Genomic DNA, 72,089 nt, shown 5'->3' with positions numbered 1-72,089 from the left:
CTTCTACTGTCAGGTGTTTTCTTTACTTCGGGACACGACGTTCCCCGTATTACCTCTGTATCCTGGCTGCTGAATATGTCAAGGACATTAGATTTCACAACTCTCTTACCCCATATAAGAACATTGGAATATGCTGTTACACTGGATCCTTCCATCTTTTAGGTTTGTTGGCCTTGTAAGAGAAACATAAGAGCAATTCAGCTGGTTGTCCGTTTCTCCCTTTCTCACAGAGATTTACGGAGCGGCAATTGGCAGTACAAGCTGAAACGTACAAATGCCAATTAATTAATTAATTACTAGGAAGCACTTGCTGGAGTGAAATTATAGACGTGTCTGTTATTTGCAGTTTGGCAAAGAATTACGGCATAAGCAGAGTCATGACACAAACGAACTAAGATAGGAAATCACATCTAGACATTGATTGATAACCCGACATATGACATAATCACTTAATATAACGCAGCTTGTAAGTCACATAGTGTATGCTAAACAGAACGCATGCTCAACTCCAGCTTCTTCCAATTTTATGATTTTGTACTCGGCCAACAGTACAATAAAAGAATCAAATGACACAAAGAGTAAGCATTTGTGCAGAAGAGTATGCTCATCTATCAAACTGAATATTCCAAAAAACTATGCAAAAATCTAGCAAATATGTAATTCCAAAGAAAAAATTAATTTCACATTTCTGCACATTTTTAGACATAACAATTCACCATTCAGAAAAGAAAAAGCAAATCGTATTGCCGTGTGTTAAAAGTTCACTACTGATACATGATCGCTAAAGTATTTTATAAGTTCACAATGGATACATGATCCCCAAAGTCTATCCTCAGACTTCAGATTGTTGAACCACACTGAGAGATGTGTCCTTCCTTATCTTTACTTTTGGCTTGACATGTGCCAAGATAGGTAGCATGACAGGACCAGTTTTGAAAAAACAGATGATTTTGCATCACTCTGTCAGGAGATATTTGCAAATTCCCAGCCACCCACCACATTCTCCATACACATGTGTGGAAAGTAGGTTATGCTTGTGTGTGGCCCAGTTTGCACTGCAGTATATGCAAGACACAGCAGGTGAATTTTGTGGACCCTCATTCACTCAATAGTTGAGGATTCCAATGGTGGCATTTATGGCACATCTGGTAAGAGGTGATATTACATGCAACAGCCACAGCATTGCCAAAAAAACAAATTTTTTCGTAAACCAGCAGTGTTCAAACTGACTTTTAATGATTTTGCGGTTTATGCAGGTGAACAGCAGTTTTACCTACAAAACCAGGTGGCGATCAACAATCAGTTTGGGAACCATGTCTATTATCAAATGTCTGCGTTGTTTGTGTGTCACTTCACCCTTAAGAAGGTTCCCTGGGTTTTCAGCTGTTTGTAGCTGGGACTTATAGTTCCCTTTGAAGGGGGAAGGAATGACTGAAACCTGAAAATGTATGCATTTTAATTATCTAGTATGAAAGGGGATGTACATACTTTTTTCAGTAGTAGTTGATGCCTGACCTTTGCTTCAGACTAGTTTCTGCCTTGGGGTCCATTCTGCTGCCTGGGTCTTGCTTTGGTCTAGCGTCCCTCTCAGCACTATGAGCCAGTAATATATACTCACTAAATGCCAGGCCGCATAAAACTTCTAGGTGTTTGGTGACGGAGAACAACGTCAAGAAATGCTGCCTGGTCTGTCAGTGCACTATATGTCATCTCAGCCAATGCATCTATCTAAATAAATAGATAAACTACCAAGTTTATTATATGGACAGATAGGCAACATACAACATCTCAGCCAATCTGTATGTAGTGCAGGTAGGTGGGAGACCTGAGGGCCCACCAGGGGATTCACCTGTTCCCCTGTGGGCCAGTTCAAGCCTGGTTACGAGAATGTATTGAATTTGCATAATTATAATTTAATTATAATTAACAAAATTTAATTAAAGGTGAACACATAGAAGGTGCCATCTGTAGGAGAGACCCTGTTTCTCCCCTTCTCTCCTTAGCTTGATGTCAGCTGCAGCCCTATTGGCTGAAAGTCAGGTTTAATTTGACAACTGGGGGGATAAACAACTTCAAAACGGATTTATGAAACACCTTATGTACCCTACAAGAACTCGGGAAATCCAACTCATAAGCTAGAGGATTAATGACTTGCGTTATGGCAAAGGGACCGATAAAAAGTGGCGCAAGCTTTACCGAGGGGAGCTTCAATTTTAAATTCTTCGTGGACAGATAGAACTTCTGACCGACCTCAAATGGCTCCGACACAGTGGACCTTTTACAACTACGTAGTTGCATACGACCACTTGCTTCCTCCAGATTCTTGTGCACACCATTCCAGACCTCCCGCAACTCACTAGTAACAACATCAACAGCGGGACAAGATGTAGGTACTGGAATGGAAGTCAGGAACCGGGGATGACGACCCAACACACAGAAGAAAGGTGACACCCCCGTTGCAGAACTGATATGATTATTTATGGCTAATTTGTCCAAAGGTAAAAACTCTACCCACTGACTCTCTCACCCACAAAAAGACGCAAATATTGCACTAGGTCTTGATTTTTACGTTCCGTTTGCCCATTCGTCTGTGGATGAAACACTGATGAGAAAGACAGAGATGTTCCTAAGTTTTTACAGAAGGCCCTCCAAAATTGGGCCACGAATTGCACCCCCGATCCAAAACTATATTGACCGGTATTCCGTGCAATCTTATAATTTCTCTAATGAAAATCTTTACTAATTCAGCGGCAGACGGTAATTTTTCCAAAGCAACAAAATGGACTATTTTCGAGAACCTGTCAACAACTACCAAAATGGTGGCACAACCTTGTGACAGAGGCAAGTCAGTGACAAAATCCATGGACACATACGACCATGGACTACCAGGTACTGACAGCGGCATTAACGGTCCCTCAGGGACAGATCAGGGATCAGAGGGAGCGAGCACTGATTTTGTATGGTGATCTTGTTTAAAGCCCGATAGTCAACACAAGGCCGCAAAGACCCATCTTTCTTTTCAACAAAAAATAGGCCTGCTCCAGCTGGTGACTTTGATGGTCTGATATGTTCCTTGGCTAAGGCCTCTGAAATATAGGATTTAAGAGCCTCATGCTCCCAACCCGACAGATTAAATATGGCCCCCTTAGGGATGGGACTATCCAGGACCAGATCAATCCTACAATCCCATTCGTGATGTGGGGGTAATACCTCAGAAAGCTTCTTAGAGAACACATCTTGAAAATCCCGTAAATAGTCAGGAATACTAATAGTATCGGTGGAGCACAATGTAACAGGCACTAGATGATCCTGACAGAACCCTCCCCACCAAACTAGCTCCAGAGTAGTCCAATCGAACTGAGGATTGTGCGTCCTTAGCAACGGCAATCCCAGAACGATATCCACGGACATCTTGACCAGAAATGAAATAACCTCTGAATGTAATGCGCCCACCATGAACCGAAGTTCTGGTGTTCTCCAACGAACTACCCCTGAGGACAGAGGTGTTGCATCGATACTGGTAAAGTGGATCGGCAGACCTAATGCGGTAAAACTTAATAACAGTGGTCTTATGAACTGCAAATGGATAAGGTTTGTGGCCCAACCAGAATCAATAAATGCCTGTTCCACCCTGTGAAAAGCTTTGTAAAACACACTGCAAGACACCAGTAATTTAGGGAGTACCTGACCTCCTAGATGACCCTCCCAACAGTCACCTAGGAGCTGAAGTTTTCCTGCTGCTTCCGTATCTGCTTTTCCTATCAGGATGCGATGTGATGACCAGCCTTGCCGCAGTAGAAACAGAGTTAGTTTGAAACCCGGAACTGCCTCCGTTCTTCAGGACTCAACCAGTCCACTTCCATATCAGCAGCTCCGGGGGGTTGACAATGGGGTACAGGCTGTAGAAGTCGCCAGAGACTTAGCACCACGTTCGTGATGGTTCTCTAGCTTAGCTTCCCTTCTAGACCTAAGTCTACGATCAGCTCTGACTGCCAATTCCATAGCCTGATTCAAACTAGAGGGTGACGGATGGGACAGCAATAGATCTTTTACTGTGTCAGACAGGCCTACCAAAAACAAATCTTTGAGCACACAGTGGTTGCATACAGATTCACCTGAATACTGCCTGAAACTAGAGCAATATTCTTCTGCAGACTGGCACCCCTGGCGTAGGGCCAACAACTTACTGACTGCTAGAGATGAGCGAGCATACTCGCTAAGGGCAATTACTCGAGCGAGCATTGCCCTTAACGAGTACCTGCCTCCTCAGAAGAAAAGATTCGGCTGCCGGCGGGGGGCGGGTAGCGGCGGGGGGGGGAATGAAGGGGAGATCTCTCTAACAACTAGTCCTAAAAAGGCTATAAACTCTAACAGGATGTGATCTGCCCAGCCAGCCTCAGATGGAGTTATCTAACTGGACCTCAGGGGCCTTATAATGATTAGGACATGTTATTCAATCTGAGAACAAGAAAGATCCGAAAAGTTGGCCACTCCCTCCACCCAAGAGAGATTGTGAAATAAAGTGTTAAATTTGGAAGAACAAATATATTCCGCTAGAACATAGCAAGGAAGAGTTTTATGAGTAAATCATGTTCATGAAAACATAATGACCCAATGTGTTTTGCTATATAATCACCTCTATAACAACACATAATACATCTCCAACGTGCCCTCTGGCAAACCCATGCCCTTCTATAATAACATTACATCAAATAAACCATCTACTTATACCACTCTTCAGTGAATGAGCGCCTCGTAATAATTGAAACTGTTTATAGGGGGGGTAACAAAGCATATCTGTTAGAACAAAATGTTTTTATTGCCGAGGGTGCGATTGTAAACATTATTAGAAGGGTTTGCAAATTGCAATACCTTCGTTAATGCAGATCAAAGTGTGAAGATATGGCTGCTGCTCTTTAATGCCCCTTTGCAATCTAAGCATTTGAGCGCTACCACATTGAAGCATCTCTGTCCTATTTGTATCTACGACCCCCTGTTGTTTTTTGGGGTACATTCCTGAGTCACACAGTAGGACGCAACAACAAATAACACGCTGGCTTCCTCTGCCTTACAAAATATGGGGTAATTTTGATTTTTATAGAATAATTATCCTACTATATCTTAGAATGGAAGGGGCTTCCAGAAACAAATAATACATATTAGTACTGTATATTCCCTCAAATTCTTGGGGAAAAAAAAGCCTAATGTTCCTATTAAAAAATGTTTAATTTTGCATTAACTTTATCCAGTAGTAATTTATTGGTTTGTTTGGCTATCATCTAAGATGTTTAGATAGAAAAGATGTTCTGGCTTCTTTAATAAAATGTTTTTAGTGTCTAATTACACTGACTATATGAGCTTACATTACAGTTGCTTATTAATTTCGTAAGCGTGCAATATGTTAACTACATAGCTTATTATATTCTAGAATGACGGTTTGATATTATTTTTATTGCTAGTGCCTGGTGGAAATGAAAGAGTTAAATTATTCAGCATTCTGAAAAGTCTGTACATTGGCATCATGCTGAGTAGCCCGGGAGGTTACTGGCATCTGTCAAGGGCAGAAGGCACCAATATTTGAGAACAGTAAGGCTGCAGAGGGCGGGTGGGGAAGGCTATTTTCAATGACTCTTCCAGTAGTGGCAGATGGACCTTTGCACTCAACTACAGCCTGGCGTTGCCGAAGAATGTTGAACTGGCAGAGCTGACCACGAGGCATGTGGCTAGAAACACAATGTTCCACTTGGCAAGGAAAAGGGTGGATGTGCTTAAGCTCCCAAGTCCATCTGGTCCTAGTGTGAAGCGACCATTTGCTTTGGATTTTGTTAATGTGTTTGCAGAAAACACCATATCTGTTCTTCACTAATAAATGAGCCACATTAGTGAAGAAGACTCACAAATCCGTTCTCTGTACTACATCACACATACTTAATACTATAGAAGTGATTTGGAAAGTGCTGTGGAATATGCTGGCAGTATATAAAGATTATTACTATAAATGGGTTTGTACGGATAGATATTGATACATTTCGCATACATTCCCTTCATAAAGTTGTCATATAAGGTTCCACCGAATAGCGAAGGCACTGATAAATTGTATACAATATAGAAAGTTTCTAAAACAGTGGTCGCCAACAAGCGATTCGGGAAATCTGGCAGGCTGTATGCTAGAACATGTCTATATGTCTTTACAGCTTCAAGAAAAAGTAAGTGAACCCTGCATTGCTTGCTAATAAAGTGTGGTTTGATGGTTATCTAAACCATAATTACTGACGAACACAATCTAAGTAATACCGCTCAAACATTTGCATCATTCGTGTAATTGATTGAGAACACTGAATTGGCAGAAGGTGTTTCATTTAAAGGGGTTGTTCCAGAACCAACTTTAATTACCTATTCATGGAATAGGTGATACAAGTCTGATTGTGGTGGGGGTCTTACTGATCCAGGGAACAGAGGTTCTGTGTCCCCCTCTTCTCATTACTAGGGGGTCACTTCTCCAACCTACAGTGATGTCAGATTGAATTTATGGCTGCTGCATTCATTTTGTTGGGGCTGACAGAAATAGTTCAGTTCTTGTACTTGATTATTATATTTCCAACAGTCCAATTGAAAATTAATAGAACAGTAATGCATATGCGCAACTACTGCTCCAGTCAATCTCCTCCTCACTGTTGGGGGATGTGGGTGCTGTAAGCCTGCAATGAAGAGGAGGGCAGACATTGGACCGCTGTTCATTAAATCAGTGGGAGTTTCAGCAGTGACCACCACCAATCAGATGTTCTCTCCTGACCATAATGAGGAAGGGTAATAGAAATGTGGCGCTCCAACTGATTTTAATAGGAGTGAATCTGGCTCACTCACTTTCTCCTCTGTCCACTGATAATGACACCCCACTACACTAACAGTGATCAGCTGATCAACAGGGATCCTGAGCGGCAGATCCCTGTTGATCAACTATGACTGTGGATAGTTCCATCAGTTGTTAAAGCACATACTACCCCTTTAAACATTTGTGTATATTTTCGCTGCTCTCCAGAGCCCCAATGTGGTTCCCGTAGTCCTCAGCCAGACACAAAAGATCATTTCCTGGTTACAGAATTCATAAATCCCGCCTCCACAAAGTGATGGCTGTGATTGGTTCTTCGAGCGCTGCATTGATTGGCTAAGCAGCGCTCAAAAAAACAATCACAACGCGGCTCTGCCAATTCATAAATCCCGCCTCCACAATGTGATGGCTATGATTAGTTCTTTGAGCACCGCGTCTCAGCCATTCAATGCAGCGCTTGAAAAACCAATCACAGCTATCACTTCGTGGAGGCGGGATTTATGAATGCCGTAACCAGGAAGTGATCCTATGTGACCAGCTGAGGACTGCAGGAGCCACGCGGGAACTCTTGAGAGCATTGGGAGGAGGATAACAGACATTGGAGCACTGTTCATTAGATCAGTGGGAGTTTCAGCAGTGACCACCACCAATCAGATGTTCTCTCCTGACCATAATGAGGAAGAGGAAGTGTAATAGAAGTGTGGCGCTCCAACTGATTTTAATAGGAGTGAATCTGGCTCATTCACCTTCTCCTCTGTCCACTGATAATGACACCCCACTACACTAACAGTGATCAGCTGATGAACGGGGATCCTGAGCGGCAGATCCCTGTTGATCAACTATGACTGTGGATAGTTCATCAGTTGTTAAAGCACATACTACCCCTTTAAACATTTCTCTATAATGCTGAGTCTTTATACATTTCTATTAATGTATGGTGCACTTTAACAGCAAATAGCATGAAAAATTCAATTAGAAACTCTTGATTTGGGCTATTTTTATGGGCATATCATTTTTCCTATTAAAGAGACACTTCAGCGAAAACACATTTTTTCATGCCTGCCCCCCACACCTGATTGCACCAGAGTGTCCCTCTAATTATTTTATCCCCAAATGTAAGTTTTTGTTTTTATTCACCTTCTTTGCTGACAGGCAGCTTTCATCCCTGATCACCAGGCAAAAGTAGTCTAAAAGCTGCTCAAATAGAGGCTTTTTTCAGAAGGCATGCACCCTTAGAAGTGAGAATTTCATAAGTGTATTTTCCCATGTGTGTAATGTCTTCTCCACATGGGTTCGGTCTCTCGTTTCACAAGTGACAGCTGTCACTAACATATATCTTAAACAGACAGCTTCAACAAATTCTCAAAAATTATACAGTATATTTAAAAACTTATGAAACAAATGAAAATATATTGAAATGTGATGGTGTAACTACCTCCTTGTGTTCGAAGCACTCTTTATGTGAAATAAGCAACAAAAGCTAATTTTGTGCTTTCTATAAAGTTGTGTTAGGCTCTACAAAAACAATGCCTACTGCATCCAGCGTAGGCCAAGAACTAATCAGCTTTCTTCCTTCAGTATTCCTACTTCTCAAGAACTTGAGGCTTTTTCTCTCAGTGCTTCATTTGTTATCCTGCCTGAAGAAGGAGCCTCTGAGCTCTGAAAGCTTATATAATATACTTTTTCTGGTTAGCCAATAAAGATATCACCTCTATAATAGGTTTGTCTCTTTATACACAAGTATTTAACATCATGAGGATTTGAGAATGGTTATAACAGTCCTTAACTCAAAACTGAAAAGCTCCAATAGTCAAGAGGAACACAAGACGGGACCTAAACTAAATGTGTCGGTGAATATATCCATAAAATCTCCCATCAGGTATACAGATGTGGCCATATTCTTTATAGGCAAATGTATGCCGAAGGGGTATGCTTTGGGCATACATTTGACCAGCATATGTCAGGATCCTGCTGACTGAACTGTATGGAAAAGTGTACTTGACTGTACTTAACAATACACCTGTGTACAAATAAAAGATCAAAAGAAACACATGAAATTTTATAAGCAATGTATATGTAAAGGGATTGTACAAAGAAACATTTTTTGCAAAGTGGCTCACTGTGGTGGAATAACATAATAGAAGCCTCACTGAATTCCCCTTCGGACAGAGCGGATCATGGCTGCTGGGTCAAGCATTCAGCTTCTTTGGTTAGGGTCCAAGAGGAGGGAGAGCAGCACTAGTAAGCAGCAGCTACTGTCCACCAATGATTCATTCCACATTAAAAAGATGTAATTGATCAAAATGATTGATAAATATATATTTACATACTGAATATACTGTATGCACAATGTATATATCAGTTATCTTAATATCTGCTTTGACTCAGGGAGTTTGCTGAAAATAAGACTGCTGTGCCAGGGATGACTGAGCGCCGGTGGTCGACACCTAAGAGGCACGGATCAGTGAGCGCTGCACACTGCAAGCACAGCAGTTGCAGTGTTCCCGTGGCTCCGCTACACTCACATCCTGGCCAGGAGCAGGAGGTGTCATTCCGAGGAACGGTCAGCAGGGAGAATCACAGCAGCCCGATACAAGACAGTGGGGCCAGCAGCAAAACCTCTGAAGCCGGGAAAGGGCCGGCAGGGACAGTGACAGTGGGGCTGTTGGGACGCTGCCTACAGTCACCACAGGGCGAGAAGCAAGACCTGTGAGCCAGAGAAAGGGGACAATGGCGTGCAGCCAATCACAAAAAGGGGGCGCCAACACCCTGTCAAACACCTTGCATCATGGCTCCACCAGTACTTCTGGTGGCGTCAAGATACAATAATACCAAATGCACTGTCCATAGCGCGATGCCCTGAGTTGGTATTGCAGGTGCAGCTCACATGGAATTCAACTGGAACTGCTCTAAAGTATCAACCTGGACTGCATGGGATGTAGGGGGATAGAGTGTGATGAAGAGGATCAGGTTTCCAAGAAGGACTATAGAAGAGGGATAAATATAGAAGAGTTAGATTAGGGAATATGGTAGGCTTTCCTAAAAAAAATGTGTTTTTACGGCATGCTTAAAACTGTGGGTGTTGGAAATTAAATTGATTGTCTGGGGTAGCGCATTCCAGAGAATGGATGTAGCTCTGGAAAAATCCTTGGAAACAGGAGTAGGAAGGAACTTAGTCTAACGGCATTAGCATAGTGGGGAGCACAGTTAGGGTGGTAGTGAGAGATGAGGGAAGAGGTATAGGGCAGTGCATCATTGGGCAGAGCTTTATGAATGAGTGATGGGTTTAAAGGCACTATAATCACCAAATATTTTTTTATTAATTAAGATGAGAATCCAGAACTGCCGCAACAGATTTTGACCAAAATTTTTAAAAAAATCACCAAAAATTCTTTAAAATATTTTAAATGTAAAAATGTGATTTATATAATAGTTCATTTTCTGATGACACATTTCCTGTAAATTGTACCTTTTATTGGACAGGCAAGCAGCGCAGTGATCGGCACAGGGAGAAGTCATCAGGGTAGTGGATGGACAAAAAGATAAGCCTGTCTGCTGCATCCAAGATAGAGCTCTTTCACACAAGTGTATATCAGCCGCCATTCTTATGGCCGGCTGATATACGCTACGATCTGATGCATCAGATCACATGGCTGTATTCCAGCGCTGTAAAAGCGCCTGGTCGGGCAAATATAGCGCCGGGTGCTTTTACGCGGGGCCGGAAAGATAGTCCTGGAACTATCTTTCCGGTCAGAATACGTCGGTCGCTGCATGGGCACCTATGGGAGCCAATGACAGCGGCCGGAGGAGGGAGGTAGTTTAGTAGTGTGACTGCTAAACTCTCTTACCCCTCTCTCCTCCTCTCAGGCTGTTTGCAATGATAGGGGGCAGGATGGGGGTGGAGCTAAGCTCTGCCCCCTTCCATTGTTCGCTGCAGGCAAAGAGTTGGGAGGGGCAGGTGCTTAGCTCCGCCCCTGCCCACTCCCATTGCAAACAGCTAGAGGGAAGGAGAAAAGAGATGAGCCGGTGAGGAGGAGGGAAGAGGAGGCAAAGGCATTGCGGCCTCGGTGTATATTCACTGGGGCCTGTGCTGTCTGACCAGGTGGACAAACGTTCGATTTTTGCGGCCAGTCACATGTTTTTATGGCGCCGATGGGCACACGTAAAAATGCCTACGCTTGTAGAAAAGAGCCCGTAGACTGAAAAGGGGAAAATTTAATGAGGGAGAACACTGATCAGTAGCGAGTTACAGTAGTCAAGCTGAGAATGATTTATGGCAAAAGGTCTATGCCCAAAATGAAGAGATACTATAAGGGGCCTTCCACAAAATATTCTGCAACAGTGTTGCGGGATATGCCCTCCTGCGGAATAGATTTTGATGCAGAATTGAAAATGGCAGAATCTACATCCAATCCGCAGTTAGCCACGCAAATTTTGGTGCCGAATGGTGGCAAATTCCATTCTGTGATCCCTCAAGAACTAACAGTACTACAAATAACGCACGCTAGTTGGCGGCCCTGCTTTGCATTGGGCCCCCATAGCTTCGAATTCCGCCTCTCAGCACATCTTAGTGAAATCTACAATAGGAAGGCAACATTTTTATTGTATTAGAATTACAGGAATATTTTCCTGCCAGAAGTAGTCATATATTCCCCCCCCCCTCCCCCGCCTCAGATACTATGCCCATTACAGGCCTTTTTTCTTTCTAAAAATATGTTCCCCTAAAAATTACTCAATTTTAATTTCTTAGGATTCATATTCATTTCTTGCCATAAAGGAGATAAACATCATCCAAAGATATATATTGAAGTAATTTGCCCAAAGCAAAATCTCTTTTATTTAAGCCTGCAAAGGGGTTGATATGTTTCATGTAAGGAGAAAACAAACACGTTTGATGACAATATGAACCCTGTAGTATTTATTTTTAATGAGTGCCCCGCACTAAAACCCCCATCTGCATATATCATTACATTAGCGGTACGTTGGAAAGATTTAATCATCTTGCGTATATCTCCAATGAAATCTTCTGTCTTAGACACATCCCAAGTTATTATGTTCTGAACATGGTTGTACATCTGCCTCCAGTGATGGGAGACAAGGAAGCACTAATGGTTAATGCTGTTATGAAAGGACCCTCAGGTCTGAGATGCGCTGCTTTAATTAGTTGCTTACACCAAACAAGCTGTGGATTTTAGCACTCCGGAGTGCCTCGCAGCCTGACGGACGGATCCTGCCCGCTCAGCATTTTACCTTTCCTTGTTCCCCAGAAAGATATTACAGCGCGCTAACGATACGCCCCTGACCTCCTCTTACCTGATTGCACTGACGAGGCACAAATACAATATGTTCAAGTTCACGGTGTGGCAGATGTACAGTATATGAATTCTTGTTTTATAGCAATTATTAATACATTCTGCTTGTTTACATTTTGCAGTTTTTAGCTGGTAATTTTTTTATTTAAATGGATGAAAAACAGATTTTTTTTCTTGTGTCGTTATCAGTTTAAGGGCTTATTCACACGGGCGTATATCAGATGGGTTTTCACATCCGGACGATATATGCTGCCCCTCTGATGCATTGGCTTACAATGCATCAGTGCACAGGAGCGTATTTTCACGGCGTAACTGTATAGATTCCTATGGGAGCCAATGACAGTTGCCGGAGAAGGGAGGTGGGAGGGACTCCCTCCCCCTTCTCCTCTCCTTGCAATGGGAGGGGCGGGGTGGAGCTAAGCTCCACTCCTCCCCTTGCTGGCTGCAGACAAGGGGCGGGGAGGGAGCTTACAAACGGCTGGGGAGAAGAGAGGAGGTGAGCTGGTGAGGGGGAGGGAAGGGGGAATGTCTCCCCAGGCCCCACAGCTTTGCGGCATCGGCGTATATGCGCCGGGCTCTTTGCTGTTCAGGCGTTTTTATGGCGCCGGAAGGCGCACGTAAAACGCCTACGGCCGCATAAATGGGCCCTAAGGGCTTAAACAGATGAGCGTGATAGGTTCTATTCTCGCAATCTTTGGTTCTATTCTCCACGTTATGTGTGTGGGAATTTCCCACATACCAAATCGTGGCATATCAGGCTCACTGGTTTTACACCTGCATTGGCGGTTCTGCTTTTCCATCGGACATGCGCATTACAGATTTTCTCGCGCCATCACTAAGCAAAGACGCGGGTACCGTGACCTTTACGCAATGTTAACTACGGAAGGGCCGCGGGCCGGACGCCCTTTATTAACTTCAATGTAACCCGATTTCTGTTCCGTGAGTGGAAAAGCACAATTAATTTCTGCTCTTGTGCAGGGAAAAGTGCTTTTCTATTGCATGCGATGGGCGGTATTTACTGCGGACGCCCGCTCCGAATTCCGCAATGCAAATATGCCTGTGTGCAGGCGGCCTTAAACAAAAAGGAAGCAAAATGTTATGTTTGTTGACCATAGAACCAAAGACCAAAGTTAAGTAAAGGTTGTATCGTTTAGTTCCACTAAGGGCTCATTCACACGGCTGTGACTTCACCGCATATTAACCCTTTGTAATCCAATTTTGCACTCAGGGTTTCCTAGGGGTCTTTTTCTTTCTGCCATTATGCAATAGCGCCATCTGCTGGGTAGAGCCAGTACTGCGGTATGTGACATGCTGGAGAGGCCCCTGACAACAGAGCGAACAGTAATCTACAGTAAGAATACCCTGCCGGACGTCTTCCAACATTGGAGCTGTATGGCCCTCAATCAGAATGTCTTTAGATGTCAGACAGTGGATTGGAAAGGGTTAACCACTCGTCCATCGCGTGCGTAATACACAGCAAATGGAGTCCATGAAAGTACATTGATTTTCATTGATCCATTCACATCAGAATATATACATTGCGTGTAATGTGTTGCGTGAAAAGGATCGCAGCATGTTCTATTTCACCGTGTCTTACAGCCCTATTGTTCTCTATGGGTTGCGTAATCAATGCTGTCCATACGCAACACATTGTGTATGCACGGTTATTGTTTTTGTGATTGACTCAAGGCCCGTGCCAGCCTGTATCTTGCTGTTTCTGAAGTCAAACCAATGGACACGGAGAATCTGGCGTTGGCATAGCATGTGAAAGGACTCCAGATTCTCAGTGGTTTGCGACAGTAAGGTCCAGGTCTCTGAGCCGTACAATAATATTGGCATTACGCAGGTCTGGTAAAATTGAATCTAAGTCCTGAGTGTTATGTTCTGCCTCTGCCAGAGTTTATCCAGGGACCTCATCGCAGAGGCTAACAGCGCTATTCTCCGCAGGATGTCCGGCCTTATACACAACCTCTAAAACAGTCTCAAAACTCTATACTTTTGACTATAAAGTGACCAGCCACGAAGACAGCTCCGACTCGTCATGGTATGAATGCCACAGAACAGCTGAGCGGGCACATGCTGCCAGCACCACAAATACACCGCTCCAAACTCTGTGTAGTGGCCAGCGCTTGCAACTGCAGGCATGGCTCTCATTCAAATCACTGACAGCATGCGCCCTATCCTGATGATAGGTCATCAATCTATTTCCCTGGAAAACCCCTTCAATCTTCAGCTGGTCAAAACTGAGATCACATGACCATCTAAGGGGAAAGAATTTCAGATAGAATAACTAACCAAGGTAATACTAGCCGACTTATGTACACTGGGGGGCTATCTCCACAATGAATGAAAACATATTTTCACTGGAGTGGCCCTTTGACTTGGTCTTCATTCCCCATTTGCATCAATGAGCCTTGGGCACATATGCCCCTGTTATGGTTTCAGCAGATGTCCTTTCTTGGACCACTTTTGGCAGGTACTTACAAATACCCACAAGACTTGCCATTTTGGAGAGGCTTTGATCCAGTTGTCTAGTCATCACAATTTGACCCTTTTCAAAGTCATTTAGTTCCTTACACTTGCCCATTTTATCTGCTTCCAACACTTCAACTTCAAGTTCTGACTGCTGAATAATGAGCATTTTCTCACACGGACGAGAAAAGCGCATGAGATTCGTGTGTTACAAGATGCACAAATCGCGTACCAATATGCACCCCATTCTTTTGAATGGGGTCATATACATGTGCAATTTTTTGCCCGCATTGTTTCCTCGGAATGCTGTTCGTTTCCGTCATAAGACAGCCGTTTGGCCAGGGAATTCTCTGTTCAGGGAGCAGGAAACCGGACCCCCCGATGCAGATGAACATGGCCGTGCGCATGAGGCCAATGGTACTGGATGTCATTTGTTGAGGACACTGATGAATACATTTTTAAAAGATCTGTAAATTGTCTTCCTTTTTAATATTGAGGTAATGGACAATAAAGAGAGGCTAAGCATTTTGATTACAGTTAAAGTACCCTTAAGTCTCTCCTGTCAGTCTATCTTCTACAATATTAAATCACTTTTGAACTTTGATGGGATCATAAAACAGCTTCAAAGGCCGTCAGGAGAACAGGAAGAAGAGCAGGATACCATAAGACAGTCTGATGGATTTGCTGGTGAAGAACATTCTGCAGCTTGTTATGTAATGTCGTACATAGAAGCTTCAGAAACCAAAAAGTTGAACATTTTTAACAAAGTTTAATTACAGATATGATTTTTCGTCATGTATTTCAGTTTCTTTACTGGAGCTGCACCCTCAACACACCTTTTTGATAGTTCATTGGACAAGCATGCATCTACTGAGACCAATAAGAAGTCAGATGAGGTGCAGCTAGGACATTTTAGCAAGGCTGAGTTACACCTGATATATAAAATGTTGAAATTTATGCAAGTAAAAATGCATCACCATTAAAGGGGCACTAAGTTTCAGAAAACTTTTTCTCACCTACTAACTGGCATTAGCCTCATTTTTTCTGTAATATACTTACATGGTACTAGTGTAGTATGTCTCCACCGGACGTATGGGTTGGCCAGGCTCACCTACAGGTAACGCCCAAATCTGGCAAAAGTTCCCGACTGGCTCCACACACCCCTTCACAGATTTCCGAGGTCCAAGCTGAGCTGTCAAGTGATCAGCCCCGAGTCTACAGCCACGGCCACCTCCGAGCTCCCGACTAGCTAACATACATTTTCTTTTCTGCCAAATCTAGGCCTGCACATCCAGTTGTTCCGAGAAGGCATCATGAAGCTGCTGAGCAGAATTGTTGCGGAGCTGGCTGCTCGGGAGCTCTGATGCGAACGTGGTGGGTCAAGCCTTGGGAATCTGTGAAGGTCTGTGTGCAGGAGCCAATCGGACACTTCTTGAAAACTCTCACACACATTAAGTTTTGACAGCTAAGATACAATTTTAATGTAAGGTAAATTATTTCTAAATTCGGAAATGTATCCTTAGATTAGAAGGGTTTTATACTTCTTTGTATAGTACTGTAAGTCCATAAAACATACTTTTGCATGTGCCATCTATGACTATATTTTTCAATACAAATTGATGCCACAGGGCGGGGAGGTATACTATAAAGACAGGACTACACAGGGTCACAACCAACAACATAGGGTGAAAGAACGAACTGATACGTCTCTGCTATTACCTGTAGATGGGTTAATTACATTCTTTAGGAATACAGTAAAGGAAGTATTTAATTGGAATGCAACATGGGAGGAAGTAATCATCTTACTCATCGTCAAGTAGGCAGATCCCATCTCAAACTGCTGTATAGCATGTGACTACCCCGTAAATGTAACAACTTACAAGAGTTAATAAAGAACCTCCGAACTCTTTAGTCCGTGTAGGCTCCTGCTAGGCTTTAAGTAATTTGCGAGAAGAAGGATTGGAAACAACGCCATTCAAAAATGAAAACTTGTCTCCTTAGCTGTGTAACTCAGCCGTACTATAATGAATTGTCAGGACAGTAATAGGCAGCGTCTATGAAGAAAGACGCACCGGGGTAACAAAAGGGCCATAGAAAGGAGCAAGCGGCAGGAGAGGACGCTAAAAATATCCACAATTCAATAGCCTGAAAATAAATGCTTTGATGGGCAACACTTAATTGCTGTTGAATCCTCGGTGGAGTCCAGAACGAGTACAGATCCTTCACATCACTTTTATTTTTATTCTAGAGTATCGGTCTTCTAATAAAGGTTATAACCTGTCTACGTTTAACACTGTAAAGCTGATTTACAAAGAATGTGTCACAGAAACAGACCTCGTTAAATGAGGGCATTTATCAAATGCCCAAATAACACTAAGATAGCCATAGCCCCTAATGAACGGTCCCACAAACTCCTAAATCATGGATCACAATGAAATGCTCTCTCTACCTACAGTGGCGCAGGATGGGTACTGCAGCTCAGCCCCGCATGTACTGACCAGCTACTGTAGCAGGATGGGACTCGGTTGAGCATTGCAGCCCCTTTGTTCTTGATTGGTGGCGGCTCTGGGCGCCGGACCAAAATGATTATGGATACAGTAGTGCTATGAATATGTACTTTCCTACAAAACCCCGTAGCAATTTCTTTCATTTTTGCCTTCATAGTTGCATTCTTCATTCTCTAACCCCTTTGCGCACAGCGCTATAACAGTATGGTGCAGGGAGCGAATACTTCTTGCAGCACACTTTGTGTTCCGAATTTGTTTTATAATGGTAAACTGCATTCCAAAAAGCACTATTGTCCTAGTTGTTTTTTCTTTTATGCCGTTTACCGCTCAACTTAATCGAGGAGATACCTTTATTTTATAGGTTGTTTCAATTATGGTGGTAGGGATACATCAAAAATTCCTAAGAGTTTGGCAGCGGTTCTTTAATAAAAGTGATTAATTAAAAAATGTAGTAAATTAGTTTAATGCCTTTTTTTCCCTTTTTTTGGATACATTTTTTTTATTAATTTCATTTCTGATTTTTTTTAAAGTTTTTCTAATAGGAACTTTCATTTAAAAAAACCCCAAAAAACTATAATTACATACCATGGAAAATGGACATCTGTAGGCATTAGAGATGAGCGAACGTACTCGTAACGAGTACTTACGCACCCGAGTACCGCCATTTTCGAGTACTTCAGTACTCGGGCGTAAAGATTCGGGGGGCGCCGGGGGGCTGGGAGAGGCGCGGCGGTGCGGGGGGGAGCAGCGGGGAACAGGGGGGAGCCCTCTCTCTCTCCCTCTCCCCCCCACTCCCCACTGCTACCCCCCGTGCCGCCACGGCGCCCCCCGAATCTTTACGCGCGAGTACTGCTGTACTCGAAAATGGCGGTGCTCGGGTGCGTAAGTACTCGTAACGAGTAGGTTCGCTCATCTCTAGTAGGCATCTATTAGGACATGACGTACTGGATCCATTCTGGAGGTTTTTTTTATAATTATTCAAAATGTTACTTGATTTTTTTAAATAAAGGTTACAAAGAAAAAAATTTTGCGCCAAAAGAAGCACTAGGACTTATTTTTGGGGGATGTTTTATTATACTTACCTAGCAGGCTCGGCCCATGTACCTCCTGCTGCTCTCCGGAGCTCCAGCGTGGTTCCTGCAGTCCTCGGCCACTGGTACAACATCACCTCCTGGTTACGGGATTCAGAAATCCCACCTCCAGGAAGCAATGGCTGTGATTGGTTCTGTGACCGCTGCGCAGCCAATCAATGCAGCGCTCAATGAACTAATGCGATGGCTGTGATTGGTTCATCAAGCCCGGAATTCTGTTAGCCTGGGAGAAATCCTTCAACTGGTTTAATAGAGCCAGCTGACAGTTCAGCAGCAGCTTGCTGCTAAACTCCCTCCTCCTCCCTTTGCTGACAGCTCCGGGCAATAGAAGCTACCATAAAAGCATACGGGAGCTGCCGACAAAGGTAGAGGGAGGGAGTTTAGCAGCAAGCTGCTGATAAACTATCTTCTCCTCCCTTTGCTGGCAGCTCCCATAAGCTTCTATGGGAGTTGCCAGCTGATCGCAGCCAAAAGATAGGGCTAGACCTATCTTTGCCGGTCGCGTCAAAATGTGCTATATTTTCCAGCTGGTCTATTTTACGTCTCGGCCAAGGCTCAGGTGTGAATAGGGATGGCTTGATAGGCAGTCTCATAAGGCAGCCCTGGGCCTTTCAGAAGGCCCCCGGCTGCCATGACACCTACACGTATGAGACCCCTGAACATCGTTTAAAGGGCATTTAAAGGCTTAATAGCCGTGATCGGCCGCACAGCCGATTGCAGCTATTGCCCGCGGGTGTCAGCTGCAGTAAACAGCTGATGCCGGCGCTGTATGAAGAGAGGTCGCCCCACGACCTCTCTTCATACATACCCCGACGCTCCAGGACGTAAATGTACGTCCTGGAGCGGGAAGGGGATAAGGAGTTATGATACCTCTCTCGAAAAAAGTACAGTAAAACACGCGCTTGCACGCGCAAATACGCAACGCCCATTTTGCAAATACATAACGCAAATGCCACTAGCCTTAGGCCGGGCTCACACGAGCGTATTTGAATTGCGTATCACGCGCCCGATTTACACGGCAAATTGCTGCAATTCAAATACACTGATTTTCGTCGCTCGACTCACACTTGCGTTTATTCATTGCATATGCTATGCGTGTAAAAAAGAACGCGGCATATTCTAGTTCACTGTGTATTACGCGCAACAGAGCCCTATTGTTCTCTACGAAATCTCAGTACATATGTAATCACATTGCGCATGTGCGGCGTTCATAAGCAACATTGCTGAGAGACAATAGGAGAGTAAAAAGAAGAAACTAGGACGCGCAGGCAAAAGAACGCAACAATACGCGACGATGCGCCGTTCTACACCCCGGATACGCAGCGTTTTCACATACACGTCAGCCCGGCCCTGTCCTACGATTTGGATGCAGTTTGATGTCATGGGACCAAGATTGCTGTAGAGCACCAGGCTGTAGAGAGACATACATATATTTGGATCTCCTTTAGGCTAACTTCACACAGGCGAGGGCGATATTGCCCTCGCCAACATGCGATTTCCCCCACGGATGCGAGGCGTTTTTGCACTCACCATAAAGTTATAAATGGCTTTAACCCCTTAAGGACATGGCCTATTTTGGGCATAAGGACGCAACGCTTTTTGGCGGACTTTCATCTCCATCTTTCAAAAACCATAACTTTTTTATTTTTCCGTCGACACAGCCGTATGATGGCTTGTATTTTGCGTGGCGAACTGTAGTTTTTATTGGTGCCATTTTGGGTATATAGATTATATTGTAAAACTTTTATTAATTTTTTATGACAGCAGGAAGAGAAAACGCATCAATTCTGCCGTGCAGGATAAAAAGCGTGTTTAATTTATTGTACGAGTCGTTACAGATACGACCATACCAAATTTGTGGGATTTTAATTTAAAAAAAAAAGCTAATATGGGAAAAAGCACAACAAAGGAGTTTTTTGTTTTTTTTACATTACTGTTATCTTTTTATTACACTTTTTAGATCCCTGTAGGGGAGACTTGCACAGTAGCAGCTATAATCGCTATGATAAAGCATTGCAGGACTTCTGCCCTGCAATGCCTTATCGCTTGTATTAGCGATCACAGGCACTGGCTATGCAGAACGACGGTAGCTGGCGTCCTGTTGCCATGGCAACCCGTAAAGCTCTCCGCGATTACATCGCAAGAGTTCGATGACATCACAGAGGGAGCGCCCTCCCTCTGTGCACCCTTTACATGCCCTGATCTACATAGATCGTGGCAGGGAAGGGGTAACAGCGGGGGTCACTGTCCGGATGCACCCCCACTGTTGCAGTGGGAGACCGGCTCCCGCCGCAGGATAGCACGGGATCTCTTCTGATCTTGCGCTATCCACAGGGCGTAACTGTATGTCCTGTTATGTTAAGTACCCCGCAGCCAGGGCGTAAATTTACGTCCTGTGGTGTAAAGGCCAGGCTCACACAGGTGTATATCTACCGGGCATTATTATGCACGCGCTGTACGCCTGTGTGATATATGGTATCTCCCAGTCAATCAATTACATTGCCTTACGCAGTTACCCTCACATTAGCGTGTCGGAATTGCGTAATACGCGAGTGTGAGTGGAAGAAAAACACATGGCAGCGTGCGTGACTCCGATGTACCCCAAAATGGTACAGCTCACCACGGAACACACAAACCCTCACGGCAACGCCATGGAAACCTAAAAAAAGTTACGGCCTATGAAATGTGGAGATAAAAATCCCAAACTACGGTTGCATCAAACTAGGCCCTTCCTTAAGGGTTAAAGAGCCCATTCCCTCTTCCAAGACATCACACTTTCCTGGCAGGGAAGAATGGAAACTTTCCATTCTACAAAATAACAAGAACTCCCTCGAAAACTGCCCCGTTACCCATAGCAACGCGAATCCAGCTGAGGTATCTGACCTCCTGCCAGCGCATGTATCTCTGGGTAATGTAGTACGTTGCAATGGAATGTAGAGATTGCTGATCGCGTTGTGAAACTACAACTCCCAGGTAGCAGCGCGCGGAGCTTTTGTTGTTGTGGGACAGCTGATTTCTGAGTGCGGGGGTAAGAGGTTTTGTTTTGTTCCTATGAGGGGGTCTAATATGCCGGGTGTTCAGCGGCCTGGGTGAGGGCGGGCCGGGTGTGCAGCCCAGGAACAGGGCGGCGGGCTCCGCTCCAGTGATGCGGGGACACAAGTGCTGCGCAGCAAGTCTCCAGCTGCTGTCTAGGCCTCGTGCTGGCGGCTGCAGGAGGAGGAGATGCCCACACTGCCGGCGGCTTGGAGTTTGCTCTGCACCATAAGTTTTGCTAATAGTCTCATGAGGGAGTTTATGATGATGCAGAAGAGTCCCCATGCAATAATCAGTGATATCTCCTCTCCTGCCATTAGTTATGCACTGTGCCCCATGCAATATGCTGCAGCTACTACTCCCAGCAACATGCTGCTACTACTGCCCCCATAGTCATTAGTCAGGGCTGCCATCATACCGTCGCCGCGTACGTGCAGAACGACCTACAAATCTGCAGCAGGAGAAGAATTGCTTTGAATTTCACCCCTTGCAAAAAATTTTGCGCCCCAAAATACGCCAAAAATGTAAGTCCGTACCGCGACATCCCCTATGGTAGGAATAATGATGGCCATGTTGGATGGCCCCCTATGCAATAAATAGGGTGAAATCTGCAACACACGGTCCCCCTTCGCACGGGCGTATTTGCACGCGTAAAATTTGCGCATGCAAAACGCAGAGAATAGAACCTGTTGATTTCAATGGGTTCCTCACATTTCCGTATTTTGCGTCCGCATTTTGGTCGTGCAAAAAACAAACGCAAAGGTGCCATAGAATTTAATAGGGGGTGCGGAAATGCACGCAATCCACAAGAAGACGCGTAATAAGCTGCGTTATTCCGCTGGAAAAAGAACTCATCTGAACCTCATTAGACATTTCAAGTTGCACTGAGGCCGCGTTCCCACGCGATGAAATTCTGCAAAAATCTTGCGCAATATTTGCAGTGGGACCGCACAGAAATTCCGCAAGATTTCCGCAGCGGAAATGCAGTTTCAAAACCCGCGCTGTTCAGCATAGGTTCGAAGCGGCTTGTATTCTGCTGCCGGAATCTCTCACCATAGAGAGAAGAGAGCCCGCAGCGGAAATGACGATACAGTTGACATGTTGCGGATTTGAATTCTGCGCGTCTTGTCCGCAGTATGTGGATGAGATTTTTGCAAATCTCGTCCATATTTCCGCTTCGATTCAGGCTTTAGAATGCATGCGGAATTTTTGTGCGGAGAGTTCGCATGGAAATTCCGTGGCAGTTCCACCCGTTGTGAGATGCAGAAAACTCGCACGGAAATAGAACCCATTATTTTCAGTGGGTCTCCTTACATGGGCGATTTTTCTTTCACAGCGATGCCGTGAAATGGAACGATCGCAGCATGTTCTTTATCCGTGTGAGTCTCGCACGAGGATAGAGGATGCTGATGTGCGGTTTCCCGCACAGCACACAGACAGTGACCGTGTCCTGTGCAATGCGACTTGTATCCACCCGTGTGGATGCATCCTCAGGCCAGCTTCACACAGGCCAATATTCACTGAAAGCTTTCCGCAGTGGAAAACCTGCAGCAAATACGCTGGGAAACCACAGTGGCCAAATCTGCACTGTTGCTGATCTGCTGCTGATCTTATCCCTTTTATTTCAAGGGTTGAAATCCACAGCAATAGTCGCGCTGCGGCATAAATAGTCGCGCTGCAGCATATTAGTCATGCTGCGGGATAAATAGTCGCGCTGCAGCATATTAGTCATGCTGCGGGATAAATAGTCGCGCTGCAGCATATTAGTCACACTGCAGCATAAATAGTCGTGCTGCAGCATATTCGTCACGCTGCGGGATAAATAGTCGCGCTGCAGCATATTAGTCATGCTGCGGGATAAATAGTCACACTGCGGATTTAGCATGTTCAGTGTTTTTCAAAAAAGCTACGAATTAGTTGCAGAAATTTTCCACTCCATGTGTAGGAGATTTTTGAAATCCACGCGGCTTCTTCTGTAAATCTCCGCAGCAGATTCCGAAGCATTGACGGCCTAAGGGTTCAGCTGCATATTGCTGAATTTGCCGCTGTGGATGTTAGTGCGGATCCACGTCAAAATCTGTATATGTTGGTGTGGATTTTGCTACAGATTTCCCTCCTCATTTGAAGATTAGCCAGCATTTGACAGGCTGTGGATTTTAAATCCGCACCGCATGTCATTTCCACCGTGGACTTGGCGTGGATTTTTTTATGCGCCATGTAGGTGACATCTACATGCCTTCCTTCACCCAGGCCATAAATCTGCTGTAGAAAATCTGCCTCACTTGCATTACAAGCTATGTGGCCGAACTTTATAAAATTGTGCATGGAATCCACAAAGTATTGGAAATCCGCTGCAGATACTAAATCTGCTGTGGAAATTGACAGCGGATTCTGACTTTTGCAAAAGAAAGATTGCAACTTACGGTAAATCCTCTTCTTTCCCCCAGTGATGCGTCATGTGACCTGTGACATCACCACTGGTTCCTGATCCGGTGCTGTCGGTGTTCGGTAACATGGACTAAGGGCAAAGCGGTTGTCTGAGATAATCTTTTTTCCGAAGGGGTCCCCAATGTGTAAGCATTTTATAGACTCATACTGCTCCCTGCTTAACTCCCACTGGCAACTCCGGATTTACCTGTTGATGTTGTCCTGCGCCGTTTCCCAAACAAGCTGCTGCAGCGAATTGCGGAACTCAGTGATTGTCGCCGAGCTCTGGCTGTAGCAGCAGGTTTACAGGGTGTTTCTGCAGCCTGTAAACAACAACACAGGGCAGACCCGGAGCCACCGATGGGGGACGAGCCAGGGAAGGGGATGTATGAACTCTATGAACTCTTTATTATGTTTATACACTAAGGGACCCCTTTGGATAAAACTTTTTTTTTTTTATCTTGGACAACCCCTTTAATTATTTGCAACAGGCTAGGGCTACACGGCAGCTATGGCCATGGCACACTTTGCAACCTAACGTAAGTGAATGCAAAAGCATTGCGACTCGCAATTTGCAGTGAACCGTCAAGTTCAAGCCTGCCGGATTACTTGAGGTTGATGGCACACTGCAATGTGACCGCATTCACTTCTATTCGGCTGCGATGTAGCAGGACAAGATTGCAGTCTTTGGCCTCATCATGTATTGTGACCACAATTGTCCTGGTGTCAGACACATTTATGAAATAGACGTTTTTTAAAAAGATTGAGAAAAAAGTTGCATCTCCACATCAAACAGCCCTTGGCATGGAAAAAGAGACGGAACGTAAGCCAGTGTAAAAGTTAGCGGAAATGATGTATATTGTGCCGCATTCATCAAACGGCATGAGCGGTCATAAATTTACCTAAATATAGGTTGATAAATTAGCCAAGAAATAGCGTAGACTATGTGAAAATCACTCCAAAAGTGGCTTCACTTCTTTAAAATAAAACCGGCTGTGTCTACCGCAGGAACCTCGGGCATCTGTGGAGCTTCTTTGCTCATGAAGGGGGGAAAACTGCTAAGAGACTTCCCCAACTTTTTACTATTGAGCCAATACACACCTACTAGCCAGTCATTCAAAGGGGTTTCCCACCATGTGCACTAACGGCATCTAGGCTATTTGGCTAATCAATGGTGGATCCTAAAACGAAGTCGTCTTAGCAGTCAGTACCCCACCAATCACATATTGATTTCATATCTATCTAATAGATATGTCATCAATACATATTAGGGGGAAACTCCTTCCATCCCCACTGATCCTGGTGGAGTATGTGCACTGCCACTCCATTCATTTCGGTGGGACTGCAGGAGATGGTCGAATTCAAATTATGTCCAGCAGTCCCACGGAAATAAAGCAAGAGCGTGCATGTGTGCCCACCCTTGTTCTTGTGATCAGCCCCCACTGATCAGATGCCTGCCCCCAATCCTGTCGATAGAGGCTAATTTCATTGCGTGGCACAACCCTTTTAAGGCTATGTTCACAAAATGTCAAAAAGCTGGACAAAAACAGAATTGCCCCCAGGGGTCCGTTCAGTTTCGTCATAAGACCCATCCTTTTGGCCAGTGGATTCCGTTTTCTTACTCCCATAACGGAGCAGGAAACGGAAACAACACTAATGTGAAAGGAGCTTAAGTCAATGACTTACAGAACCTGTTTCGCTGGTCCCTCACATTTTCCAAAACCCTGCAACATTTTTTGGCTCGGAAATATACCCGTCGGTTTGTATCAGTTTTACAGCATAGAGAAAAATGTTCTGTTGCTACCTGGAAAACAATAAGAAAATGTTGATCTCTCCTGGTCTGGGATCATACAGGGCGGTTCGATGCAGTCATAAAGGGTGGAAAAGTACAAAAGTTACACTGTGTGAAGTTGGCCTTGAATTGCCTTTTCTAGTTCTAATCTACAGTAGGATGTGTCATGAAGTCATCAGTGGGCCCGCTCCACAGATCGCTGGACTGAAACCAATCTGTTCCCTGGGTCAACACCATAAAACACTGGGGGGGACTAGCCCTCCTTCTGTCTCTTTTTAGTAGTTTGAATACATCATATTGTACAGTAGGCAGTGTGGCTCCTTCAAGGGGTTGTCCAAGAGTTTAAGAAATCGAATCCTAAAATTAAAAAAACCCCATTTCCCTTCCCACCTATTAAATCCTGTCCCAGTGGTCCCTGTTGGAGTCATTTAAGTTTGTTGGATCGATGACTTGCTGTATATCCATATGACCGCTGCAGCCAATCACTGGTCTTAACGATAACATGTTGTGCATGCTAGCAAAACAACTGAAATAATAATGGTTTTGCTAACGTGTACAATATGTGATCGACCAAGGCCAGTGATTGGCTGCCGCGGTCACATGGATATACGACACATCATCGATCCAAGAAAATTAAACAATTCCAACTGTTCCTCCCATGAAGTTGGTATGTTGCTGCGTAGGTAATAATAATCTTTATATAGCACCAACATATTCCGCAGCGCTTACAAAAACAGGGGGATACAGAAAGACAAAAATACAAAAACTACAATTACATGTAGTAATCAGTTGATGGAAATAGTAGTGGTGAGGGTCCTGCTCCAATGAGCGTATATACTACAAATAATGGGGTGACACAGAGGGTAAAGGGGCTGAAGATGTGCACGGTATGGCGAGGTGGAGAGTTAGGGATGTTATACACACAGACAATGGTCAGGCGGTAGAGTGGCTGAATCAGTATGACTGCAGGGGGCAGTTGATGGCGGCTAGCAGGGATTGCAGTCAGTAGGACAAGGAGCATGGTATCAGGCGGAGTTCAGAGGGGTTTGGTTTGGGGGATGTGGTATGCCTTCCTGAAGAGGTGTGTTTTTAGGGCACGCCTGAAGTTTAGTGTGTCAGTGATTGCACGGATAGTTTTGGGTAGTGCGTTCCAGAGGACTGGTGCTGCTCTTGAGAAGTCTGGGAGGCGGGAATGAGAGGTTCGAATTAAAGGGACACTCAGTCTGATTTCATTAGCAGAGCGGAGGGCGCTGGCTGGGTGGTGGATCGAGATAAGGGAGGCAATGTAGGGGGGCGCTGCGCTGTGGAGCGCATTGTGGATGAAGGTAGTGAGTTTAAATTGAATTCTGTATTTAACGGGCAGCCAGTGCAGTGACTGGCACAGGGCAGAGGCATCCGAGTAGCGGCTGGACAGGAAGATGAGCCTGGCTGCAGCATTCAGGATGGATTGGAGAGGGTAGAGTCTGGTGCAGGGGAGGCCGATCAGCAACGAGTTGCAATAATCGAGCCGGGAGTGGATGAGGGCAATAGTGAGCGTTTTTAGTGTGTCCACGGTGAGAAAAGGGTGGATTTTTGCGATGTTCTTGAGTTGCAGCTGACCTGTTCTGGCGAAAGATTGGATATAGGGGGTAAAGGAGAGATCAGAGTGGAATATAACCCCAAGACAGCAGGCGTGCTTGGAGCTATAGTGGGACCACACACTAAGATGAAGATGTTAGGATGAGGTCGATTAGTAGAATCACCAGTAGGTCAGTTTTTGAGAGTTTTAGTTTTAGGTAGAGAGAGGACATGGTGTTAGAGACAGCGGACAGACAGTCGGTGATGTTTTGGAGGAAAGGTGCAGAGATGTCACGGGAAGAGGTGTATAACTGGGTGTCGTCAGTATAGAGCTGGTATTGGAGGCCAAATCTCCTGATGGTTTGTTCAATAGAGGCTGTGTAGATGGAGAAAAGGAGGGGGCTAAGGACCGAGCCCTGGGGGACCCCAACACCAAGGGGAAGAGGAGGGGAGGTAGAGCCAGCAAAGGAGACGCTGAAGGAGTGGTCAGATAGATAGGAGGAGAACCAGGAGAGAGCAGTGTCCTTTAGGCCAATGGAGCGAAACATACTGAGGGAGTTTGTGGTCAACAGTGTCAAATGCTGCAGAGAGATCGAGGAGGATCAGTAGGGAGTAATCATCCCTCGATTTGGCTGTCAGGAGGTTGTTTGACACTTGTAAGAGCGGTTTCTGTCAAGTGTAAGGGGCGAAAGCCAGACTGTAGGGGGTCAAGAAGAGAGTTTTCTGATAGATAGCTTATAAGGCAGAAGTAAACCAGGCGTTCTAGTAGTTTGGAGATGGAGGGCAAGTTGGAGATCAATCGGTAGTTGGCAGCATCGGTCGAGTCCAGAGTCGGTTTCTTTAGCAGCGGGGATATGATAGCGTGTTTGAAAGAGGTGGGTAAGATTCCAGAGGTCAGAGAGAGATTGAATATAGTGGTGATGTGGGAGATGACCACCGGGGAGAGGGACCGGAGAAGGTGTGAGGGGAGAGGGTCACTAACGCAGATAGTGGGGCGAGCAGGTAAGAATATGTGACCCACATGGAATAAAATACAGAGTGAGTCAAAATGTTTGTTACACCAGTTTAATGTGACACGCGTCGGGTGCTTTTCCTTGGGCTCTTGCCAAGGGCCGCCAGGTCCATGATGGTTGTTACTTCACCTGTAGCTGTTTTAGGCCGCCTCGATCATCATACGTCCTGTCTTCTTGAACTTTTGGATTAGTTTCGCAACACAATCATTTGAAACTTGTGTCGCAATGACTGTCTGGGCCACTTGAAATATTGACTTAACCCTGCCAGCAGTAACACATCAATCCGCTCCTCCAGTCAACTGCTTCACTTATATGGACTTGCAAAACACACCTGACCTGTATGGAAACTTTTGACCCTGCACATGTAAACCCTATAAAAGCCATAATAAAAATTAAAAACAGCATAAAATCCTTCAGCAATATCTAGCCTACTTGGTGACCGTTTCCACTCATCAAAGAACGACCTTTGTAAACAGCTAAACAAGTGATGGGACTAGATTTGATACATTTTAAATTAGTTGACTATTGTAACATCTAGTCTACCCAGTGCGCCCATACTATCACCGGTATGATATACACGCGGGCCTATTGAAGATGCAACAGGGTATATAAGGACCCCTTCCCTCTGGAATTTAGGTGTCAGCAGTAACTTCTTCGGCACCTGGAATATGAAGAGTTAACACTGAATTTGGAGAGAGAAAAAGGTGATTCATATCTTGGCAAGCATCATGTAAAATATGGCAACAAGCGAAGCTTTACCCACAAATGAAATCCTGATTCATGTCCTTTGATATTCGTGCAGAGTTTAATTGGGATTAAAAATATTAAAGTCAATTCATTATAAAGCTTACTTCGAGGACCTCGCGAAAACAGCTGTCAGAGGTCGGGGCGCAGGAACAGTAAAACAAAGCAACAGATTTAATTTCTCCTGTGAGATCTGGAGGAGAACCAAGTGGCAAGCACCCATTGGCATTGAGATGAGATACTTTATTCTGTATGCATGGCTCTATGAACTCATTCTTCTAAAGAGACTGATGAACTATAAATTAAAGGGCCAGGCCATGCTTACTGAATGTTTCCAGATACGAAACAAACGGAAGTCAGTGCAGTTCTACAGTATATTATACCTCTTTATTCCTATACACAGCATGTGCTGTTGGAGGCTTAATGCTGCTCATAGAATTCTATGGAGCATGAAATAACAGATCTGTAATACAGTATTGATGCAAACACACGGAAACCGCATGGAGCTTAAAGGGATTCTGCTGACAGATCTACGTAAAAGGGCCGTGGAGCAGGGAGAAACTATCCCTGTATTACAGCTGCTAGCGCCCACATCAGTCCGATATTCAACTTTTAACTCCGGCGTGCTCCAACCGCAAGTGTTGGACTTCTTCCTCTAGAGCTCTTTGTCAGATCAGATGCTCTACAGCAATGATTGACAACTCTAGCATCCAATCACAAGAGTGCTATAGCTATTGATCATTGCTGTAGAGCATCTGATTGGACAAAGTGGGAAAAAGTACCGTTCAGAGAGCAGGGCAGAGTGGTACACCAAGGATTCAAGATTGAATATGAGATTCATGCAGCTGCTGACAGATGTAGTAAAGGTATGATGCCTCCCCGATCCTCAGCCCTATGTAGATCTGTCAGCAGTTTTGCATTTTGACAGAATCCCTTTTAGGGTATGTTTACACGTAGCGAAAATGCTGCGGAAAATTCTATTGCAATATTGGCACCATTTCTGCAAAAGACATGATTTTGACTTGAAATCCACTGCACTTCCGCAGCTGATTTCTGAAGATACCACGCTCTCACTCACCTCCGAAGCGTTCACACTCTCGCTGCTTACTTCAACTGGCACCCAAGGGCCTCCAGTGAGCGCAGCGCTGTCAGCTGCCCGGTGAAGGAGGTGCCAAGAGCGCAAAGACTTTGAAGGTGAGGGAAAGCGTGGTATCTTCAGAAATCGGTTGCGGAAGTGCAGCAGATTTTGAGTCAAAATCCGGACTCTGTGTCTTTGGCGGAATCGCTGTGGATTCTGATGCAGAAAATCCGCAGCATTTCGGCTACGTGTAAACATACTCTTAGGGTGTGTTTACACATGGCAGATTTTATGCTGCAGACTTTTGTGTCCAATCTGCATCACTTGGTGCAGATTTGGACTCAGATCCGCAGCATATATCGCCCTTTCAAATGAAGGAGTAGGTTCTGCTTTGGATCCACATCAAATAATGCAGATTTTGACATGGATTTTGGTGCCGATTTTCCATTGCAGAAATTTTGCTACAAATCTGCTGAACCCTCCCTTCAAGGAACCATTCAGCTCCTTTCTGTAGAACAGTCAGGGTTCGGCGGAAGATGGAAGATGTAGTCACGTCCACATTAGGTATTACATGATTCCCATTAAAGGGGTTTAAAGTTATCCTCTATCCACAGGGGTAACTTCACTTGAATGGGACAAAGCCATAGCAAATTGTAATACTAGACATAGCCACTATCAATAGTATAATGCTGTGCCTGGTTTACACTGATTTAAGATTGATGGGTTATCCAAAGTCTCAGATAATCCCTTTAATGTCTGAATTTAATGATCATGTATACTAAGTAATAACACTTTTTATCTACTCTCATCCACAGACACAAGACAGTGATGGAGGATTCTTGCCTGTCTCAGGTGTCATGTGTCGCCTTCTTGAATGTGGCCCAAACCTATGTGCCCAGTACCAAAGTGGAATGCCACTACACCTTGCCAGCCGGTATGAAGGGATCTACCAGTGACTGGATCGGCATTTTTAAAGTAAGAAAGTGGACCTGTGTTTCATAAATGAATTTGCCTATCTGTTCTCATACTGGTCACCAACATTTACAGCAAATATAGGCCCTTGAGTTGTCCTTTTTCTTAAAGGGGTTTTCCCATTACTTTAAACTGCTCTGTACTTCCTAGGTGCTACTGACCAGGACATGTGACTGCTGTAGCCAATCACTGGCTATAGAAAGTCAGCAGTAACCAGGGAGTACAGAGTGGCTGTGGAGCAGTTTTAAGTCATGGCAAAATCCCTTTAATTATATGTTTCTGTGTTTCAAGCAGTTCAGCCACCATTTACTTACAGGGATAGACATCTACCTGTCCTGACTACTGTATGATATCACATATCTAGTTTAGAACTTTAGAAAGGCAGGACAAACCCTGGAAGCCAAATAGACCTTAAGGCTGAGTTCACACGGGGCGTAATCATCGCAGAATTTCCGTGCAGACTTTCTGCACGGAAACTCCGTCTGTGACTTGAATCCCGTGAAGCCGCTCCAAAACCCTTGTTAGAAGACCGTGGGTTTTTAAGCAGTATTTCTCCTGCGGAAATCTCGCTGTATTTCCTTGCGGTCATTCCGCAGGATTGCAGTCCCGTGTGAGCCCAGCCTAAAGGGTGATTCCCAGTGAAAGTAATACACTTCATAAGGCGATAACCTATAATTTTTCAATCTAATGTTATAATTTGTCACAGAGATATTGCTTTACCCACGGTCTCCCCTCCATTGGTATCCAGTGGTTACGACCTGTCTGCTCCGCTGTTCTACTGGTCAGACATGCTCAGTGCCTTCTGTAATGATGACACAGTTTATACAGTCGTGAATGCGCTCATCAGTAACTGAGTCAATGAGGCATTGTGGGAAATGTAGTTTTTGCACTCCCGGTGAACATTTTAAATAACAATGTGGAAATTTGACACTGGCTGAAAAGCAGCGGTGGTGCAGGTCGGCAAAAAAAGGTTCTGGGGTTCAGTTTTTATAATTTAAATGAACATCTGGAACAATGGCAATAAGTGGAAATGTTAGGGAAATGATAAAAAGAATTGCCAAGTCTCCAGAATACCCCTTTAACAGCAGACTATATAAAGATTGTTTTTCCAACAGCCTTAGAAGATGTCTACAATATAGTTTAAGGGGAAGTGCCCTTTATAAAAAAAAACCAAAAAACAATGTGTTGTTTCTATAACAGGTGGAAGCGTCTTCCATACGGGACTATGAAACCTTTGTCTGGGCAGTCTCCTCTGAAGCACTTGCAAATGGATCAGAATCTCACTGCAGTGTTCAATTTCAAGGTCAGAAGTGTATGATTTGGAAGTAGTGACTGAAGTCTTAGCAAATTGTGTCAGTTAGAGTAAACTGAGGGGTTATAGCCCATCTCCTCCCCTAGCCTGCATCCCTGTGCATTCACTTCCTTTCCACTGAGATATTACACAGGGCTGTATGACTGTGCCAGGGAATGGTGGAGGAGAACAGAAAGCAGAGAAAGCTACTATTACAGAGGGCTGTAATTCACTCTAGGTATAGGTAAATTTGCTGCTCTTATCAGCATTGAGGAGTAAATGGGGCCAATAGCTGTTCATAGAGAGGATAAGATAGCTGTTTAGTATTGAGTGGGTTTGGTTATGCTATACAGCCTCTGAAACAGGAAAGGGGAGGGATTGCTGAGTTTCTGCAGTTTCATCAGAGAGACCAGCTAATCAGTGTTGGGAATGGCACCCCAGTTGGAAATTTGAATGTAGGAGAATTTGCAAACCAATTATGAGGTTTTCAACATGCATAAGAAGGAAAACTCAGTGCAAAAAACACAGATAAGTGCATGGACTTATTAAGATATATGTGTTGATTTTTTCATGCACAAGGTTTCCATAGTCTATAAGGCACGTATGGCTTTAAAATATTTGTTTAATCTTAAAGGGGTTTCCCAGGACTACACTACTGATGGCCTATTCTCAGGATAGGTCAACAATAACTAATAGGTGGGGGTCAAGCTCTTAAGATCCTTGTCGATCAGCTGATCGAAGTAACAGTAACATGCGGGTGTGTGCCATGGCCACTTTAACCCTTTCCAATCCATTGTCTGACATCTGAAGACATTCTGATTGAAGACTCTACAGCTCCGATGTCAGAAGATGTCCGGCAGGGTATTCTTACTGTATATTGCCGGCCGCTCTGTTGTCGGGGCCTCTCCGGCATGTCACATACTGCAGTACTGGCTCTAGCCAGCAGATGGCACCATTGTATAATGGCAGAAAGAGAAAGCCCCCTAGGAAACCCTGAATCCGAAATTGGATTGCAAAGGGTTAATCCATACCAGGCACAGCGCAGTACATTGTATTGCAGCTGTTCCTGGTGTCGCAGCTCAGCTCCTTTCACTTGCAAGGGACTAAGTTGCTCTCAGTGTGACTGATGAATGGGGCATCATGGCCTTGAGAAGAGGCTGCAGTGCTCACCCGAGCAGTGTGGCCTCTTCAGTCAGTTGATCGACAGGGATCCCAAGCAGCAAAACCCCTTACGATCAACTGTTGATGACCTATCTGAGATTAAGTCATCACTACTTTGGTCCTGGAAAACCGCTCTGAAGGAAAACCTAACATTCTGATTTTCACATATAGTTCCCTTTGCAGCCATTCTGAAGCATCTTTTCTTATAAGTCTTCATTCTGCCGTTCCTCTGTTATTCCTCCTGGATATTTCTGAATACATTGACATCTGGGTGTTACCAGTTGCAGGAATGTCCTTCCAGAGACCAACACTGTCCAGTCAGGCCTGACAGTATCAGATGGTGTAGAAACACACCCCTTTGACAAGCAGAATGGTAACACCCAGTTGTCAATTTATTCCTAAATTGCTAAGAGTAGTAACAAAAGAACAGTATAATGTAGAGTAGTACGAAAAAATGTTCCAGAAGTCTTATTCTATGGGGGATATAAATATTCACTAAAGTAGACATGTCAGGAGAGCGGACTGCTACATTTAGCAATCTCAGTCAAGGTTTACATCACCTGTATTAATCCACAGCATGTTATCTGCCACGTCCTGGGGAGCAGCAGTATAATTTTCGCTATGTGGATCAGCTTGGAGTTGTGAAAGGAATCAGTGAATCCTTTGTGTTCAATGTACCACGTCCCATAGAAGACCTGGTCACACTGGAAGATGAGGAAGCATCTCTGGACATGATCTTGGTTATCCCTAAAGCTACTTTCTTGCAGGTAATTTAATTTCTAATTAGTCATTAAAATTATAAGCTGCCATATCAAGTGAACGTTATGTTAAAAGTCCACACTGGTGAAAACACTTTTTTCCATCTTTGCCCCCCCACATCTGATTGCCTGTCACACTCTGGAGGTCTCCTCTGTGTATTCCAGTGCCCTCTCTGCATTGTAGCCCCCTTATCAGCCACCATCTTGATGCTTAAAGACTTTGGTTTCACTTTCACATCTATCCCATAATGCATCAGCACAGCTGTACCATTTATTTCTTGATTTGGGGGGAGGGACTTTAATCATCATTAGCTCCTATAGTCTGCAAAACAAGCTACAGACTATAAGTATAAAGTCAGGAGGATGAGCTGTGATCTCCTCTATTATAGCTGTGTGATCAGCATCAGTAACTGTTACAGGAGTGACTGTTCCTCTTTGCAGCCAGGTCCTGTGTAACAGCATCACACAGACTGAAAAACTGACTAGAAAATGAACACATGACCCCAATAAAATCTGAGCTAGTCGGAACGGAGATCATATGATCATCCGAGGAAAAACAGGCTAGGAGATTCAGATAGAGAGAAATAACTAAGCAAGGTAACACAAGACTTATATATACTGGGGATAGCTACGTAATGAATGAATTTTGCCAGAGTGGCCCTTTAAATGTGTCCATTTCACCCATCATGTTACACTCACTCACCCTATTACCTGTAGAATCCAGAAACTGTTAGGAGGGCTACCACCAGAAACATTCACTAGTCTAGATGTAAGACCAACTAGTAAAATATTCAAGAAGGTGTCTTCGGATTCTTTATGATGGCTTGATCTAAGCTAGATGACGGGCTCTAATCTATGAGATCAGATCTCATTTAAAGGACCTTCAAACGGGCCGATTCAGAATATATAGGGGATGAATGAGCATTCATACATTTTCATCATTGTTGGCAGCACATCACCTGTGTACACAGAGAAATGTGCTGCCAACAATGATTTTTGCTGCAGCACAAAAGATTGGATCAGCTGACAAGCGAGTCTTTGCTCATATGTCCGCTGATCTCAGCCCTGTTTACGCTGGGCATTAGGTTTTGAAAAGGGGTTGTCCAGTTGTAAACTATTGAAGGCCTTTCCTCCAGACACAGTGTAGGTCATTAATAGTAGATCCGATCCGCTGTTCTCTAGGCCGGTGTGTTCATGCACTGAGCTGATTTCTGCAGGAAGCAGACAGCTCCATTGTTACTGCAGTGGCCAGGCTTTGAATTGCAGGCCAAGTTTCTTTTAAAATAAATTGTGGAATTATGCAACTGATTAGAGAGAAATCTGTCCATCCGTCCGTCCGTCCTCTCATTTACCATTTTACTTTTTTTTTTCAACAGCAACAGTTGGATCTGTCCCAGCAGGAGAGGAATGATCTAATGAGAGTCAGACTTGCACTGGAGGAAGATGTGAGCTCCCTCAAGAAACAGATCAAGGATCTTGAAGCTACATTGGAGACCTCAAACAACAAACATGCCACTCTTAACCACCAATACCAGGTATGCATTTCCACCACCCAGTCACAGCTGTAGCAGAGGATCGCAAAGCTCTCCCAGGGCTGGGTGCTGTGACCAATCACAGGCAGCGCTCAGCTGTCATTCAATGAATGGCTGAGCACTGCCTGTGATTGGCTGAGCTCTCAGCCAATCAGATGGAACTCTTTCAGCAGCTGAGAAGTACTTCATTTCAGTGCTGGGGACCAAGCGGCTAGATGCTCAGAGCCCCGACAGCGACGGACAGGTGAGTATTTTTATTTATTTATTTTTTTACACCACCTAGGGTTGATTTTTTAGGGATGGGCTTATATTTAAAGCCCTTCCCCAAAAATCATTGCAGGGGTTGCCAACATCCCATTGCTTTCAATGGGGCAGCTGGCAGCAACCGCGGCCCCGTTGAAAGCAATGAGTACGAAGCCTTGTTGATGTGTGTTTTGACACATGCCTGGATGTGCGGTTTTGCATGCGTGTATGTACGTGCAAATCTACGCTCGTGTGAACGAGGCCTTAGAGTCGGAAGTATGTGCATAGATTTAATTATCTGTTATAATAATAATCTTTATTTGTATAGCGCCAACTTATTCCGCAGTGGTTAGATGATCTAAGGCAGAGTGGATAAGTTTGGAAGATTGTTACCAAGAGAACCATGCCTGTCTGTCATTCGTCCAATATCTGAAATTATTTCTCTGAAATGTGCAGATTTAAAACTTTCTTTCTTGGCGTAGATCTTCAAAAAGCGAACTTCCTAAGATATCATTTCAATCACTTTACAGGATCTCTACTTAAGAGAACAGATAATAAGGGAAGAACGTGATGTACTGAGCCGTAAGGAAACGGAGCATCGAGATCAAATTTTGAAACTTGAGGGAGATATTCACATCATGAATCTAAAGATGCTGGAAAAAGAGAAGGAGCTTGACACGTAAAAACCTCGTTCTTTTCTACTTCGGCTGCTTTTGTCATATTTGTGCTTTCAGCGTGCTCTTCATTGGACAGTGCTGATTTATGCCTTCACATTTTTTTCTCATAGAATGATTAAAGAACTAATTATAGAGCAATACAGGATGTCGTTCTCTGAACTCATCTTCAACTAGCGAGCAAAGGCACTACTCCACCTCGTTTCAGCGATTGGTTGGGGGTCTCAGCACCCAGACCTCCACCAATCAAAACTTCTGACACGCGTCTGTGACACGTCAAAAGTTTTTTGAAGCAGCAGTTACACTTTGATTCAGTTATGCCTAACATATAGATGGTATCAGAATTACCTCTACTTCTATGTAGGCACTTTTGGGAGAATAAAGGAATATCGTTCTTGCAATGACAGTCATGCTTAAAGGAGTTTTTCACACAAATACTATTGATGTCCTATTCTCAGGATAGTTGAGTTGATTGGCTGTTGTCTGCTGCTCAGGATCCTGACCAATCAGCTCATTACGTGCCTGCTGTCAGTGCCACAATGCACAGGGATCGAAGCAGAAGCTGCTGTTCCGACCCCTGTGTAGAGAGCAGCGCTTGTAATTGCAGGCACAGCTGTCACTAATTTCAATGAGAGCTGCGCCTGCAATTACAAGCGCCAGCCACTACATAAGGGTCGGAGCCAACTGCTTTCACTCCGATCTCTGTGCATTGCGGCATTGACAGCAGCTCTCAATCAGCACAGTTGCTGTGGTCCCAAGCTGTGAAACCCTGCTGATCAACTATTGATGACCTTTTTTGAGGATAGGTCATCGGTAGTATTTGAATGGAAAACCTCTTTCATCTTTAATGCGTTGCCCACTTTGTGTTGAGCAGTCAGATTGATTTCTGTTTGGCTGGATTATGACAATAGCTAGATAGTCATTACTGCAGTATATTGACGCTTAGAAAAACTATTGCCTGCGTTTAGTTATAATGAGATACAATGTATATTTAAAGGGGTTGTTTTTAGAAAAAAAAACTAGACTTTTTAAGCAGATGCTGTCCCAGCACTTAAAGCGACTCTTTGGTCCACATAGAGCAATATAGCCGCACTGCTTCTCTAACTTCCTGATGCACATTGGACATGGGTAGTGCATTGTTAGTATAAGATACTCCACGCTGCTCTGATTGGCCAGTACTGCTCATGTGAGCAGCACTGGCCAATCAGAGCAGAGTGTAGTGTCTTAGACTACCAACGCACAGTGTGCATCTATAGTTAGAGAAGCGGTATGTCTATCTTGGTTTTTCCAGGACTTCAGGTCTCTAACTGACCTGCGCAGGTCCAGCCTCCCTAACCTATACTTTACCTTATATACATTTACCCTCCACCATAGTAAGAGCTGGTCTTGCATAGCGGCTCTTCAGAATGACTCATGTAGTGGGGTCCCAATTTGCAAATTCTCTGTCTATGACATCCCTATCCCCTAATATATATATATATATATATATATATATACACATACATATGACTGGGGTTGTCCAGGTAAGGTGACACCTGTAATTTTCATCCCTGAGACTTTTTGCACTAATGACCATCTGAGATGTAATTGAATACTATACAAAGTATGCCCAAGTGATCAAGTTATCTGAACTCCTACTGCAGTAAATAGTACTTTTTTTTTTTTTAACTTCATTTTATTCAAAATCTTGCAAAGTCGGTACAGCGAACATAATTGTGCATATTTTATACAGTATTTCATAAAAACAGAAGATGAGAAAAAATGATTTCTTCTCTCTTTTATGATAAAACTTGAACAAAGTCTGTTAACACGGATTGCAGTAGGCATTTCAGCAAACATATTGGCTTCTATGTGTTTTTTTCTCTTTGTCATGTAATACGCAATGCAGCTGTTACAGCGAATGTGTTTGGTGCGAGCTGACCCCATAGTTTTTGAAATTTATTAGGGCAATCCCCTGTGTGGGTATATTATTTTTTCATAAGGGATTATTGCATCCACCAATCTCGCCCACCCCGAGACAGAGGGCGGCTCCACAGCCATCCACCTCATAGCAATTGCCTTCCTGGCCAGGAATAAGACTTCCCTAAGGAAAATCCAGGTGTAATGTGCCCATAATTCCCCATTCATTAGACCGAAGAGCACTATCTTTGGGTTCAAACGAAGAGGAATGGATAGAAGGGAAGACAAAAAAGTAAAGATATTTGCCCAGAATTCTATAATATGAAAACATTCCCATATTAGGTACCAAAATCCTGCTTTTAATTGGCGCCATCTATGACACAGTAAACAGTACTTTATTCTTTTTTATTACTTAGGCTGAGGACAAGAAATCTGTCACTGGGAACCGAGAAGAACGAGCTAAAACAACGGCTTACGGAGACAACATCCGAGTTGGAGCGCTCCCAGGTGTGTACCATATAGAGGACAGGATCAGCTTCTTCATGGACATTCTGCTGTCAGCTTTCTGCCATGACGGTTTATCCATGTAGAACTTTTGCACTTTCTTACATTTTCTGCCTCTGCAAATTAAGGTCTTGGTCTTGAAGGGGACTGAACTGTAGTATCAGGCAAACGCTCCTCTGTATAACTCGGGGGCTGTGTTGCAGTGCTCTTCGCTATGATTATAAGCAGGGTCCTGAATGCTTCGCCATCTACTGATCAGTCCTTGTATACTAAGAATAGACCTTCAATGTTTTACTTCTGCAAATAAGGAAAATGGAACAATACCTCTGCAGCGCCACCTATTGGGTGGCAGCATTCCTTCAAATCAATGTTAGACTTTTTAACAAGTCTGTAAAACAATGATTGGCAATAGGTATTGCAGAGGTATTGTCCCATCTTTCTTATTTGCATAAATTACCCAGAGGAGCATGCATGGCCTTATAACTCTCCTCACTCACCTCTCAGGTGTCTTCTCACACCCCCTCTGGGTGCTCTCCTTGGCGAGAGACGATGCTATTCCTCGACCCACTCACCTCCTAGCTGTCTCCACAGACTTTTTCGGTGCTCTCCTTAAGGAGAGACAACACCCCTCTTGTTTTACTTCTGGAATACCTATTTAAACTCAGTATTTATAGGACCGTTACCCATGTTTGCTGCGCTCCAGAGTTCCTGGTTAGAAAAAGTTTTCATACTAAGTCCTATACTAAGCACTTTTCTATTGTGAGATATTAACCTTGCTCTATAAGTGTATATTTGTTTAGCATGAGCTGAGGTCCTTTATATGTTTGTATAGCTGCAGATGGACACCCTACGTGAAAAGCTGCGTTGCACACAGGATTTACTCTCGGCAAGCCAACAGAAAGTGATGCTACTGGGAGAGGAACTAACTACAGTCTCTTCTATCCGGGACCGTACTATCTCTGACCTTCACAAGAGCCGCTTGGAAACGGCTGACCTGGCCATTAAAGTGTCCGACTTGAGTCTGAGGTATAAGGAAGGCATGGGACAGTGGTGGCAAGAAAAGACGGCACTTAGTCATAGCATGGAGGTAAACATGATGGCATGCGATTCATTGGTGAGATAATACTGTGAATAAGTATTTGCACCCTTCCAGACATCTCCTCTTATTGTATATTTATTGTAATCACTGATACCTGATCTTTGCTCTATCTAACAAGGTGAACCTGAAAAAACCCCCACAGTTTTTAGATTATTACAGCATTATCCCCTTAACGACACAGGACGTACAGTTATGTACATGTGCGTTCTGGTTTGTATGGAGAGGGATCGAGGGTTCGATTCCCGCTCTATACAATGCAGGTGCTGGCTGCTTCTTACAGCTGACACCCATTGGCGGCAGCTGCTGTCAGCACTCATGCTGATCATTGGTGTTAACCTTTTTTTAATGCTGCTGTCCATACTGACAGCGGCTTTTAAATGCCCCAATTGGATTTCAAGGGCCCAAATGGCCACCCGCGATGAGATTGCAGGGTGCCATTCGGTTGCCGTAGCTGCTGGGGGGCCTTCTGAAAGCCCACAGGGCTGCCATTGAAGATTGCTTATCAAGCCATGCCTATGGGGTGTCTTGATAGGCTGCCTGTCAGATTGCAGTATAATGTAATACTATGGTATTACAGCATACTGCATGAGCGCTCAAACAATCGCAAGTTCTTTTCCTCTAAGGGGACTGAAAAAAATGTAAAACTCAGTTTCAAAAAGTTTTATTAATTATTAAAAAAAGGTAATAAAAGTAAAAAAAACAAAACAACTTTTTCTCATATTTATAATTAAAAAAAATCTAGATATAATCCCCCAAACATATTTGGTATCGCTGTGTTCACAGAAGTACAATCTATTAAAGTAACAAATTATTTACCCCACACGGTGAACGTTATCAGAAGAAAAAATACACAATGTCAGAATTGCGGGTTTTTTTGTCACAGAAAAAGTATAATAAAAAGCAATGAAAAATTCGCATGCACTCCAAAATGGTACCAATAGAAACTATAGGATGTCCTGCAAAACATACCAACCCCTCACACAACTATGTCGATGAAATAATGTAAAAGTTATGGCTGTCAGAAGATGGCGGCAGATAAGAATTATATTTTTTTCCAAAGATATTTTATTTTTTTTAAAGTAGTACTGCAAAAAAAAACTATATAAAATTGGTATCGTAGTAATCCTACTGACCCATAGAATAAAGTTATCATGTCATTTTACCTGCAGTGTGCTCACCGTAGAAACAAGACCCCCACCCCACCCCCAAAGATGGCAGTATTGTGCTTTTTTTTCCATTTCACTCTACTTAGAAGTTTTTTGAAGTTTTTCAGTACATTATGTGGTACATTAAATAATGCAATTCAAAAATACAACTCGGCCTGCTAGAAACAAGCCCTCAGACGTAGTATACGTTGATGAATAAATAAAAGGGTACTTGTGGGTTACTTGTCACCACTTTTTGGAATCGACCCATTCGATGTACTTCCTGAATAATATTCTACATGTTTATGTTTTGAAGAAATAAAAACAGTAAGAAATAAGGCCTCATGCCCATGGCCATGACGGGCTCCGAAAGCGGAATACCGCAGCGGAGCCCGTCACGCCGCCCTCCCCCCCCCCAGAGACCCCATAATTACCTCCGGATCCGCCGCCCGACGTCCCGCATGATGCTCTGGCGAGCATGCGCAGTAGAGTGCATGGCGCGCCAGCAGTGTCATGTGACACGCCGACCACGTCACATGACACGCCCACCGCGTTATACGACGCGGTAGACGGGGAAGCGTTTTCACGCTATCTTCAGCGGAAGATATCGTGATGGACGGCTTCCATTGAGTGCAATGGAAGCCGTCCGCGTGTACGCCCGCGGAAAATAGAACATGCCGCGGGTGAGTACGGAAGAATTCCACAGTGGAATTCCGCACCGTGAGCATTGGGCTATTAGGTTCAATAGAACCTAATAGCTGCGGGGCAACGCCGCGGATTTCCGCCACGTGATACGCGGTGGAAATCCGCCCATGGGAATTAGCCCTTAATAGTGGGTTTTTTTTACGCATATGTATTAGTGAAACATTTGTGAAATTAATTTAAAAAGTGACAGATATTGCACAAGTAGCAGTAATAGAGTTAAAGTTATTTTTGAAAGGGGGAGGAAAAACTGAAAATGGGAACAAAAACGGTCCGTATCCTTATGGATATTTTCACACAGCCGAGAAAATCGTGTTAGATTTGTAAGTTGCGAGACACACAAATCTCGCACAAATATGAACCCCATTCTTTTGAATGGCATCATACACAAGAGTGATCTCTCCCTGCATGGTATCATACCGCGATGCGGGAACAAATCGCGGCACGTCCTATCTTTGGGCATGCCCTCGCATCACCCATTGTTTTCAATAGGGGCGACGGCAGCATAGCACCACGTGCTATAGGTGCACACTGTGTGATGCAAAGCGCAGCTTCTCTATTGAAAGCCGCATCGGAGGATCGCTACTTTCCTGAAGTGATGCGAGGCAGTTTTGATATAAAAACGCCTCACATCCACGGAAAATCACCTGTTGGCGAGCGCGGTAGCAGATCGTAATTCACAGTCACAATATCGTATACGCCCGTGTGAAGTTAGTCTAAGGGGTTACAGGGGATTTGCCATCAGAAGATGACCCTTTTTTTAACCTCTTCCTGCTGCAGCCATTTTTCTTTTTTCAGTTTTTCCTCTTACCCTTTTCTTTTTGCGCTGACACAGCTGTATGAGAGCTTGTTGTTTGGGGGACAAATTGTATTTTTTAACGGTACAATTTAATGCATCATTTGAAAATGTGTTCTAGAATGTAAGATTTAATGCAAAGTACAAATAATGAGCTGGAAAACGTAAAAACACTTCCAAGTGGGATAAATTGCAATAAAACAGTATCTCCATGTTTAGAGGGCGGGGGATTCTTACTATGCTAAAAGTGGGGTAAAAATGACATGTCAATAGAGATGAGCGAACGTACTCGGTAAGGCCGATTTTGCAATCGAGCACCGCGATTTTCGAGTACTTCACTACTTGGGTGAAAAGTACTCGGGGGCGCTGTGGGGCGTGGCGTGGCGTAGTGGAGCGGGGGGTAGCAGCGCGGAACAGGGGGGAGCTCTCTCTCTCTCCCTCTCCCTCTCCCCCCCACTCCCCTCTGCAACCCCCCGCTCACCCGTAGCGCCCCCGAGTACTTTTCACCTGAGTAGTGAAGTACTCGAAAATTGCGATGCTCGATTGCGAAATCGGCCTTACCGAGTACGTTCGCTCATCTCTACATGTCACCTTTATCCTGTGGGCAGCTAACAAATTTATATAGTTTTGTATTTTAAACAAAAAGCTTTTTTGTAAGTAGTCTAAGAAATAAAAAAAAAGAGCTTTTCTGTCGCCATCCTCTGACAGCCGTTATTATTTTAGTTTTTTTCTCAGTGGAGCTGTGTGAGGGCTTATTTTTTGCGGGACACGCTATATTTTCTTTTATTCCCATTTTGGACTGCATAACACCATCAGGCACCATCTCTTCGGGCCCTGCACTGGACATAATACAGTGAATTAGTTTTGCTCAGAGTATTCCATTATTTTGGTAACTTTTGCGCTGTGGCCATGTGACTTGCTGTCACACTCAGACACGTGAGGCTGCATATCAGTGAGTATTTCTCTGCATTCCAGGCTAAGAGGGACCAGATTGTCAATCTGAAAGCTGAAAAGCTGAATCTAGAGAGCAGCCTACAAGAAGAGAGAAGTCAGAGGCAGTCGCTTCAATGCCAGTTAAACCACGAGAAAGATGCCAGCCAGGTACCTGGTAGACATTACAAGGAATAAACCATGTTCTAATCATGCTGTTAGCGGCATGTTAACTGCTAATTATGTTATGTTACTTTAGAAGTATGTTTTTAGATTTGTTGAAATTCATGCTTTTAAGAGAATCTGTCAGCGCTCCTAATCCTGTGTTACCAAAAATATGACCCTGTCTTATATAAAGGTTTGCCCCAAAACAGGCACAGGGTCTTATTTTCATGGGATGTCTTATTAATACTTATCTAACAACCGTGGTCTGGGTTCCTGCCGCTGGTCTGTGAATTCCATAGCTTCGCTGGGCTTCCAGCAGTCCTCAGCTGCTGACAGAACATCACTTCCTGGTTGCGGCGTTCATAAATCGGTGCTCTCAGCCAATCAATGCAGCGGTCGAAGAACCAATCACAGCTGTCAAGTTGGTTCAGCGAGTGCTGCATTGATTGGCTGGGAGCAGCTCTCACTGCCCAATCAGAGACATTGCTTCCTGGAGGCAGGATTTATGAATGCCGCAACAAAAACGTGTTGGTCTGTTGATAGCTAAGGAGTGCAGGAAGTTTAGCTAGCACGTATTTTTGGGGTAGGGCTTATATTTCAAGCCTGAAAATAGCCAAAAATCAGAGCAGGGCTTATTTTTGGGGAAACATGGTATTTGCGTTTCGTAAATTCCTGTATTTACCATGAAATAATAATTCTGTGTAGTACAGATCCATAATATGGACCCATAGACTGCTGTGTGCTTCTGAATTTACACGGACTTACATTTTTCCAAGTGGACTTTATGAAAACACAGGAAAAAAATGTCCTTTCTTCATATTTAGGGGAAAAAATGCCCCAAATATATCCCAGTAAAGCACAATGTGTGGTATATTTGGCTCATCTTAATAAACTTGTTGGATACTTTTCTCTGTTTTATGGCATTTCTTCTTTGGCTTACCCAAACTAGTATGAGTTCTATTACAAACCTGTAGTGATACTATTTGCCGACAGAGTAGACACATTGCATTGCTCCGTAGTCCATGAGCCATAATGTGAGTAATGCCAAAGGCTTAGAATTCCTTGTCTTCCGGTATACAGGTGCAGCTGTCAGAGAGCAGGAGAGAGCTGAGCGAGTTGAAATCTGCCCTGAAGGTTGCACAAATGGAAAAGGAGCAACTGAGAGAGGAGAAGCAGGTGAGACTCTTATGCGGTATTCCCTATTCTGTTTCCTATCCCTTTGCTCTTTTTGTATTTCCTTAGGATTGAGCACTTCTTTTGTTGCCTCTTCAGGAGTTGATGCAGTATGTGAGGAGACTGGAGGAACGTCTGGACAAACTTGCAGATGATAAATGGAGAGAGAGCAAAGTGGTTGAAGAAGATATCCCAGCGGCGCTAAGTATGTCTTTTATTTAGCACCGAATGAGTAATAGTGTATTAAATGCAAGATTGATGGGGATCATCCAATATTTTGGGTAGGTGGCTACATTGGGCAAAATCGACTGTGTATATAATCTTCAAATACTAGTACATTCACCAGTAATCATTACTGGTATATCACTTATGAATATATGCAAATGGGAGATGGCTCAATGCCTCTGCAGCGCTACCTGCAGGAGGGCAGCTGCCTATAAATCAGCGTTCAGCCTCCTACAGAACTTGTAACATGACTAGGGATATAATCCAAAACCAAAGTCTTCTTCAGATGGGACAGATAACCATGTACAGACAGCTGTTCTCGGGTTTCCACCCCTTGTCAGTGTTCAATAGACTGCTGGCTGGTTGGGTGATAGTCCTATGATGTGGGACGGGAGGGGTGCTGATTCTCCATATAGAGACATTCAAGTAGGAGTGAGGAGACTTATAGGTCCATGCAGCGCTTCTCTGGGGAATTTGATATGGGAATGGGAGATGTTACATTGCTTCTGCATTGCCACCTATTGGAAGGCAGCTTCCATATAAGCCAATGTTCGACCTTCTAAACTATACCCCTCCCAACCCATGTCATAGGCCTCTCACCTACTCAGCCAGAAAGCTAATCTACATTGAGGAGAGGCAAAACAGCTGTCTGTACATGGTTATATTCACCTCAGGAGAAGTTTCTGGCTTTGGCTTATATTCCGAGTCATGTTACAAGGCCTGTTAGAAGGTCAGACATTTACTTATATGGAAGCTGCCTTCCAATAGTTGGCGCTGCAGAGGCATTGCACTATTTGCATGCCGAATTTCCCAGTGGAGCATTGCATGGCCTAATGGCCCATTTACACATAACGATTATCGCTTACAATTCGTTCAAACGACCGAAAATGAGCGGTAATTGTTACATGTAAACGCGGGCATCATGCACTTTTTGTTTGAACAATGATTTTAAGGTGAACTTAAAATCCATTGTTCAGCTACTGACAGGTAAAGCAAACACATTTATCTCTCAGTAGACCACACGCTATTCTCTCCACGGGAATCGGCAGATAACATTGCAATCTGCTGGCAGCCATGAGCAGAACAATGCAGCTGTGTGCACAGCTAGGCGTGTGACTAATCACAGGCTGGGCTCTGCAAACAGCTCCTGCAGGCCCTTTTACGTGCAAATGAAGATGATAAAGTGTTAATGGCCATTAATATTTTATGCAAAACGATCGCTAAATCTTTCAGTCATTTGAAAGATTATCTTTGCGTGTAAATGGGTCTTTAGAAATCTCCTCATTCCTACTAGGTAGTTTCCACAAGGAGAAACTGTACCCCTCTGACCAACATATCAAGGAAAGTGCTAAATATCATTTTCTCCAGCTTTCTTTTTTATCAGTGAATCTTTGCTACCTACAGTATTCATTGTATGCTCGTCCAATGATCTCTGATCATTACTGTTGCCCTTTTACTTTGAGTGATTTACATCACATAAGCAATAAAATCAAAGTGAATGCGTCATTAAATTTGCCTTTAATGCTCCATGAGGTAAGTTATGTCATGGAAGTTCAGGGTTGTATGCAGCGAGACACAGACACTTTCTCACACTGATCAGTTTGGGTGTCCCGAAAGGGTGCCCCGCGATGAGATCACGAGGTGCCATTCGGTTGCCATAGGCAATCACCTTGTAGATTACCTAAGAAGCCATGCTTTTGGTATGGCTTGATGAAATTTCTATCGGATCGAGGTATAGTGTAATCCTGTGGTATTATATTATACTGCAGATACAATCAAATAATCACAAGTTCAATTCCCCTATGGGGAGTAAAAAAAAGTTTCATTATTAAAAAAAATAACATCTAAATAAAAAACTCTAAAAACATATTTGTTATCACTAGATCCATAAAAATAACGAATTGTTTATCTTGCACGATGAACATTGTCAGAAAAAAATACACAACGGCAGAATTGCGCTTTTTGGTCACTCCATCTTCAAGAAAAAATATAATAAAAAGCGATCAAAAAGACATACCGTATATACCGGCGTATAAGACGACTTTTGAACCCCGAAAAATCTGCTCTGAAGTCGGGGGTCGTCTTATACGCCGGTAATACAAAAAAAAAAGTGTCAAAAAAAAAAATCAGTACTCACCTCCCCCGGCGTTCTGTCGCGCTCCGGCAGGCTGTCGCTCCCTCCTCGTCCCCGGCACAGCATTGCTTTCTGAATGCGGGGCTTGAAATCCCCGCCTCCAGAAAGCTAATACACACGCCGTCAGCCAGTTATAGCCATTCAATGACAGCATTGAATGGCTGTGATTGGCTGAAGGCGCACGTGTGTTAGCAATCACACCCATTCAATGATGTCATTGAATAGTGTGATTGGCTGAAGCCACGTGTGTTTTAGCCAATCACAGCTATTCAATGATGTCATTGAATGGCTGTAACTGGCTGACGGCGTGTGTATTAGCTTTCTGGAGGCGGGGATTTCAAGCCCCGCATTCAGAAAGCAATGCTGCGTCGGGGACGAGGAGGGAGCGACAGCCTGCCGGAGCGCGACAGAACGCCGGGGGAGGTGAGTAATGATTTTTTTTTTTCTCCACTGTATTACCGGCGTATAAGGTGAAAGTTGGGGGGTCGTCTTATACGCCCCGTCGCCTTATACGCCGGTATATACGGTATGTATCCCAAAAGGGTACCAACAAAATAGGATATTTAGGAGGTCCAGCAAAAAACGTGCCCTCGGATAACTATGTCAATGGAAAAATAAAAAAGTTCTGTCTGTCAGAAGATGGCAGCAGAAAATAACTAAATTTATTTTCCAAAAATATTTTATTTCTTAAAAGTAGAGCAAAAAAAAAAAAAAAACTATATAAATTTTGTATTGCCGCAATCATACTGACATGTAGAATAAAGTTAGCGCATTGTTTGTGCTGCATTGGGTACTCCGTAGAAACAAGAATCCCAACCTCGAAAGATGGCAAAATTGGGTTTTCTTTCCATTTCACTCCACTTAACATTGTTAAAAAGTTTTTCAGTACATTATATGGTACATTAAATAGGACCATTGAAAAATGCAACTCCTCCCGCAATAAAACAAGCCCTCATACATCTACATTGATGAATAAATAAAGTGGGGAGGAAAAAACAAAAATGAAAAAAAAGGACCATGTCTTCAAGGGATGGGATGCACATTTGGCAATTCATACAGAGAGTAGATCCAGTTACCTCTTAGAGTCTTCTCTTGTTGCATTACACAGGTTCATCAAACTCACTGCTACGTCTCCCCGACTCAGATGATGAATCTGTTGAAAACATGAGACTACCTCAGCAGGAAGACCCCTACAAAATGAGTGACCAGCTCTCTTCTGCTTTACCGGTCTTCCCACAAGAGTGTCACCGGGTGGTGATCAACCAACCTTCACCAATCGCATGTCAACTGCAACCACTGCCTGAAGATAACCCAGACTCTGTGAGTATACTCATGAAAATGACACCTATGATTTATAAGGATGACTTGTGCAGAACAGCATGCAACCGACCTCCATAAAACATCAAGTTAATGGAAACATAATGGGCATAGCATTCCAAAGACTGAAACTTTTACGGTTCCCCCTCTGTATGCTATCCTGTCACATTCCTGAGGGAAGTAGAACGGGTCTTTTATCTTCACTAATGACCTGTTTTTATATTTACTATGTATTATATATTATTTATGCAGTGTCATCAGTTTAGATGTGTATCGGAGTTTTCAACGTAAAGCTACCCATACACATCAATAGTTATCGTCTGAATGCTATCTGTCCCATTCTCTGCCGGTGGCCTATCTCCCGAGAACAAAAGGATCAGGTGATTGAAATCCAAATGCCTGTTCTTTATCTCTACTCACATCAGGGAGAGTTGAGAGGTCATTAGATGATTGGCCCATACCACAGAAATCATTGGGTTCTGGCGACACACAGTATATCTAATATGTAAAGCCCCATTTACACACAATGACTATCGTTTGAACAAACGAACGAATTAACAACTTTTTTGGCATGGAAATGCTGAGCATTTAAATGTATAGATAATTGTTTGAAATCCTCTCCATTTTCCTCATTAGCTAAAGTAAACACTGTATATGTTGTTGCATAGGTGGGTGTATGTTTATGCGAGGAATCTCCGGCCAGCAGGGTTTTAATTATGTGAAGATAAGCCATTGTCTTCTGTTGGCATGAATATACAAGTAGTCATTGTGTTTATGCAAGGCAAACAATCACCCCTCCCCTCAAGTTATTCAGTCTATCAAACAACTAAACGAATGCCATTTAAACGAAACGAAAAGTGAACGACTTAAAGACCATTTTTATGCAACCTAAAAGTCAGTAACAAATGAACTAATCGCGCACAATGGTGTCGCATTTACATGAAACGACTATCGTGCAAACTCGTTTGTTTGAATGAATTTTGAGTGCTAATCATTGCGTGTAAATAGGCCCTAAGGGTTCCCTAATTTTCACATCTAAAATAAGCTGGAGAAGATGCAAACCAATACACAGATTATGCAAACTGCATGCAAATAGGTGTTATTGAATTTGCACTCATTGCTGCAAGGCAGTGATGTTACCAGACCACTATTGATGCCTCCCTAGAATTGCAAAGGTACAATAAGGGGGTCCGGCAATAATATTATCCCAGCATGGTGGCTCATTGGTTGCCTTGCAGCTTTGAGGGCCTGGGTTTGCATTTGACCAAGGGCAATGAAGTTCATATGTTCTCTTTGTGCTTGAATGAGTTCTTCAGATTACTGCAGTTTTCTCCCAGTTATAAGAATACATACTGATAGGATAATAGGCTTCCTATGAAACTGGCTGCAATGTATATGGTTAAGGCAGGGAATTTAGATTGTGAGCCTCTATGGGGACAGGTGATCTGTTGGCACTATATAAGCATCAGAAATAAATAGGAACGTATGCATCCTATAATGCGATTAGGATCTGCTGCAGTTTTCTCTTCAACCGTCCGGTTTGCACAAACCTCTAGAGCTTTTAAGGACTAATATCTATAATAATTTATATACTGTAAGAACGTCCAGTTGTAAGCTCCTTGTTTTTCACCTTTGCCTTATCTGTAGATCCTCAGGGGAAGCATTTTGCTGGCTAACGCTGACAGCTTGCCAATGCACTTTGTCAGTTTTACCATCAGAAACAAGCCTCCGTCCTACCCCCACTTTTTCCTCCCCTACCGTTAGCACAAAGGCAGTAGACACATGCAGCTTCAGGTGCATTAAAACTAACAAAGACGGAAAGGACAGGAAACGACTTGCGGTCAGCTACTCCCCACGCGTCAAATTAAGACTCTTCGGCCATTGACGACCACACAAAGTTGAGAACACGATCGTGTAGCGCTCTCCGGACGTCTCGAAGCATTAAAAGCATTAACTTTTAATGGTCAGCAGATTTTCCGAAGCTCCCTAATAGGCTGCTGTGAAAGCAAACTGCGGCCGTTACTGTATCACCTTTGTGTGTAACACTTCTGCTGCCAGAATTAGGCTTTTTTTCTTCCACACGGGCAGCCGTTAACGCATTCTGGAGCTTTTAGTACAAGCAATTTGCTTATTGCCGTCTCCAGCTGGAACCGAAATCATTGATCTGTTCATGCTGGCTTCTTTCTTGTTTTCTATCACCCATCTGCTCTGTAGTTTGAGCACATTGTTTTTACGACACTCTGTACCACCATATCCCCGTCCTTTTGCAGTTATATGTCTCCAGCGCTGGTCTTTACATCCGCCTTTTTTTTTTAATACTGTGGAGTATAAAAAAATATACCTTCTTGTACTGCAGGTAGGCATCTCCCTTATGTCTTTCTGTACTTGGCATGGTTACACACACCATGCAAGAGCGGAGTGAACAAAGTGCCTATAAATCTACAGTGTGGGGTGCGTTCTGGAAGTGCCAGCCGTCAGGGGTCAAATGAAATGTACCTCCATGCCTAGTTAGTTTGCAGGTCCATTAAGCAGGTTATAGCAATTTATGATCACATGCAGCACACTTACTGCAGTTCATTTCTGATTGTGTGCCTTGGTAACACTCGGCTGTCTGAGAATCGCCAGTTGTGAAATTAAGCATACTGAGCTCAACACAGCTTCTTCTGGATGTCTCGCTCGTACATATACCTGATCGCAACCACTTACTTAGATTAGATTTATTGATTGTCAAGATTGCATCCTCGGCTAGGGGGGCAAAATCATCCCTTCTTGTGTATTCGGAAGGTTGTTTAAGCCGCAGATTGATCACAAGAATTGGGCACTAATATAGTTGGAAGTCTAAAAAATACCTAATCAACCTGTTAACAGCCAGGAGCCAGGGGGCATACACATAATAAGTGGTGGGTCTGACACCACCCAATGCAATGGAGATTTTAAAAGAAGGCAGGTTGTTCTTTTATAAAGCAGCTCCTGCATAGGAAAGGTTAAAGCAAGGATCGTCACAGTAAATGTAAAGGTACAACGAAGCCGTAATCTGTTTACACCTGGCAAATTATCATTATGATTTGCTTATTTCCAAGCGATCGTAACAATAATTGCCCGGTGGAAATGAAGAAAAAGATCAGCGGGAAACGATAAAAGTATCATTAATGGTTGATCTTCACTGATTGTGCCATTGTAAAAATTGTTGGCACGATCTGCAAATGTAAATGCACTTCACGGACGTTACATTTACATAAAGCTCAGCTTCCTCAAGAGCCGTCGCTAGGCAACAGTGACGCCCCTCGGCCAGCGTGGAGGTAGAGGAGTTTCTTCCTCGTTAGCAGTCAGGTTTGCCATGAAGAAAGTGACCGTTAGGTCCTTATTGCACAAACCACTGCTCATTGTTTGGTGCCATGAAAAGTTGTTCCTTATACATGCTGCTTTTAAAGGGGTTCTACCACAATTTTAAGTTATTCCCTATCCATGGGATCCCCTGCTGATCTCCAGAATGGGGATCCTGTGTCCCTAGTCCTCCTCACTGCGGGATTATTGCTCCCCTACAGGGAAGAGGAGACTGTGGAGCACTGGTTGCACAAGGGCACTCGCGCTCCATTCACTTTCAGTGGGACTGCCGAGATTTCTGAGCGAGCGCCGCTTGGATATTTCCGTCAGCCATATTGAAATGTATGGCGCAGTGATCGCATATGCTTAGCCAGCGCTCCAATCACAGTGACGTCACTGCGAAGAGAGAAGCAACCCCCACAGTTACAGGAGAGCGGGACACATGAGTCCTATTCTCGAGATTGGCGGGGGTCTCAGTGGTGACACCCCCACTGATCAGTAAGTTATTCCCCTATTGTTATTCCAACTTGCAATTGTAGGTAGAGCTACTTTAATGAGGACTTGTCTGCTCTCCTGACATTTCTGTTTTAGCCAACACTTGTAGTCCCCAGAAAGTAACAATTCTAGAACACCTTTTCTTAGAACTCCGTGTGGTCCTCTGTTATTCCTCCTAGAAATGTATGAATAAATTGACAACTGGTTGTTAACAGTTAACTCTTTCCAATCCACTGTCTGACGTCTGAAGACATTATGATTTAAGGCTGTACAGCTCCTATGTTGGAAGACGTCCGTCGGGGTTCTCTTACTGTATATTGCCAGCCTCTCTGCTGCCGGAGCCTATCCAATGTGTCACCTCATGCAGTACTGGCTTTAGCCAGCATACAGCGCCATTGTATAACAGCAGAAAAAGAGTAATCCCCCTAGGAAAACCAGAATACACACTGGATTGGAAAGGGTTTAAGGGGTGTGTCCACTTCAGTAAGCACTGATTGGCCAGTGTTATACTGTATAAGGATACACCCACTAGTGGTAACATCCAGTTGTCAATTTATTCATAGGAGGAACGACAAAGAAACAGCACAACACAGAGTTTTAAGAAAAGATGTTCCAAAATTGTTATGCTATGGGGAGTCCAGCTATTTACTGAAACAAGGCTGGCAGATCCTCTTTAAAAGGGTTGTCTGGTTTAGTACACACATGGGCCTATTCTGAACCAAGCAATATAAGTTAAAGGGGCTTTCCAAGATTTAACAATAACTTGCAGCAGGCAGATAATGGTATGAAATACAGAAAAAAGCCACGCTCACCTGTCCAAAGGATTCGCTCGCCCAGCGCCACCACTGGAGTGCCTGTGGGTCTGCAGTCAGATGCGTTCATCACTCACATGCCAGCTTGGCCAATCGCTGACCTCAGCAGGCATCTGTGTATAAACTACACATGACCGCTGAGGCCAGTGAATGGCTGAGCAATGCATCGGACATGACCACTGCAGTCACTTCCAGCGTCAGACCAGAGGGGGATCTGAGTGGCAGTGCGGAGATAAGGAGCCCATTAGATGGGTGAGCAAGGCTCACACTATTATCTGCCCGCTATAAGTTATTGTTAGATCTCAAAAAAACCCTTTTATTAGTTTGGGGGGGATGTGGATGCATTCAGGACTCTCATATCATTCAGAGCAGTGACTGCAAATAATAACCATAGTAGTAGTAATCTTTACTTATGCGATGACCACATATTCCAGAGCACTTTATGGCATTTCAGAGGGTTCATGTACGGACAAAATCAGACACTGCATACAGTATTAATCCAAGCAAAAGTGCCTGTGCATTAGGGCTTATTCACACAGGTGTATTCTTTGTCCATGTGCTTTCCTTGTATATTACGCACAGCATATGGAACCATTATAGACATTTTAGACTGATGGTCCGTGTGAAAATAAAATCACTGCATATCCCATTCTGGTCTGTATTCACGGACAAGACAAGGACATACAGATTGGACAACTCACAGACGGTGTCCATGTTCTGTCCAATGCTGGTTTTGCCCAAGAGACTTGAGCTCAACTTGCACTCGCCTATGTGAATTTAATTTCAGCGACTACCATGTAATTTGAATGAGCACAATTGTAATGCTTTAGGCCGCCTGCACATAGCACGCACGGATTTTAGTGTGAGGAATCCGCCCGTGCCCGCTGCCGGCAACCCTGCTTACCTGCCATTTCTTTTCTTCTGTATGGTGGATGTGATGCCAGCGCACATGCGCAGTACACATTTCCCCGCACCATCGCTAGGCGATGACGCGGATCCTGCAACCTTTCTGCAATGCTCATTCAATGGAAGCCAGCCGTGCGTAGCCCGCTCTCAAATAGAGCATGCAGCGGGATGCAGACCCGTGCCCCTGCAGAGACCTGCAGCTCACCCGCTCTCGGCGTCTCCTCTTCTGTGTGAGGTACCGGCTGCCGCCCAGCCAGCGCATGCACAGAGCGGATTTGGCGGGTCTCTACTGACATTGAAAAAGACTCCGTTGGAGTTAAAACGCTGCCCAGCTTGAAAAAGACTCCGTTGGAGTTGAAACGTTGCTGCCCCATCTCTCATGGATTAAATATAACAACATTTTTTGGAAGCCTTGTGGTGCTGCTCCCTTTTTTTACGTTTATCTACTGACATTTCTGTGCGGGTCTCTGCGAGTTTTCACGCGGACCAATCCTGGCTATGTGCATAGGATTGCGTGCATGCATGCAATCCTATGGCAGCAGGCACAGTCAGAAATTCTGTGGGAAATCCCGCCGCGGAATTTCCGCCCGTGTGCAGGCGGCCTTAGTCCACAAATATAATCTGCATGTGTGCGTGGAGCAGAGGAATTTCCACAAACCTCTATGGGCAAATTGAGCAGCGGATTGCCTGCATCGGTGACGAGTGCGGGATCCACAATTCAATTAGCCCCCGTGTGCATGGGGCCTAAAGCAATTCTCTGGTTTCAGGACAAAATGAAGTTCCAGGGCCTGAGGGGGAGGGAGGTTTATTACCTGCAGTTGTTCTCTGCTCTGATCTGCCAGTTCTGTGCTAACTACCTAATGCATACTGTCCACCACTTTTTGATTGGCCAGTGCTGATCACATGAACAACTCTGGCCAATCAGAGAGTAGATGTAGTGCATTGGTAGTCTAACACTACCAGTGTACTATGGAAATTAGATGGTCTAAAGACTGTGTTGAATCAGAGGCCGGCAGAGAAGAACAACTGCAGGTAATGTACCCCCTCCTTCCTAGTACAGAATTTTGTCCCAGAGCCAGAGGGTCACTTTAATTTCCCCTGTGGTGGTACTGCAGGTCTCACTGAGAGGCCACTGCTATTAGGAAATTCCGCTGCCATGAAGGGGTGTTTTAGGTCTGTAGAATATTTCAGTAGGTGGTACGTTTCAAAGTGGCATCCACATGAATGTAAACAGTAGGTTTGTACTTCCAGAGGATATGGATGATCAACTTTGCATTTTCCTACCATCTTGTTTCCCATTGGGCTCCAAGAATATCTTTCTTCAATGTGCCACTATTCTGCCATGTGGAATCTCCGGATATGGGATAACTTCAGATCTTGGTACAATACTTTTAAGGCGGGGTACACGTATACATCTGTGTCCAGCCAGTTGTTTTATGCCTTAACTGGACTCAACTGATGATATTTTCATGCAGCAATGTGGTGCTTCAACATTTTCCTGTCCGGCGCAAGTAGACATCTGGTGTTACAATTGATGCACCAAATGTGGTGCACGATCTCATTATGGGATCTGTTCTGGTATCCGTTTTCATCCGCTTCCTACCACACCGGAGGGAAAAAAATTGATAGCCAGATATAAAGAACCCATTATTAGGGCTCATGCCCACAGGCGTATGCGTAAAAAGCAGCAGGTTTCCCCTGAGCGTTTCGCCCAGTTTGCAACCATACGCTCTGCCGGCAGAGACCGCATATGGCTGCATGTGCACTGAGCATGCCTGCGTATCACATACATGGACATGCGCAGCGTGACTTTTTTTTTCTTTTTAATTGAAAAAGAGTGGGTATGCGTATGAAAACTCTGCCCATACGCAATGTATTGTGTGTAGACAGCCTATCATACACAGCCTATACGAATGTATGGGGCTCACGCTGCGTGGCACGCTGACAAATATGGTCTGCTGCGATTTATTTCTCTTGTGTATCAATACGCCGTGTTTGCACACCGGTGTGCATGGATCTATAAAAGTCTATTGACTTTCTTTAACTCCATTCACCGCGTACCACGTGTCTGTGCAATGCACGGGTAATACGTGGTGAAAACACGGGCATGGACATGAGCCTTTAGGGTACAATTCCACAATTGACGCTCAGTAGTTGCTAGTCGTTCCGTTTCAGCTCACTTAAACGGAATAACTATTGACTCCCGTTCGGGTAGCTGGAAGAGATCTCTGGACCACTCTGTCTCCATTCACTGAACGACTATTGATCTTGTCTAAAACCAGCCTCTTTCACACGGGCAATGCGTTTTTTTTCGCTGGCCACATTGCAGCCAAAAAGTGTGTGTAAAGGTAAAAGCTACGATTGAGTCGCGGCCAAAACTTGCATTTTCTCGCTAATTCATACAGGCGCCGCCGTGCGGAAATTCCTTCAGTCACTATAAATCCTTGGCATGGCTTCTAATGCTTAACTAGAGCCAACAGTAATGTTTTTGCAGCGTTGGACGCAGCTAAACTCCCTCCCCCTCCCTTTTTTTTGCAGCTCCCATAGAAGTCTATGTCAGCGTATATCAGTCGAAAGATAGGGCAAGATCTATCTTTTCCGGGCTGCCTATTAAATTGTCCGCTGTATTCGGTCGCCGATGTCCTATAATTCCCAGTGTGGCGGTTTTACGCAGCTAAAAATCGGTCATCTGAAGGAATGCATTAGAATCCAATGCTTCAGTTGGTCGCCATTTTAATTAGCCACGTAAAAACGCTCGTGTGAATAAGGCGTTAGATGGAAATATTCTGTAATCCGCTACATATATCAGTAGCTTTTCACACTGCAAGGTGTATTGACTTTTAGCGGTATTGTTGCAGCATATGTTTGCAACAACTATTGCGAAAATTTAGATGGGGTATAAAAAGGTCTTATCTGTAAAGTTAACAGGTGGCTTCAAGACATCAAATATAGTGCAAATGTGAATAAACAGCAAGTAGCCGCCTTTTAGTTTAGCTGCAAGAGCGATTTAATATATAGTCGCTACAAGACGTGATACATAATGTAAGAAAGCGAATAGCATTCATATCAAGAATCGCACAAAAGCAGAAAATGCACAAGGAGACTTTTGCCCTGCAGGTTGCTTTTACTACTGCATACGACAGAGACATTAGCGGTGCCAAGTTATACGAGGAGCCGATTCCTGATTCCGTGCCCGTCAGAACTTTCCTGCACCAGACACAGGTGATATTTGGAGAACATTTCCCCTCCGTGCTCTGGAGTAGGGCACGGCAGAGAAGGGCTGCAGCCTGCGCGCTGATATAAATCCGCCTCTCTCCAGTGGGAGTAAAAGGGACTTTTATAGCCGGAGGCCATAAAGATGGCAGGCGGGGAGGGGGAAAGATGTACAGCATTGTCAGGACGTTTCAGAATCAATTTTCAGCATCATTAGATTCTTTTCTCCTGCAGTCAGACATAGGGAGAGAGGCTACGAGAGAGGAAGAGAATAGGGGTCCGGGCAGGGAGGGGGAGGCAGCGCAATTTGCAAGTGTAATGGATGAAATCAAAATGGAAGTCTTTTGAAGAGGGGCGAGAAAGGGGGAGGAGAGGAGCAAGAGAAATATCAAAAGGAAGCAGAATCGGAGAAGGCACCTTGACAGAAATGGGAAATGCAGCTATACAGGGGGCCATTTATCAATGCTAATACATCAGTTTGGTGGTATAATTTAATGGCTTTCGGCGTTGATGCCGTATTTATTAAGACCACTCATCACTTCCCATGTCACAAATGCCAAGTGTTTGTGCCGAAACAGGAGGTGCATTTTATAAAACTGATTTATCAAAGTTTTCCACCACTGTTCTTTTCAGAAACTTGGCGGTATGTGGCGCATACTACAGAGCCGTACATGGATGTTAGTCAATCTGCGCCAACGCATCAACACATAATACAGGTTGGGCCACAGAAAACTGAAAGAAAATCTGTGCTTGTCGCCCATTGCAAGCAATCACAGAGTAGCTTTTATTTCTTATACTGCTGAGGTAAAATGAAAGCTGTGCTGTGATTGGTTAATATGTGCAACAAAGACTGATTTTCTTTTGGGGTGCGTTCACACCTTGCAGAAAAGTTGCTGATTTGTTGCTGAATTTCCGCAGCAGATCCACAGCAAATCCTGTAAGAGTTACAGTACAAATAGGGTATGTTCACACGGGGGAATTTAACGTGGATAAATTCCACCTGAATTCAGCCTCTAGAATTTGTATGTTTTTTGATGCGGCATTTCGCACGGATTCACATGCAGAATTTTGAGGCGGAAACAACATGGAAACTTCTTAATCCGGAAACGCACGGAAATGAGATTTTCCATGTTGAAATTCTGTTTGCGGATTTTGCCCATTAACAGTAATTTCCGCATTCGGATCCATGCAAAAATCTGTTTAAAAAAGACACGGACGTTAAAGGTGGAAATCACCTGAAATGTTTTGCAATGAATTTCGTCATATGAACATACCATCAGGCCGGCTTCATGCAACCGGATTCCTATTGCATAATCCTCAGTCAGCGTCCGCGCAGAGGATCCACAGCAAATAGCACGCTTTTTTGCTTTTTCCTTCAAACTCGCAGATACGAATTGCGTATTCCGTGAGCAGAGGAAAAATCACAGTGTGCTCTATTTTGCTGGGGACTCCAAACAGACAGCTACCATTGAAATCAATGGCCGCCCTCCAACCTGCAGCCCATACACAATTGACATTGTGTATGGGCCGCGGGTACCCTCGTCATCACCTAGTGACAACACGGTAAAAAAAGTTGTACTTCGCATGACTGATGGCGAGTCTCCGCGATCATCTGCATTACAGATTTTGCAGGTAGCAGGGTTGCTGTCCTGGGTCACATCTGGAATCTGCTGCAGGATCTCGCATGCGGAACCGGGCTCAAGCCGTGTACAGCCAGCCTTACAGTGAAAAATTTGCAGAATTTTGTTTCCTCTACATGTGAGGAGGATTTTTTTAACCCTTTGATAGTAAACTTTTCTGCTTCGTTTTTTCCGCACTCCTCGGCAGCTTTGAAGAGTGTCGTTCTGGGCTACTTTTCCTTGGCCCATCCTGTAAATGCATTCACAATCCTAAAAAGGGCAGAATCCAAAACTTTCAGTGTAGGACAGTGTATCTTTGTGCTGTCCAATACAAATAGCGCCCACGTCTCTTGGGGGCAACTCGCAGTTACAGCTGCGTGCCCATTCTGGAACAGGTCAGTGTATACAGATCAGGGCAAAATTCTGCCCTGGGGAGGAGGGTACATTACCCACAGTTGTTCTTCTCTTATGCCCCTCCTATCTGCCAGGTTTGTGTCCTTTTTTTCAGCCATCCAAGATGACTGCATAATTTTAGAACTACCTAATGCACACTGTGCACTGCTCTCTGGTTGGCCAGTGCTGATCACACAAGCCTTGGCCAGTCAGCAGGTATAGTGCATTGATAGTCCAACACTACTGGTAATTAGGTAGTCTTAAGATTGAGTTGGCCGTCTTGGACAGCTGTAAACAGGACCTGGGAACGGCAGATCAGAGGAGCAGCAGAGAAGAAGAACTGCAGGTAATATACCACCTCCTAGTCCTGGAACAGCATTTTGTCCCAAAACTGTAGGTTCGCTTTAACACCAATCTCACTGCCCAGACATATGCAGCAAAAACAATACAATGACACGGGAAAAAGTAAGTATATTATTCAATTTTCCTATATCTTAATATAGTTAGTAGAACTACCCTGTTTCCCTAAAAATAAGCCCTACCCTGATTTTTCAGAATTTTTGCGTAGGCTTCAAATATAAGCCCTACCCTGAAAAAAAGCCCTAGCTGCATAACATTAAAAAAACAAACAAAGGAATACTTACCTAGCAGGCTTAGTCCAGGTCCTACTGCCGCTGTCCTAAGCTCCGCTGTGCGTCCTGTAGTCCTCGTTGACCCACAGAAGTTCTACGGGATTCCTAAATCCCACCTCCAGGAAGCCATGGCTGTGATTGGCTGAGCAGCGTTCAAGAACCAATCAGTGCAGCACTCGATGAACCAATGCGATGGCTGTGATTGGTTCATCGAGCGCGCCACTGATTGGCTGAGTATCGGTCGAAGAACCATCACGTTGTGGAGGTGGAATTTATGAATTGGCCTATCAATGCCACCGCTCAGCACATCGGAGCTCCGGAGAGCAGCAGTAGGGACCTGGACCGAGCCTGCTAAGTAAGTACAATAAGACATCCCCCCAAAATAAGACCTAGTGCCTCTTTTGGAGCAACAATTAATATAAGACAGGGTCTTCTTTTGGGGGAAGCACGGAAGTTGATAGATTCACTACACATTATTTGTAACTGGACTGCCTGTATTTGTAATAGCATATCAGTAATGTGTTCTTTGCTCTTTTTCCTTGCAGTGGTAACGTCTCATCCTCCCAACAAGATCCTTTTGGTAGAAGAGTGTGGTAGTAATGTCCCACGAGTGTAAAATAAAGACTCTCAAGTCATCATTTTCAATAAAGCTCTTGGGTTATCTTCCCATTACGGCGCTATTGCATTGCAGTCTCGCACCAAGCAGCCGCCATTATGCAATGACAGGACTATGAGTAAGACATCACTGCTAGTTTTATAATGGCTTCTGAGCGGACCTGAACACCATTTCTTCTGTCTATAAAGAGCTATTTTTGTGTAACCTTCGCAGCATTACCAACTTGTCCCGTGCTCACATGTAACCTGGTACCCTCTCCATTAATAGTAACTCTTGCTAGCAATACTCACCTGGCAGTCCAGTTGTGGCACTAAGACAAAGCTCTGAACTAGAAGACCTTTATTATGTGTAACGGTGTTGTTTTCTATAGGAAAGGGAACTAAAGCACAGAACTAACTCATAAGACAGTCTGCTATAGCAATAATATCCTGTGAGGCGGAAAACATACAGAATGATCAGTCACCAGTTCAGATTTATATTTTTCACGATATATTATATATGTTCTGTCTTAAAAGCTGTTTTAGGGTCAACTATTTTTTCTAACGCTTTTTTGTAGTTTTTTTTTTTTAGGAGATTTTGGCAAAACGAAAACTGAAACCGGCACAGTTAACTCTGTAGAGACTTGGTGTAAACGGATGCTTGCCTATGACAGACGTGATGTATCCTTACACTAAGGCCTTATTCACACGACCATATAGAAGCAGCTATTTAGCTGCGTCCAAAAATCGGGAGAAATCGCGAGCATTGGGTTCTAATGTATTCATTCAGATGAGCCAATTTTTTTTTTTTAAATTCGCACCGTCAAAAATAGAACATCAGCAACTGTTTTTGGTCGCCGGTTTTATACGCTGCGTCCAAAGATAGGTCTTGCCCTATCTTTTGCTAAAATACACTGGAAGCTCCCATAGACTCCTATGGGAGCTGAGAAAAAAGGACTGGAGGGAGTTTAGCTGCGTCCAATGCTGGGAAAAGAAGACAGCTGGCTGTATTTAAGCATTAGAAGTCATTTCAAGGATTTTTGACGATCGCCGGATTTCCACGTTGCGGCGTATTTTTTTGTCGATACCCAGTAGCCGCTCGTGTGAACGGCGGAAAATATACGGCTAAAGATCGGGACTTGATCGCGGTTATTCTTCATTCATGCGATTTTTCAGCACGTATGGCCGTATATAAAAATATATGTGATCGTGTGAAAGAGCCCTAAGAATAGCAGTAGGCTCGTATATTCAGATAGATTCGGATAATGGGCAGGATTTGCTAATTACAAGGCACCCAAATACTGGAGAACGTGCCATGTGCTACATTTATTAAGAGTTTTGGGTATCACTAGATTTTTTTTTAAGGGCCCGGAAAGGGAGGAGTGTTAGCTGAGTGGATTCGTAAAACGATCCTTCTATTAAGGATGTCATGAATTTGGCCCATCTTCTATCTGTCTTGTATAACTTTATTGGTAATTCTGTCTCCTTGTTTAAACTCAACAGATAAAGTGTAACTGCACCTTCACAAAACCTGTGACATGTCATAGGGACATGAGAAAAGTTTTGATCGGTGGGCGTTCAGGTGTTGAGGCCCCCATCAATCACTAGAACGAAGCAGTAGTAGCACTCCTACTCGCTAGCGGAGACGGCGCTTGTCTGAGCTCTTCTACTGCTTCTTTCTAATGATTGATCGTGGTCTCAGCACCCCCACTGATCAAAACTTTTGACATGTCCCTCTAACATTTCAAGAAAATTTTCAAAAGGGTAATTGCACTCTAAAGTAAAACTTCAGCCTGCATGTTGTAAAAAGGTTTTGTGCTCCGTGTGTTCAGTGTATGATTTCTACATTTTAGCAGCCAGCACCTTCAGTTTTCTCAATAAAAAATATTTTTGCATGCCTGAGATACGTATCGGACTTCTTGTTATTTCTCTCCTACCTATGCAGGCAATAAAATGACAGGCGGAGTGAGTCATGTGACAACTAAGCCCCACCCATGCAGTACCATGCATACATTTTAGGCAGGTGTGTAAAAACAATGCTGCAAAGTAAGAATCCTGTTAAAAATAGAAGTGTTTAGATTTTTTTGGTCAACTAACAAAATGCAGAGTGAATGTCCAAAGGAGAAATCTAAATTAAATCAATATTTGATGTAACCGTGCTTTGCCTTCGAAACGGCATCAATTCTTCTAGAACTCGGCATCTTGGAGAAGTAACAGATCTTCTGTGGATGTAGCTTGCTCAAATCCTTCATGTAATTCCTGACTGACTCCATGGTGTTGAGTTCAAGGCTCTGTGGGGCCATATCATCACTTCCAGGACCCCCTGTTCTTCTATACACTGACAATAGCTGTTAATGGCATTGGCTCTATGTTTGGGGTTGTTGTCCTGCAGGAAAATACATTTGCGGCCAATCAGATGCCTTCTATTTTTGAAAAAAATTCTTACTTTGTAGCATTTTTTTCTACACCTGCCTAAAACGTTTACACAGTACTGTATGTGTGAAAGACCACGTAAGTGGCACTTGGTACGGTTGCCTCATGTGCTCACCACAATGACTTATTAAAAGGGCCTTGTGCATAAAAAGGGGTTCTAACAAAAAGTCTGGGTTTCACCCATAAAACCCATTTGTATTCAATTTTGATAGCATAGGTTGGAAAGTAAAAGACGTGATCTGATACCCCAGTGCTTATCCTTTTTTATTCTGTAATTTTTAAGCCACGCCATTGTTTTTATCCTACAGGGGTGTCATGTATGTAACATAATGTAACAGTCAGAGTATTTCTTTAGGGAAGACCTATCCTCTCATGTCGTTGGGGCTACACAGCTATGCGGTTTTCTTTTATGGCTACTCACGCTCTTTCTTCCACATGGGCTCTTCTAAGATTCAGCTTCTAGCGCTATGAAAATGTCATGTGAGCAGTCCCCACCGCTCAGCTGTTAATGAAATCTGATGCCACCCAATGACAGTGAACTGTGGGGACCGCCCACATGACACATTCAACAGCATCGGGAGCCAAATCTAAGAAGAGCCCGGGACAACAAGGGGTGAGTAGCCACAAAAGAAAACCAGCGGTAGCGGCTGCAGAGCTGTGCAGCCGATTCCGCGGACATGAGCACATGACAGTTCCTCCTTAAAGAAGACTTGCTGGCTTTCCTGACCTTTCTGTTCTAGCATGCTGCTGTATTTTCAATGAAATTACAATTCTGGAGTATCTTTTCTGTATTACGTTCCTTTGTTAACCCCCCTGGAAAATGTCTGAATAAATTGAAAACTTGGCGTTACCATATCCCGTGTCAGTGAGTCATTGGCCTACATAGTCTAAAATAGTATTTGCTAAAACAGACATTTCAGGAGAGCTAACAGGTCATCTTTAGGAATATGGCCTAGGGTGCATTCACACGACAGTATATCGGCTGGGTTTTCACGCCCAGCCGATATACGGCGTCTCTCTCTGCAGGGGGAGGAGGCTGGAAGAGCCGGGAGCAGGAACTGAGCTCCCGCCCCCTCTCTGCCTCCTCTCCACCCCCCTGCACTATTTTCAATGAGGAGAGGCAGGGGCGGAGCTAATTCCTAGAACTTAGCCCTGCCCCCGTTCCGCCTCCTCTCATTGCAAATAGTGCAGAGGGGCGAAGGGGGTGGAGAGGGGGCGGGAGCTCAGAGCACTGCTTCTGGCTGCATATTTGGTATTTCAGCCGCACTTCAGCGGTGAGCGATTCCAGCGACCTGATTGGTTGTTGGGTACACACCCCCCTTTGGAGATGTGCACGAGTGCTACTTCACGAGACCAGCGGGGGGTTAGGGTTTAGGGTTAGGTTTAGGGTTTAGGGTTAGGGTTGGGGTTTAGGGTTGGGGTTAGTTGCCAACCCTCCTACGGCCCTGCTGCTGCTTATTTATCGGGCCGACCACTCGTGCACATCTCCAAAGGGGGGTGTGTACCCAACAACCAATCAGGTCGCTGGAATCGCTCACCGCTACTGAAGTGCGGCTGAAATACCAAATATGCCTCCCGCCTCTTCCAGCCTCCTCCCCCTGCAGAGAGAGACGCCGTATATCGGCTGAGCGTGAAAACCCGGCCGATATACGGTCATGTGAATCTACCCTTAAGATTAGAAAAGAGGGTGGAGCTTAATGTTGGTCAAAAGTCTTTGAGCACTCGGAGCATTCGGAGTTTCAGGGCGGATATTAACAACTAAAACATGCCATACTGGTAAATGGGAGAGCGCACCCGCTGAGTATCAGACACACCTATCCAGGCTCCCCATTCCTTCACGTGTGATGAGTGTTCCCTTTAACCCCTTAGTGACTGACATTTTTGTACCCTAATGACCAAGTTATTTTCATAGTTTTTTCACAGTTGTTTTGAAAGTGCCATAACTTCTATATATTTTTTTTACTACATAGCTAAAGCTAAGGCTTGTTTTTTTGTGGGGCAACTTGTATTTTTTAATGGCAACACTTTGGGGTACATAAAATATATATTGCAAAACTTTCATTAATTTTTTTTGGGGGGGGGGGGGAGGATGTAAAAATAAAAACAAATTCCACCATTGTTTTTTGGGTTTGTTCTACTGTCGTTTACCATACAGTTAAAAAAATTACAATGTTATTCTTTGTCTCAGCGCAATACCAAGATTATGTAGTTTTTTAATGTGTTACTGCTTTTGTACTCTAAAAACACTTAAAATATAATAATTTCACTGTCACCGCATCACAAGACCCAGAACATTTTTATTTTTTCATTGAAAGCCGCGTAAGGATTATTTTTTGTAGGACAACCTGTTTTTTATTGATACCATTTTTGGATGAACTTTTTGCTCATTTTCTCATTCTGCTTTTGAATAGGTAGGAGTAGCAAAAAACATCAACCATAGAATAGTTTTTTAATGGTGTTCACGGTGCGGAATAAATAACCCTTTTCCTTTATTCTGCAGGTCAATCTAATTATAACAATACCAAATTTAAGTAGTTTAAGGGTTTTTTTTACTATTTTTACACAAGAAAAATTTTTTTTTTTACAGTAAAAAAATTGAATTTGCATCACCGCAACCCAAGACCTGTATCTTTTTTTAAATATTTCACCTATGGAGCGATGTCACGGTTTTTTTTTTGTAGGAAGAGTTGTACTTGTCATTGATACCATTTTGTGGTACATACGACTTTTTGATAGTCGTAAAACAAATGGCCGAAAAATAGTAATTCTGACATTTTTCAAACTAATTTTTATGTCGAGCACTATGGCGGATAAATAACAAGGTACTGTATATACTCGAGTATAAGCCTAGTTTTTCAGCACATTTTTTTTGTGCTAAAAAAGCCCCCCTCGGCTTATACTCGAGTCAGGGAAGGGTTAAAAAAAACCCTCCATACTCACCTCCCAGCCGGCGTCTGTGTCCCCGGTGGCGGTGCAGCAAGCTGCTTGAATTCTCCCCGCTGTCATCCCCCGCCGTCCTCTTTGCTCGGCTCTGTCATTTCCCGCCGTCAGCTGTGAATGATCGATTGGCTGTGAATGATCGAGCGCCGGCTGTGATTGGCTGGCACTCAGCGCTGACAAAACTGAGCAGCGAGGGCGGCGGGGGATGACAGCAGCTTGCTGCACAGATACAGACACCATCTAGGAGGTGAGTATGGAGGTTTTTTTTTAACCCAGCATATACTAGAGCAGGGGTGGGCAATTAATTTTCCCATGGGGCCACATGAGAAATTGGAATGGTTTTAGAGGGCCAGACCAACATACGAAGGCTCCATGCACATTGCCTTAATGGGGCCGTATTCCAGCCGCCCGATTTGCGGCCAGAATACGGCCGCCATTGAAAATGAATGGCGCTGTAATACGGCGCGGTGAACACCCGGTGTTTCACCCCGTTTTACGGCGCGGCCCCCGTGTCTGCCAATGGAGAGGGGAGCGGTAAGGAGCACTCCCATCTCCACTCAGAAGTTACAGTGGCATCACTTAGGGCTCATGTCCACGGGGAAAATCGGGCCCGCTACGGATTCTACATGTAGAATCTGCAGCGGGTCCCTCCTGCCCCGCGGACGTGAGCGCTGAAAATAACAATAAAAAGGAATTTACCTATCCGTAGCGGGCGGCGAAGCTCTGCTCTTCCTCACGGCCGGATCTTCTTTTTCGGCCGGCGAATGAATTCCTTCCGCCGGCGGCACGTCGCCGGCACGTCGTCGACGTGCCGCGCGCATGCGCCGGGCACATCCGCCGAGCCGAAGCAAGGGAGATGCGGCCGTGAGGAAGAGAAGAGCTTCGCGGCCCGCTGCGGGTGAGTAAATGCTTTAAATTCCTATTTTAGGTCTCCCGCGGATCCGGACGGCTTCCATAGGCTTCAATAGAAGCCCGCGGGAGACCCGCATGAAAATGGAGCATGGTCCAGATTTTTTCATGCTCCATTTTTTTTAAAATCCCTTTAATGACGATCCGCGGGTATTTATCTACCCGCGGGTGGTCAATGCATCCCTAATGCATCCCTATGAGATCCGCTGCGGATTTTAAATCTCATTTTGCCCGTGGACATGAGCCCTTAGGGCTCATGTCCACGGGGAAAAGAAGAATTAAAATCCGCAGCGGATTTTAACTCTTCTCCCGCGCGCGGATCCGCACCCCATAGGGATGCATTGACCACCCGCGGGTAGATAAATACCCGCGGATCGTCAATAAAAGTGATTTAAAAAAAAATGGAGCATGAAAAAATCTAGACCATGCTCCATTTTCATGCGGGTCTCCCGCGGGGACGGCTCCCGCGGGCTTCTATTGAAGCCTATGGAAGCCGTCCGGATCCGCGGGACACAAAAATCACATTTTACTTACCCGCTCCGGTTCTTCTCTTCGGCGCCGCGCCATCCTCTCTCAGCCGCGGCCGGATCATTTTGCTTCGGCCCGGCGCATGCGCGGGGCACGTCACCGACGTCATCGTGCACATCCGCCGAGCCGAAGAATGAAGATCCGGCCGCGACGAGAGAAGATGACGCCGCCGCGAAGAGAAGAAACGGAGCGGATGGGAGGTGAGTTTATTGTCATTTATTTGTATTTTCAGCGCTCATGTCCGCGGGGCAGGAGGGACCCGCTGCAGATTCTACATGTAGAATCCGTAGCGGGCCCGATTTTCCCCGTGGACATGAGCACCGGACTCATTGGTGAGTTACCAGGACACTCTTTGCGGGCCGGTCCGAGCTATTCAGCGGGCCGGATGTGGCCCGCGGGCCGTGCTTTGCCCAGGTCTGTACTAGAGTATAGCTCGGCTTATACTCGAGTCAATAAGTTTTCCCAGTTTTTTGTGGTGAAACTTATTGTCTCGGCTTATACTCGGGTCGGCTAATACTCGAGTATATACGGTATTTTAATTGTTCTGGTTGTGACGAGCGCGGCGATAGCTATTTCATGTATTTGAAAAAAAAATTTTAGATTGTGTTGCAGAATTTTTTTTTTAATTGACAGTGGATTTTTTTAAAATAAACATTATTGAACTTTCTTTTGACACTATTTTTTAGTCCCTCCAGCAGACTTGAAGATGCAATTGTTTGATCGCTAGCATAGTACACTGCATATTCTCTCAAAATATCAAGACTCTACCAGAGGCATGGTCTGATGGGTTGAGATACCTGGCAGACATGGAGGACATTGTTAAGCTTCCTGCTCCCATGGTAACCCATCTGCAGCTTTCAATTGTACCTCAGGATGCCAATGGGTGACGGGGAGCCTCCTTCCCCGTCACCCACTTCCATGCTGCGATCACTATTGATTGTGTCATGGAAGGGATTAAACAGTTAGGAATGGAAGTTTCTGCACTCCCGGCTGTTAGGCTTGGTTCACACAGGGCAGATTCGCTGTGGTAATTCTGTGTGGAATTTCACGCTGGCAAATCAGACTGCGTCCGCTAATCCCTGGATTGGCCAGCCATGTGGACGCTAATTACAGGATTAGCCAGCTATGTGCATGGATTCCCCGGCTGCAGCATGTCTATTTTTTTTTTCGTTGTAGCTAAGTGCCGTGGGTCTTGAAGCTGCACTTTCCCGGAGAAAATCTCACGGCTTTTCGCTGCGGCAAAACCATGAGATTTCCATCGGGATTCCGCTCTGTGAGAACCCAGCCTTACAGTACTTGCCTGGCTGTCAGTAGACAGCGAAGCATCGGAGTTCCTGCTGCTAGATTGTAGAAGCTTGAAGGCCGGTTTCACACGAGCGACAAAATTGTGCAATTTTCTCGCGATGCGACAGCGGTACAAATCACATGTACGTGAAGCCCATGCTTTCCAAAAGGTTCCTTCACATTAGCAATATTTTGTAGCCTGTTGCATTGCAAGAAAAAAAATTGCGGGTTGCTGAATATTGCTGCAATTTGAGAGGTTTTGTAGCTCATGTTTCCCTATGGAGCCTTCCTTTGCATTGCATCGCATGAAAACGTAAGGTTTTTTAAACTTCTGACCAAGAAGCTCAGCCGGAGGACTTCAAAAAGTCCTGGAGATACAGAGGACATGCGGCCTAGCCAGACAACGCCTCCTAGGTGATATATTGTTTTGGGTTTTTTTTTTCATGCAGCTAAGGCTTATTTTTGGAATAGGGCTTATATTTCAAGCCTCGGGACCCACTCCCCCAAAAAGCATGGCAAAAGAGTGCTACAAAGTCACTCGACTGTGCAGCGATACAAAATCATGATATCGCTGTGATTTTCTTGCGGCGAGATCGCTGTCGCCAGTGTAAAAGAGGCCTAAACCTTATGCCATAAATTTACTGTAGCACAGATTTTAAGCCCAGCAACAAGTGAAGTGCCATATATTTACGGTGCTCGGTCCCTAAAGACGGATTCTTTGATGAAAAGAATGTTTGGTATTTTTTTCTCAGTCATAAAGGTCTCGAATAGCAAAGTTCGGTTCTGTTTCTTATACTCTGTGAATAAATGTAATGTTTTCCTTTGTTGTGATTGAATATTCGTGTTCTTCTTGAGTGTTTTCGCACTGTTCATTGTGTTCAAAGACTTTTGACCGGCAGTGTACCCCTTTAAATATGATATCTAAACGTTATGTTATTATAAGGAATTTCCATTGTGTAGGGAGCGCCGTACCATCCGCAGCGCACCGCTTCATCATGTACTTTTCAATACATTATATATCTGCGTGTGTTATGAATGTTGGTTATTACTGTATTGAAGTTTTATCTGTACTATGTAGTTTCTAACATATTACATAAGTAGGATTCAGATTTGGGTTATTAAAACAAATAAAGTTATGTGTCTTTTCCGTGCAATAAAGTTGTACATGCAAAAAAAACTTTTAAAAAAAATGACTATTTTGGAATTATTGACCCGTGAAGTAAGAATACCTTCACTTCTAACTTGGGTGCAAACGTTCATAATTTTGCATCCGTATTGTTTGCTAAGCGTGGGCCTATGGTTTCCAGTATCTCCATACTCTTCTGGGGATGTCAATCAATATCCTGTAGGATGGCTGGTATAGTATATTAATCACATGCCACCAACACATCTGCATCCCACCGCTTAGGGGGGAAGATGAAACTCTAAGTAACTTATTGATTTGAAAAAGGTAGGTAGAAAACCAACTGCGGAACATTTTTTATGTCCCTAGCGAAGTAATGAGGAAGGTGTTGCCTGTATTGTATATATGAATGGGATAGTCTGATCACAGTCAGCCCCTTTAATATGAGAGCCACTGGCAAAGACCTGATTTTGCTAGCAAAAGGCTACATTACTTAAAGTGCCTTTACACGGAGTGATTATCGCTTGGATTCCCGTGATCCAGCGAGAATGTGAATGATTATTGTCAGTGTAAGTACATGCACCAACTGAACAATGAATGAGTGTTCCATTCTTGTGGGCAAGTGAGCACCGGGCCCACATGAACGTGACACAGAAGGATAGGGAACACCAGGTGAACCACCACAGATCAGCACATCTCCCTATCTTCTACTAGGGTTAGTGACACAGCCCTACCTGCGCAGGAACATCGCCCAATAAAGGGCGGCCCAGTGGTCTTTGGAACTGGGCTCTAGCTGCTCCTAGGAATCCATGTACCCTAGATAGGACATACAAACATGCCACCACCGCCAGGGAAAAGTGGGCAGGGTAAGAAGACACACAGAGCCATAATCCCAGCATACAGCAGCCAAAATGCAAACACTAGTAGCAGAGGTTAATGCTATAAATGCCAGGTATTAGTTGACATTTTGATCAAAATATGGAAGCTAGTCGGCCACTTCATAGATCGTGGCTGTACCGCTAGTCCCTACACTAGAGGTGTTTTGGTTCATCGGTCAAAATGTTAGAGTGGCAGTGAGGCACGTAGATTTGGAGGTTGGTACAGGGCATTATTGGAGATCTGACAGAGTTCACTTAAATGAGATTGGGATGGATTTGTGGTTGTTAGCTGTGTAGGAGAGCATTGAGAGAGACTTACACTACCGTTCAAAAGTTTGGGGTCACATTGAAATGTCCTTATTTTTGAAGGAAAAGCACTGTACTTTTCAATGAAGATAACTTTAAACTAGTCCTAACTTTAAACAAATGCACTCTATACATTGCTAATGTGGTAAATGACTATTCTAGCTGCAAATGTCTGGTTTTTTGTGCAATATCTACAAAGGTGTATAGAGGCCCATTTCCAGCAACTATCACTCCAGTGTTCTAATGGTACAATGTGTTTGCTCATTGGCTCAGAAGGCTAATTGATGATTAGAAAACCCTTGTGCAATCATGTTCACACATCTGAAAACAGTCTAGCTCGTTACAGAAGCTACAAAACTGACCTTCCTGTGAGCAGATTGAGTTTCTGGAGCATCACATTTGTGGGGTCAATTAAACGCTCAAAATGGCCAGAAAAAGAGAACTTTCATCTGAAACTCGACAGTCTATTCTTGTTCTTAGAAATGAAGGCTATTCCATGCGAGAAATTGCTAAGAAATTGAAGATTTCCTACAACGGTGTGTACTACTCCCTTCAGAGGACAGCACAAACAGGCTCTAACCAGAGTAGAAAAAGAAGTGGGAGGCCGCGTTGCACAACTAAGCAAGAAGATAAGCACATTAGAGTCTCTAGTTTGAGAAACAGACGCCTCACAGGTACCCAACTGGCATCTTCATTAAATAGTACCCGCAAAACACCAGTGTCAACATCTACAGTGAAGAGGCGGCTGCGGGATTTTGGGCTTCAGGGCAGAGTGGCAAAGAAAAAGCCATATCTGAGACTGGCCAATAAAAGAAAAAGATTAAGATGGGCAAAAGAACACAGACATTGGACAGAGGAAGACTGGAAAAAAGTGTTGTGGAGGGATGAATCCAAGTTTGAGGTGTTTGGATCACAAAGAAGAACGTTTGTGAGACGCAGAACAAATGAAAAGATGCTGGAAGAATGCCTGACGCCATCTGTTAAGCATGGTGGAGGTAATGTGATGGTCTGGGGTTGCTTTGGTGCTGGTAAAGTGGGAGATTTGTACAGGGTAAAAGGGATTCTGAATAAGGAAGGCTATCACTCCATTTTGCAACGCCATGCCATACCCAGTGGACAGCGCTT

General features: G+C 44.1%; 1 protein-coding gene across 2 annotated transcripts; it reads left to right on the top strand.

Annotated features, from left to right (window-relative positions):
* Positions 1–21,167: 21,167 nt before the first annotated feature.
* On the top strand, positions 21,168–63,851 carry CALCOCO1 (calcium binding and coiled-coil domain 1). Of its 2 annotated transcripts, none has more exons than XM_066584264.1 (13): positions 21,168–21,239; positions 30,671–30,830; positions 32,028–32,130; positions 33,856–34,046; positions 35,414–35,572; positions 36,343–36,491; positions 38,802–38,892; positions 39,722–39,976; positions 43,607–43,732; positions 44,807–44,902; positions 44,999–45,104; positions 48,403–48,578; positions 60,515–63,851. In XM_066584264.1, exons 2-13 carry the CDS (start codon positions 30,684–30,686, stop codon positions 60,518–60,520), a joined length of 1,605 nt encoding a protein of 534 aa, XP_066440361.1. In that variant the 5' UTR covers positions 21,168–21,239; positions 30,671–30,683; the 3' UTR covers positions 60,521–63,851. The 2 variants fall into 2 exon arrangements, with proteins under 2 accessions (XP_066440361.1, XP_066440360.1); XM_066584263.1 differs by having other exon boundaries at positions 48,367–48,578.
* Positions 63,852–72,089: the final 8,238 nt, after the last annotated feature.

This window comes from Eleutherodactylus coqui, chromosome 1, assembly GCF_035609145.1.
Source record: "Eleutherodactylus coqui strain aEleCoq1 chromosome 1, aEleCoq1.hap1, whole genome shotgun sequence".
Classification (NCBI taxonomy): Eukaryota; Metazoa; Chordata; class Amphibia; order Anura; family Eleutherodactylidae; genus Eleutherodactylus; species Eleutherodactylus coqui.
This window is presented reverse-complemented; position numbering and strand designations above follow the sequence as displayed.

Bases quoted from the DNA above. Each gene is read 5' to 3' on its own strand.
- CALCOCO1 (XM_066584263.1), top strand. From the start codon at position 30,684: ATGGAGGATTCTTGCCTGTCTCAGGTGTCATGTGTCGCCTTCTTGAAT. The intron at 34,047-35,413 runs GTAATTTAATTT...TTTTTTCAACAG, and splicing joins CTAAAGCTACTTTCTTGCAG to CAACAGTTGGATCTGTCCCA. The intron at 35,573-36,342 runs GTATGCATTTCC...ATCACTTTACAG, and splicing joins CTCTTAACCACCAATACCAG to GATCTCTACTTAAGAGAACA.